Raw genomic sequence first — 72,089 nt, 5'->3', positions numbered from 1 at the left:
CCGGCGGGAGTTCACGAAGCGTGGAAACCGTGCTTCAAACCGATCACAAAGATTCAGCCACTAGCCACGTTTAGACCTTCTATCGCTTTGTCTCGTTTCCCGGGGATTCAAACTCATAAAACAAGTGATCCAAAAAATAACTGAATAATTCAAATCATAAAAAGGCAATAAAATGTTTGACGGCGTTCTTAAACCATTAGCCAGATAAGATTTCATTCACCTCACATATAACTTTAGGGCGAGTCAACAAAGAAAAAAACAGAGATCGCACAGTAAAAGTTGCACCTCAATATAATTGTCCTATCAACACTCGCATCAGGCATCGTACGGAAAAGGTAAAATGCACTCATCGACCGATGCAACAAAAAGACAACAGAATTGAATTATGGAAACGCAGAAAAGCGACTATACCGAGCGAAAGAGATCGAGGATAGCAGTAGCTCATATACACGAGAGAACAAAGAGAAATTTTTATCGAACTAATAAACATATTTAACTACGTGAAACGAGATATTGTATTTTGTGCCAAATAAAACGACAAATAATGGCCGGTGCATTGAGTGTGGAGCTGGGCTTAGAGCACGAGTTGCGCGCGGGACACCACCGCCAACCGCTCTGATGGTGGTGGGTGAAGATACTGGCTTGTGGAGAATTACTAAACTGACTTACGCGTAATTTCAAAAGTAATGACGACGGTAGCTTCAGTTGGGAACTAAAGTTATTATTACGAAGTGAAACTTGTTATTATATAAACAATAAAAAATCTAGATGAAGAGGTAAGGTTAATACGACGGAGTATCCGTTACGTTACACTTTTCTACGTTTTTATGTTTTCATGTTTTGATGCCTTTTCTTTTCTTCTACATTTCTATATTGCTACAAATTTATAGCCATTCACGTTCCAGTTTTGAAGTAAACAAACCTTTACATGTATTTAAAATGTAGACTTTTTGGTTTTTTTATATTTACTTATATATTTTCAAATTTTAGCATACCATGTTTTAAGGTTTTTTTTCAAGCGGACTATTCATAGCTTTTCCATTTTTTTAGAGTTTTCAGGTGTTTTGAAACATTTTCCGAAATTCATATGTATTTAAGTATTTTGCAGTACTTTCTCTTTTTTGGTCTTTTCTATGAAATTTTAAGTACTATTTTTAGATTTTCATCTAATTTTCTTCCAAACTTTTCGGACATTTTGCAAATTATATAAATTTTCATTCTTTCTAATTTTTGCTAATTTTTTAATACTCTTTTGAATTCTAATATATTGTAACTTTTGAGACATTTCGAAATTTTGTATCCGCCAAGACTGTGGCATAAAGCTAGACTGAAAAGAAATATCAGATATATTTTTTCTAATTTTTCTCGTGATTCGAGATATTTAACGTTTTCGGGACTATCGATCAATTGCACTTTTAAATGGTTGAAGACATCAATTGTTGAGTCCTTCGAGATTTGAGAAACTACTCCTTACACAATTACACATAGGGTAGACGAGCTTTTATTCATCTTATTAGTCAGAATATCACACTATTTCGTTGATAACTCGGCTAACTGTAAATGCGCTTAAATAGGTTTCGACATCTTTGCTTCGTTCCTAAGAGGGAATATAATGAAAAATCTGGCCTGGGACAATATGCGTATTATAGAAGGGCACAGGGGCATGGCTCTCGGCATATTTCTATTGAAAATAATGATAGGATTTACTTTTCATTTAAACAGGAGCAAAAAAATCAACAGACAGTCCATATGGTAAGGCGCCTTACGGCGTTCCATAACAGCGCATGCCATGCTATTCAGATTGAAAGGATGCCAGGTTACCGTGGGTAAGTATAGGCTGCATGTTCAAAGGATTATACAGTGAAAACCCGTTTTCATCAGCCCCTTTGTGAATTTTAGACTGATAAAACGAGGACATTGACAAAATCGGGACATTTATTTTTCTTTCTTTTTAAGAAACCGAAGCTCTTAAAATATTCTTCTTTAGTTTCTAGATATATCCTTATAACCTTTCCTGTTATTTAGCTTAAATTTTCCTTTTTTTTGCATATTTCGGATCTCTAAGATAAGAAAAATATGCTCAAGAAAGGATTTACTCGAATTCTACTTGGTTCGTCTGCTAGAGCCCATCAAACTACCAACCAGAGTTAAAAATGTTCAAATTCATTGAATGAAAATTAGGGCAACGCAAAAAAAAATTTTTTTTGGATTCTCAAAGGCCCCCCCTCTCATATTGTGACAAATGTCAAAGTAAGCTCAGATGCCAAATTTCACATCATTTGGATAATTTTAGACCCCCGCCCACTTCGCTTGAAATTTTTTGAAATTGGTACTATGGGAAAATATGGAGGAAAATTACATTAAATGCTATAACTTTTGAAGTAGCAATCAGAAAATTACAATTTATATCTCTTTTGGAAGGAAATAATCGTAATATTTAAATGAAGATATCTGTGTTTCTAGGAAAATACGGGAAGGTGGGGTACTGGGTCATTTCGTCCCCAAAATCCCATATTTTAAATGATTTTTCTGCTCCGTGATGCAAATCATATATATTTTGTAGTTTTTCTAATGTGAAAAAATATCAAAAATCGATCGGAGCCTTTTTGACCTTTGTCCGAATACGAGAAATTGGGGTTATATGGCCTTTTGTCATTCATGTTAAATTTCATCATTTTCTCGTGAATATATCTCTATTTTTCTTCACTCAATTTTCATAAACTATACCTTGTTGAACGTGGAAAATCCTTAGGATTATAACAAAAATAGATTCGTTACCGGTAAAATTCAGGAACATCAAATTATCTGACATATAGTGTCGATTTCACATTTTTATCATATAATCGTACATATTAACTCCATTTAACAACAAAATTCTTATTTAATTTACTACTTTTAGTGTAAAATATGCTTAGGGATTACATGAGAAATGTTTCATTCCTGAAAAATAGGGGAAGTTGAGGTATTAGGACAAATAATGAAAAAATGAGATTTGTAGAGTAAATATCAAAGAGTTTGATGTTTCTGAATTTTACCTTTAACGTTTTTATTTTTGTTTAATTCCTCAGAATTTTACACGTTCAACAAGTTACATTTTATGAAAATTGATTAAAGAATAATAGAGATATAAGCATGAGAAAATGATAAAATTTAATATGAATGACAAAAGGCCCTATAACCCTAACTTCTCGTATTCGGACTAAGGTCAAAAGGGTTCCGATCGATTTCTGAGATTTTTTCACATCTGAAAAACTACAAAATATGTATGATTTGCACCACGGAGCAGAAAAATCATTAAAAATATGGGATTTTTTGTCCAAAATGACCCAGTACCCCACTTTCCCGTATTTTCCTAGAAACAAAAATATCTCCATTCAAATACTAAGATTATTTCCTTCCAAAAGAGGTGTAAATTGTAATTTTCTGATTGCTACTTCAAAAGTTATAGCATTTAATATATTTTTCCTCCACATTTTCCCATAGAACCAATTTCAAAAATTTCAAGCGAAGTGGGCGGGGGTCTAAAATTGTCCAAATGATGTGAAATTTGGCATCTGAGCTAACTTTGACATTTGTCACAATATGAGAGGGGGGGCCTTCGAGAATTAAAAAAATATTTTTTTTTGCAATGCCCTAATCAAAATTGATCATATTCAGCCGCATTCATTTTCAATATTCTGTGACGCAGCTGAAAACGTCAAACGAACAAACCACCCATTCATCCATACATATTTTCATTCGTCTCCGATTATTACACGAAGCGACCGTGCAGCAACGAATCAAACGCATCAAAGTAGGCCCTGGCACAATGTAAGCGATGATGATTGTTGTTTCATATACTTTATCGGCATTTGAAAACATTTTCCTAGATAATTAGTGTAATGAATATATTGTACGATATTCAATTGAATGAATAAGATGGATAGTTGAATGAATATTTTTTCTATTCACCGCGAGTCGCATCAGGTTCATTTTCAGCCGTCAAAAAAGAGCTTCGATCATTTTTAACTCTGCTACCAACTATCAATTTTCATATGAGGCTGATAAAATCGGGTCGAAAAGCTGATAAAATCGGGGGTAGATAAAATCGGGGGCTGATAAAATCGGGTCTTCACTGTATTTCTAAATAACTTGTATTTTGTAGGTATCAAGGCATATATGTGGCATCTGGATACAGTTGTAGAGGACGGAATCAGATAGCTATGACGAGAATAACATCTGTTTGATATCGGCAATTATGCCTTTTTCACTAATCCACACTTTGATTCCATTGTTGGTTGTGCATAATAGAATTTTTTAAATGTTTCTTATAATGAAATTACACTGGGCACATATACCGTTGTACACTTAATTGTCGATAATACGTTGAACGACATGGATACATATTAAATATAAACCCTACCTTCGCGCCTGGATGTTAAATCTTTGTCGGCTGCATTTTATAAGATAGGGCTAATATTGGGTTATTTACCCTAGACGATCTAGATCTTGACGACTTCAAAACCGAGGCCCGGAGTGCCAAGTGTCATATACCGTTCGACTCAGTTCATTGAGATTGAAAAATGTTTGTGTTTGTATCAGGAATCAGAATTTATTTTCTTAAATGGCACGTTCCCCGTATGTAGTCGGAGATTTGTGCCTTGCCGTGTGTTTTCATCATTTCCTGAGCGAAAGGAAAGGACAAGGAGGTGTGGGGAAGTAGAATTGGAAGGGTGGGAAAAATAACAGCACAAAAACAAAAATAAACAACAGGTAAGTTAAACTCACAAGTAGTTTAACTTGCCTGCGAATAAGCCTAAAACTCTTTACCACATTGGATAAGAAACTTTAATATGTCTCTGAGTTTCAGTCGTCCAAACAGTTGCATATCAGATGATATGAGGTTCCGTAGTCGGATTCACAAAGATCACATGAAAAAGACTCAGCGCGCTGAATAGTTGCCATGTGATAATTGAGTTTGCAGTGGCCGGTTAAAGCCCTGGTCAGTATGGCGCAGTGGAGCTTCGAAAAATGTAGGAGATTTTTCGAAATAACTGTGCACGGTTGTTCTAGAAACGCCTTTGTTTGGCGACACGTTTGTAGAAAATATGGAGGAAAAATATATTAAATGTAATTACAATTTATAATTCTTTTTAAAGGTATTTAAATGGAGATATTCCTGTTTCTAGAAAAATAAGGGAAAGTGGGGTACTGGGCCATTTTGGTCCCAAAATCCTCTATTTTGAATAATTTTTCTGCTCCGTGATGCAAATCATATATATTTTGCAGGTTTCCTAATGTGAAAAAATCTCAGAAATCGAACGGAATCTTTTTGATTTTTGTCCGAATACGAGAAGTTGGGGTTATAGGGCTTTTGTCATTCATATTAAATTTTACAATTTTCTCGTGTATATATCTCTATTATTCTTCACTTAATTTTAATAAATTGTACCTTATTGAACGTGAAAAATATTTAGGAACAAAATAAAAATAGATTCGTTTTCGGTAAAATTCAGAAACATCAAATTATCTGACATATAATTTCGATTTCATATTTTATCATAAAATAGCACATATTAACTCTATTTATCAACAAAATTCTTATATAATTTACTACTTTTAGTGTAAAATACGCTTAGGGATTACATGCTGTCAGTCCTCGAAATATAGAGGAAGTTGAGGTATTAGGATATTTAAAGAAAAAAATGTGATTTGTAGAGTTAATGTCCAAGAATTTGGTGTTTCTGAATTTTACCGCTGACAAATATATTTTTGTTGCATTTCTAAGAATTTTCCACGTTCAATAAGTTACATTTTATGAAAATTAATTTAAGAATATAGACATACTTGCACGAGAAAATGATAAAATTAATTATGAATGACAAAAGGCCCTATAACCCCAACTTCTCGTATTCGGACAAAGATTAAAAAGATTCCATACGATTTCTGAGATTTTTCACATTAGAAAAACTGCAAAATATGTATGATTTACATCACGGAGCAGAAAAGTTATTCAAAATGGGGATTTTGGGGCCAAAATGACCTAGTACCCCACTTTCCCTTTTTTATAGAAACATAAATACCTCCATTCAAATACTAAGGTTATTTCCTTTAAAAAGAGGTATAAATTGTAATTTTCTGATTGCTACTTCAAAAGATATTGCAATTAATGTATTTTTCCTCGCGGATGTAAAAACTGCAAAACTGGCAACTAGAAAAACAAGCATGTTAAACTGGCATCACCCAAAAATGAGAAGTTATACGTTTGATACTGAGCAACAACGGAATTAAGAAAAAACCTGTTTTAATCCACCTAGCGGTGCAATTGTGCCTTTCTCATTTCTCTAAACTATGGCACGGAGGCTTTTTATGTTCAACATAATTGTGGAAATGTCCATTACATTCTTAGTACACTTTGCACTTATACACAATGGCATGCCAGCCACGAACTTGATGAGCTACGTGTCGACGGTGAAACACTTGAAACAAAAAAATATCATACTCCATTAGCCTAATCAGCATTAGATCAATGTTATCTGCTTGCTAACTCATTTTGTCATGCGGGGATGGGTATGTGAGGAGGGCGAAAGTCCCATGAACGAACGACTCCCCAGCTTAAATTGGTATGCTTTGTAATATAGTGGTGGTTTAAAGATGATGGGTTAGAAAGGGAGGGGTATGAGGTGGTGGTCTGAGGGGTGATTTAAGGAGATTTTTAAAGGAGGGGAGTGAACAGTAGAGGGGGAGTGTAACCCCTCTCCGTAAACCATCAACTACGCCCCTGTTAAAATCCAGAAACCTTAAGCGAGTCGAAAAAAAAATTTGGCCGGGATTAGGTTGACGTTTTTCAGAGTGATTGCATAACCTTTCTATATGAGAAAGGCAAAAATGTGCAAAATCCACAAAAGTGAATCTTCGTCAAATTTTTTTCGTGTTTGCATCAAATCTCGACGTTTTATGCACCTTGAATACATTTAGCATCAAAAATAAAAATTCTATTTTTAATTTTTCCTATAGTTTTTATGAGAAATTTCTGTGTGGCCGCACTCTGAAACCCGTAATTCCGGAACCAGAATTCCGATCGATCCAAAATTCAATAGCAGCCGATGGGAAGGTTGCACCTTTCATTTGAGACTAAGTTTGGGCAAATCGGTCCAGCCATCTCTGAGAAAAATGAGTGACATTATTTGACACATACGCACATACACACACACACACATACACACACATACACACACATACATACACACACACATACAGACTTTTTCCGATCTCGACGAACTGAGTCGAATGGAATATGACACTCGGCCCTCCGGGCCGGGATTAGGTTGACGTTTTTCAGAGTGATTGCATAACCTTTCTTTATGAGAAAGGCAAAAAGTAATCAATTACTTCAAATATCATGAAAAAGAGCATGTTTTTTATGCAGTTATCGTGAACACAATAAATTTCTTTCTAAAAAAGCATTGTAAAATACTACTACGAACATGAAAAGTGAAGCATACTGTGAATAACAAAATACATTTTTTTAAATAGAATCGCAATACTTGTTCTGTTTGTTTGCATTGTATGACGTCATGCTCGTTTGGTTCCGGATTTTGACAGTTTGTTTTGCTCGATAAAAGTACCTTCGCTGATCTATTACTGAGTGTCTATACTTTGCATGGGCTTCCCCTCACAATACCCTAAAGCTCATTTGGCTGCACTTTTTGATACTTCGCTAGTCTGTGTATAAGTCTGTAAACGACAGTATTTTCTTGCGTTGGTAATGTAGGATGGTTGCTCCATTTTGATTATTTTAGGATAAACGTTACATACTTTTACACACAACTACAACTTAATCATAGGTGATATAAAAACACTTGTTTTATCATTTGATACCAAAACATTTAGTCGAAATCGGTATTAAGTTTTCGAGACCCGCAATTATTTTTGTATTTTTGAGGTTAGGTTGATAGTTTTAGATACGGAAAATGTTCACCCAGAATTTGAATTTATCAGTGGATAACCACGACTATCAACACGTGCACTTTGATCCAGTGATTTTCGCTCACAATCGTGTTTTCGATCTGGATTTGAATCTCCGAATTTAACTTTAGTATAAACTAAATCTTTTTTATATTTTTCAGATATGGAAACATATTTTCCTCTTCAAAATTACTTTTCATTAAAAGAAATAAAAATTAAGATTCTTTGTGTTTAAGCAATTAAAAATTTCTTTTCCGATACGTTTTGACAGATGGGTCATTCCACTCCGGTTGTATTTACTATCTCTGGTTCTATTTACTCTAACCCGAAACATGACAGCAGTGCTACCAATTATGCGATTTTTTCTGTTAACCCTTCCATGCCCAACTTTTTTCTAGTGCATATAGAGCTTTAAAACTATTTTTCCTTAAAACGGTGGAATCAAGAAACACGGGAAGCCTTTTTTCATAAAGATAGAAGCTTCCCTTGCAGTGCTAGAAGCTGATCAATTTTTGCCTTCCAATGCTCAATACAATTCTTCTAGAATATTTACAATAGTCCAATTGCGTGGAAAACATAGCGAAAAACAGTATAAATTGATAAGTTTATCAGTTTTCAATAGTCGAATTACGCGCCAATGGTGTTCAGAGTTGGCAGCACCCTCTCAGATTCTAATGACTCTTTCTGTACATGAAGACTTTGTCAAAAAAAGCCTCTTTGCATACTTTGTTTTTCCAAAAATGATCTAGACTGTCTTTTGAAAAAGGGCCAAACTTTTTTTACCAATTTTTTCAAATAGCTATAGTCTAAAAATGACAAATCTTACAAAAAAATGTTGTAGGACTGGTTTTCACAAAATTAGTCAAATTTTCGAAAAAAAATATTTAAAAATTTTTTCATTGACTCCTGCATTGAAAAAAAACGATTTTAAAAATTTAAAGTCGATTTACCAAAAAAAAAACGCATTTTTTATTTGGATGAAATTTTGTTCCAAAACAGATAATTATGTTCCCTACCTACTGTCAAAAATTCAAGTTGGGCACTTTTAAGGAAAAAAAGTTAGTTGAAAAAAAACTTTTTCTTGTCCAAACTTTTTCAGTGTATTTTTATCGAAAACCAAACCAATGAAAGTCATAATCATCTCAGAATCCAATAAAACTCAGTATGTGAGAAGATATTGTCTAATTTAGCAACTAAGCATATTTTTATCAAAGAGTCAACTACTTTTTCATTTTACATGGAATCGATTTTTTTATCACTTTATCTGAAAGTACAACTACTTGAGAATGTTTTCCCAAATTTTTATAACGATCCGAGAAATAGATCGAAAGTTACAGCGCTTCCAAGCGCTCTTCGTATACCAAGAGCAGTGGTAATTTGAAATTTCAAACTCGATTTTCTCGAAATGTCGTTTTACTAAAAATGGTTTTTCCGTGATCACGATTGCTAAAAAACAACACAATCAATTTTCTTAATTTTTTTTTCAATTGATCATAATTAATTTTTCTCGTATTTTAATGATTCCTTTTTTATTCATAAATTTTTGTTCCTTATCCATAATTTTTTAATACAATTTTTAGGCTTAAAACAGCAATTTTTACTAAAAACGTTCTCGAATGCAGGAAAAAAAAATTCTTTCAATTAATCGTTAAGGTACGAGGAATACTCATATACTAATGGAATTTTTTGAGTTTTGGGATTTTAGATGATGTATTGGTCTCCGTGATCACCGCAAACCTCTTAAATAAAAAAAGGTTTCGGGTAAAAAGCCATAACTCCACCAATTATCAATTTATTTTTATAAACTTATGCTTGTTTATTTTACTGAAAAATGTACCACCAAAATATTATAAGTTTGATGTAATGAAATCGTTGCTTTATTCCTTTACGTAACTTCAAACTTTTTTGACATTTTTATCACTAAAAGGTATGTAATCCCTTAATCAAGAATCCCATTGAAAAAAGTTTATGTCGTTAAACAAATATTCCATTATTACTTTTTTATTTTCTTGTTTAGTGCTGAATAATAATCAGAGAAAAAAATAACCACCACAACATTATGTATTAAATTTAACATAACTATTTATTTATTTTATGTATTACATTTGTCTTAAAACTGTCTCCATGCATGCTATTTTGTATTATTTCTATACAAGGAAAATATTTTTGGTTCATCTTCTGAATTAGAATACCTTTTCGTCTCTACTTTGCCCCCAGGAATAAGCACAAAACTGTGGAATTTTTGAGTTCCAGATAATGTTTTGGCGTTATTATACAGCTCTTAGAGTTCTTCTGACATTTTGTTGTACTGTTCAGTGAATATGTAGCGGAAAATTAATTTTGTGATATTTTTATCAGTTGGTTCAACTGCCCAGTTATATAGCTCTCGGGGACTTATTATGGTATTTCCACCTTCGCGAGCAGGACTGGCTCTTTTTGTCATTCACTTGAGAGTGCCACTAATAGCATCACAGGATCCTTTTCCATGGGATGTTGCAACAAAATGCCATCCTACGCCTAATTCATAATTTTACTGGAATCTATACAAGCTTGCAAAGTTTTTCCTATTTTTGAATTGTGTTGCTGCTCCATCAGACAAAAAATAATTTTTAGAAAAGTTTGATAATTGTTTCATTAAATTTTGTCAGTTTTGAGAGCAACAAATGAACTGCAGTCTTCAAGTCTTCTTGTCATCCAGTCTTCCAGTCTTACAATATTCTAGTCTTCCAGTCTTCATTCAAATTTATGAATATATACCAAATTCGTTACTGATACTTTTTGCATGTATCAGGCAATTTTTTCGATAAAAATACACTAAAAAAATAAAGTTTGGACAAGGAAAAGTTTTTTTCAAATAACTTTTTTTCCTTAAAAGTGCCCAGCTAGAATTTTTGACGGTAGGTAGGGAACATAATTACCTATCTTGCAACAAAATTTCATCCAAATCAAAAATGGTTTTTTATGTAAATCGACTTTAATTTTTCAAAACCGATTTTTTTCATTGTAGGAGTCAATGGAAATTTTTTTCAAATTTGACTAATTTTATGAAAATCACTCCTACAACATTTTTGTAGGACTTATCATTTTTAGACTATAGCCATTTGAAAAAAAAATGGTAAAAATAGTTTGGCCCTTTTCAAAAGACAGTCTCGATCATTTTTGGAGGAACAAAGTATGCAAAGTGGCTTTTTGTGACAAAGTTCTCATGTACAGAAAGTTCCCTTAAAATCTGAGAGGGTGATGCCAACATTTGTTCGAGTTGGCGCGAAATACGTCAATAATATTGCACCATAACGAAGATATATGAAAAATTCGTTTTCCATCGTCAACGTCACTGACAGCACCGCTTCATCGGAATCCAATCAGACTAATTACAATAACTTCAGTTCAAGATCTGATTCTGGTAACTGTTAATGCTCAAATGAAGGGCAATAGTCACACTTATTAGCCTTACTTGTTTTTGTGAGCAAATCTAGCCTCAATCAAGCGTTATAGGTGTTTAAAAACGCTGTGTCCACAAACAACATGGGCGTGAAGGGGTCAAATATTAACACTAGAACGTTGCACTGGGGTACACATGTACCCCATGCCTTCTTTGGAGCCGTGTGAAGGCGAGAATTCGGCATTTATCGACCTGGGATCTTAACCATAATTCAATTTAGAGTTCCTAGTAAGAGTAGGAAAAGATAGTATAGCCAGTTTTCTTATAGCCTTTGTGGAAGCAGGTGTCAAAGTTGGCGTGGGGTACATTTGTACCCCAGTGTACGGATGCCGTTAGCGTTTTGTCAGGTTTCGTGCTGTCAGTGGAAATGTGACTCGTGACGATACCAGTGTAAATACTGGTTGTTTTACTACGTATATTACATTTAGTATTATAAAATCGTTTTTAATCATTTATTCAACTAATTTAATATTATTTTGAAGTAGAAAAAAAGTCGTTCTCATTTTTGCTGATTTTTATTGCTTTATTGTTTATTTTTTATGGTTTTTCAAAACAATGGCTCGAAAGTATAATTTGCGCGCAGTAACTGCTGTAACAGTAACGTTGCGTGTTACCAATGTATTGCTGGTAAGATATCTTTTTTTTTTTTCATTTCAATTTCCACCCCATTTCATGGTATTTTCCAAAACCCGATTTTTAAACTTTCACTCTTCCAAATAGTTGCATTTTTTTAATATTTCGTAATTTCATTTTATACCGTCTCTAGACCATTTTTTCTACTTTTAGAATAATTTGATACTTTTTTTTTTCAAATCGGTTGAAGATTCACAAAGTTATTGTAATTTTTGTGAAACAAGACAAAACCGCGATTTTTTCACTTTTTTTGTTGAGCTATTTTATGTATCATTGATTCAATAAATTCCGTACTTTCACTTACACAGCTGTTTTCGCAATAAAAAGACGAACAAAATGATGTATTATGCATTTCTTTTTTTGCATTTTTACCTGCGAATGTTGCGATCCAAGCGTAGGGTACATTTGTACCCCAGTTCAACGTTCTAGGGTGGAAAATTCAAGTGCAACTTCCTGGGGTTAAAAGTTAATTTTTCTATCAATACATACATTTTAATTTTGAAAAATCTAATGCCTTCGCGTTCCTCAGATATTTTTACACAAAAAAAAACACTTATAATCTCAATATAATTTGAGCTTATCCTGAGATACTCTATTTTGAAGCAAAAAAATCGCAATTTTCCGCAAAATCACAAGCATGCAACAATAAAAAACCAACTTGAGAATTCGGAGTTCACACATAATTTATCGTGAAGTAGACGAGAAATGATGAAAAACTTCGTTTTTGGTTTGCTTCTAGCAGATCAGGGTCGATTTTTATGACCGTTAGAAGATTTTCTCAATTTTGGCCAATAAAAATTGATTCTTATATGAGAAAATGAGAGTTCAAAACGGTGTATCTCGGGATGCTCTTATATTGAGATTATAAGTGTTTATTATGTAAAAATGTCTGAGAGACACGACGGCATCAGAATTTTAAAAATTAAAATATGTGTATCGCAAGAATTTTTTTTATATATTTATCTAAAAAAATCGCTTAGTTGGCAGCACTGCCGCCAAAAATTAATATTTTTTCTAGATTCTTTAAATAATTTTCTTCAAGAATCATCTTACGGTTTGATTTTAGAGTAAAAAAACCTGGCATATGATCAAAAGAAAATAAAGGGTTTTGGCAATTCGTCAAAACGGGGGATGAGGTTTTTATTATTTATATATTGGCTCTAGATGAACAATTCCTCCAAATTTGCTTCAAATCCGTGAAAGTCGATTTCAAGTTTGCCTTTTATTTTGATCACTTTGCGCGGAATGACCCACATGTAAATAAATACGCTATCCTCTAATCAGGGTTCCTCTTAGTTACCAGTTCCTACCACTTCCTGAAACTAAATTCCGAGAACAGCTTGAACCCCTGTTGTTCGGTTGCAGCGACAGCTTAGGACACCGCTATGTTGGTCCCAAGGAGAGCCGAAATGCTAAACTCTGGCGTCACCTAGCGAAAAGTGTTCCGAAAACAATACAACCCCTGACACGCACCGTTCGCGTTCCCGCTATCAATCGAGTTCTCACTTCCCCTCCAATGTTTCGTTAAGCTATCCGCAGCAGGGTTGCAACGCCACATTTCCCCTGAACAGAGCACACTTCCTCGATCCAACTCAAACTGCCAAAGTCGCAAACCCCTTCGAAAATACATTCAAGCATTTCCCCTTGCGCGAGCAAACACTTACCCACAAAAAGAATCAACACTTATTTCTGCAAGTGAACGTTAATTACTGAAACCTACCATTACAAACCAATATGGGGGAAGGAAAAAAATGCCACCTTCGTCCTCACCACTCCTAGCCCATGGTTTCAGTATTCTAGTTGGAAAACTTCCAACGAATATGTTCAGCGCTCTCATACCGCCTTCAAATTCCGCACCAGCTCCGTTTTCAGTTTTCGGTTTGCGCGGGTTAGTTCCTCGCTCACACATGTGCTTCGCCACACAGGGAACATATCTCATCAACTACGTCGTCGACATCATCGATCATCATCATCAGCAGCAGCACCACCAGAATGTTATGCTTTGAGAACGAAACACACAAAACCCAAAAACATGAAAGGTCACAGGCCTTCTGAGAGACGGTTCGGTTCGTTGTGCGTGTGGTTTTAATTTGTTATTAAATATAAATTATTTTATATTTGGGCATATTAGCATCGGTCGAAGCGAGAAAAAAGAGATCATGAAAATTATTAGTTCTAATCTAAAGTCGTTTCAAAATTTCCGTCGTTTTTTTTATAGCCAGCCTTTTTCGGACACTATCAACAAAGGGCTCTCGTAATGACGCTGAACCCGTGGTCGGTAAAATCTGCCAGCGGCGCAACCCAGTAATCAGCTCAGTTTCATTAAATTGTTAAATGTGTTTTAATGATATTTTAATGGAATGCTGGCTGGGCGGGTGTACTGGATTCTAATGATTGTTGTTTGGTCTGCTGTAGTTGTTTTGAAATAAAAACAATAATTTCCGAATGACGGGTGATTGAGAATGAATAATTATTTTTTCATTCGGGTACTGCAAATATTTTGTTTCGCTGGAAGTGATTTACAGTGCATCGGATTGATGTGCTGCGTACACAGCCAGAAAGTACTAGCAGATATTATTTCCGGATATATATTCCGGATATATGAGATATGCGAAGACGCCATATTGAGACAGCGAAGCTGCCAAATTTTTGAGCCAGGGCCAGCCGATACCAACCATTATCTGGTAGCACTGCTAGCTTTTAACAATGGAATGAAAGGTTCCCAATTTGTCAGTTTTTTCGTCCGCGCATCTCTGACTATGAGGATAACTAGTTTATCGCATACCAAATCCTAATTTCAGTTTCAGTTCCGGTTCAGCTTCTCGCCGTCACTCTGTTGGCAGTTTTTGGTAAAAAGTGAAGACGTACACCCAAAAATTCGGCCTTTAAGGTAATAAAAAACTGCTCTAATAGCAAGACGATTAATACTAAATCGGTCCCAACAAAAAAATTTTTCAACGGCAATACGAACACATTCAAATCCTCTCTGCGTCACATTCATGTTTCATCAATTCTTTTACAATAAATATTACCGCGTCGGATTGTCTTGAAGTAGCATTTCACTTGTCATTGTATTACGTGGCATTATACATACACGCAAGATGATTTGAGTTGATCCAAAAGTTTAATTACAAATGACTGTTATGCGCAGGATTCTCATAGGATTTTCGATTGATTGACACCGGTGTAGTGGAGTGCACTGAAACTGCACCGTTTTTGCACTTTCTAGCAGAAGTGCAGAAAACTGGGTATGGTCCATTGACACTTCTGCTAGAAAATGCAAAACCAGTGCACTCCACTACACCGGTGTCAATCAATCGAAAACCCCATCAGAAAAAAGCAAAATCCCAGACACCCTAAGGTAAAGTTAAAATTATAATGCATCATATCACAGAGAAGATTCGTGTTTCAATCGACGATTTCCAAAAAGGGACATGTTGTAATGCCATTTGGAAAGATAATAGGATATTTGAAGTCTAGAATTTAAAAGATATTGCATGTACAGACCTGACAGAATTAACATGTGCCAATCTGACCTTCACAGTTGCATGGCGTTGTTTGAGGATGAAGAGTACCTCGACCAAGCGAGAATGCTGAAGCAGGGCGAGTTCAACCGTTCACTATTGGAACGTTGTCTAACGGGTGTTCGGCACTGACGTCCCTTCCGGATACAATTCCGGATCCTGGTGGTCAACTGCTTCGTACCCTTGGCCCGCCAATTATTTTTGTACACCAGGGCACTGAGGAAGCTGAAAAAATTCTCAATGGGACGGCACTGGGGAAAGTTGGTCAGGTTCCTAACTTTCGTCGTCCAGCATGAACGATGTCTCGCGTTAGTTCTTCGTCATCTACCGGCACTGCGATTTCACGATCGTTATCTGCTCGTCCGTGTACTCAGGGGATCAAGTTTTGTTCCGAGAAATGATATCCTCCATCTTGAGGGTTCGGTGAATCAAGGTATGGGAGCAGTGACATTTTCGGCCGGCGTCACGCAAACTCGTTCCGTCCTTGTTCTCGATCAGCCTATTCAACGCATTATCTTCCCCGCTCAACGTTGAGGGATGCCAGCATCCGGTAAACTGTATTCGTCGTGTTTTCGTCTCGAAAGTGGTCTACCGTAAACTTTGTTCCACGATGATCATGCGTTTCGTAAAACACGCTCACGGAGTGCTTGCTGTTTCGACGACATCTTCGATTGAACTAACAGCACCCGAGCGAAAAGAAACATGCCACCCATTTCTAGGGAGTCCAGAGAGAAATGCTCACGGAGAGAAAAAAAAATTACGCTCTTTACTTTAATTACAGAAAGGTATTGAAATCATTCCCATTTTTTATTGAACACTCGTTACCGAAATATAGAGCCTGGATTCACTTCAAACTTAAGTTTTGCGGAAAATTGAGGTTGAATAGGTATACACGTTTGGTGAGATTATTATGACTATCTTAAATCGATTCTCTGGACTTTTTTACATATAAAATAGTGATTTTGGTCAGCCGCATTCAACTTTCTTCCGAGTTGAATATTCAGTCTTGAAGATAAACTTAAAAGAAGAATTGGAGCAAACCGAGCATGATAGCCTACCGTGCGATCACCACGGTAAATGCCAACAATCAATTTTGCAGACTTTTTTACACAAAAAACATTTAAATTGGTAATTTTTTTTCCAGCCTATCAAAAAAAAGTTTCGTTTCGGGAACATTTTTTTCCCATTGTGCGTTGTATGATAGGTACATATAATTACTGCACGAGTTCCTTATCACTAGATATTTCTAAAATTAAGACAAGCAAAATCATTTTGAGAGTAAAAGCGAACTGAAAAACCTGTTTTAATCCACCTAGCGGTGCAATTGTGCCTTTCTCATTTCTCTAAACTATGGCACGGAGGCTTTTTATGTTCAACATAATTGTGGAAATGTCCATTACATTCTTAGTACACTTTGCACTTATACACAATGGCATGCCAGCCACGAACTTGATGAGCTACGTGTCGACGGTGAAACAAAAAAATATCATACTCCATTAGCCTAATCAGCATTAGATCAATGTTATCTGCTTGCTAACTCATTTTGTCATGCGGGGATGGGTATGTGAGGAGGGCGAAAGTCCCATGAACGAACGACTCGCCAGCTTAAATTGGCATGCTTTGTAATATAGTGGTGGTTTAAAGATGATGGGGTTGAAGGGGAGGGGTATGAGGGCTGGATAGGTCCGAGGGGTGATTTAAGGAGATCTTTAAAGGAGGGGAGTGAACAGTAGAGGGGGGGGGGGGTGTAACCCTTCTCCGTAAACCATCAACTACGCCCCTGTTAAAATCCAGAAACCTTATGCGAGTCAAAAAAAAATTTAGGGGGATTAGGTTGACGTTTTTCAGAGTGATTGCATAATCTTTCTATATGAGAAAGGCAAAAATGTACAAAATCCAAAAAAGTGAATCTTCGTCAAATTTTTTTCGTGTTTGCATCAAATCTCGACGTTTTATGCACCTTGAATACATTTAGCATCAAAAATAAAAATTCTATTTTTAATTTTTCCTATAGTTTTTATGAGAAATTTCTGTGTGGCCGCACTCTGAAACCCGTAATTCCGGAACCAGAATTCCGATCGATCCAAAATTCAATAGCAGCCGATGGGAAGGTTGAACCTTTCATTTGAGACTAAGTTTGGGCAAATCGGTCCAGCCATCTCTGAGAAAAATGAGTGACATTAATTGACACATACGCACATACATACACACACACATACACACACACATACACACACACACATACATACACACATACACACACACATACAGACTTTTTCCGATCTCGACGAACTGAGTCGAATGGGATATGACACTCGGCCCTCCGGGCCGGGATTAGGTTGACGTTTTTCAGAGTGATTGCATAACCTTTCTATATGAGAAAGGCAAAAATGTACAAAATCCAAAAAAGTGAATCTTCGTCAAATTTTTTTCGTGTTTGCATCAAATCTCGACGTTTTATGCACCTTGAATACATTTAGCATCAAAAATAAAAATTCTATTTTTAATTTTTCCTATAGTTTTTATGAGAAATTTCTGTGTGGCCGCACTCTGAAACCCGTAATTCCGGAACCAGAATTCCGATCGATTCAAAATTCAATAGCAGCCGATGGGAAGGTTGCACCTTTCATTTGAGACTAAGTTTGGGCAAATCGGTCCAGCCATCTCTGAGAAAAATGAGTGACATTATTTGACACATACGCACATACATACACACACACACATACACACACATACACACACACACATACATACACACATACACACACACATACAGACTTTTTCCGATCTCGACGAACTGAGTCGAATGGGATATGACACTCGGCCCTCCGGGCCGGGATTAGGTTGACGTTTTTCAGAGTGATTGCATAACCTTTCTATATGAGAAAGGCAAAAATGTACAAAATCCAAAAAAGTGAATCTTCGTCAAATTTTTTTCGTGTTTGCATCAAATCTCGACGTTTTATGCACCTTGAATACATTTAGCATCAAAAATAAAAATTCTATTTTTAATTTTTCCTATAGTTTTTATGAGAAATTTCTGTGTGGCCGCACTCTGAAACCCGTAATTCCGGAACCAGAATTCCGATCGATTCAAAATTCAATAGCAGCCGATGGGAAGGTTGCACCTTTCATTTGAGACTAAGTTTGGGCAAATCGGTCCAGCCATCTCTGAGAAAAATGAGTGACATTATTTGACACATACGCACATACATACACACACACACACACATACACACACATACATACACACATACACACACACATACAGACTTTTTCCGATCTCGACGAACTGAGTCGAATGGGATATGACACTCGGCCCTCCGGGCCGGGATTAGGTTGACGTTTTTCAGAGTGATTGCATAACCTTTCTATATGAGAAAGGCAAAAATCAATAAAGGCCTTGGTGTATATTTTTGGTGCCGCTAAAACCGATTAATCAAATGTTTGTTTACCATGTCATTGGTAATAATATTGAAAGTTTACATTCAGAAAAAAAATTAAGGGTTGTGTTCTAGCTTGCTCTCCTGCTCCCACATGTTACCATTTACTATACACTCTGCCCATTAAAACATATTTATTGAAAATTATTTAACAGTAACAAAATTCGAAAACCAAGAGCAACACTATGCTTTCTACTTTACTTTTAAACTAATCTGTTATTTCAATTAATAGGTACATAATCCCACTAGCCAATTGGCATTACTTAGCTGATCCATCTAGTAAAGATAGGCTTGTTACCCAGAAAATATATTCAAAACGAGCGCCTTCATATTGAGAACTGTAATGAGGAAGTTTACGCTCGCAAAAGAAAATATTCAGTTTTTAATTTTGAATAATGTACTAATGAACTTAGGTAAACAGTCTTTAGGTTAAGCATTACTTAACCTATTAATGGCCAAACAAACGTAACGATTTAATAAATTACAATGTTATTGTACCGGTTCCTATTTGAAACTAAAACAATGTGCATGTTCTGCAGTTTTTTATTTTTTATTAACACCTGTAATGTGGAACTAGAATTTAAACAATTACATCCTAAGTATAGCGGTTGGTTTTGTAATTGAAATTGGTATACACCACCGTTCTGTTTGTGGCTTAATTTAAAACACATTTAGAACTGTCTTTTAAATATATAGAGCAGGACAGATACTCAGACTGCATACACTAGTCCAGTAGCCCTTAGGACTTGGCATGAATTTAGAACATGAATTTTAAACTAAAAAGAACAACCGCTCGAAAACTGCTGCTGGAAGAGTAAATTATTTTGAAATATTTTCTCAATCTATGGAGCCTAGGTGTATGTACTGAATCTTCTTTATATATTCAAAACGGTTCCAAACGTATATCAAATGAAGAAACAAAGAGAACGACAGCGTACACATACATACACACATACACACACACATACAGACTTTTTCCGATCTCGACGAACTGAGTCGAATGGGATATGACACTCGGCCCTCCGGGCCGGGATTAGGTTGACGTTTTTCAGAGTGATTGCATAACCTTTCTATATGAGAAAGGCAAAAATGTACAAAATCCAAAAAAGTGAATCTTCGTCAAATTTTTTTCGTGTTTGCATCAAATCTCGACGTTTTATGCACCTTGAATACATTTAGCATCAAAAATAAAAATTCTATTTTTAATTTTTCCTATAGTTTTTATGAGAAATTTCTGTGTGGCCGCACTCTGAAACCCGTAATTCCGGAACCAGAATTCCGATCGATTCAAAATTCAATAGCAGCCGATGGGAAGGTTGCACCTTTCATTTGAGACTAAGTTTGGGCAAATCGGTCCAGCCATCTCTGAGAAAAATGAGTGACATTATTTGACACATACGCACATACATACACACACACACACACATACACACACATACATACACACATACACACACACATACAGACTTTTTCCGATCTCGACGAACTGAGTCGAATGGGATATGACACTCGGCCCTCCGGGCCGGGATTAGGTTGACGTTTTTCAGAGTGATTGCATAACCTTTCTATATGAGAAAGGCAAAAATCAATAAAGGCCTTGGTGTATATTTTTGGTGCCGCTAAAACCGATTAATCAAATGTTTGTTTACCATGTCATTGGTAATAATATTGAAAGTTTACATTCAGAAAAAAAATTAAGGGTTGTGTTCTAGCTTGCTCTCCTGCTCCCACATGTTACCATTTACTATACACTCTGCCCATTAAAACATATTTATTGAAAATTATTTAACAGTAACAAAATTCGAAAACCAAGAGCAACACTATGCTTTCTACTTTACTTTTAAACTAATCTGTTATTTCAATTAATAGGTACATAATCCCACTAGCCAATTGGCATTACTTAGCTGATCCATCTAGTAAAGATAGGCTTGTTACCCAGAAAATATATTCAAAACGAGCGCCTTCATATTGAGAACTGTAATGAGGAAGTTTACGCTCGCAAAAGAAAATATTCAGTTTTTAATTTTGAATAATGTACTAATGAACTTAGGTAAACAGTCTTTAGGTTAAGCATTACTTAACCTATTAATGGCCAAACAAACGTAACGATTTAATAAATTACAATGTTATTGTACCGGTTCCTATTTGAAACTAAAACAATGTGCATGTTCTGCAGTTTTTTATTTTTTATTAACACCTGTAATGTGGAACTAGAATTTAAACAATTACATCCTAAGTATAGCGGTTGGTTTTGTAATTGAAATTGGTATACACCACCGTTCTGTTTGTGGCTTAATTTAAAACACATTTAGAACTGTCTTTTAAATATATAGAGCAGGACAGATACTCAGACTGCATACACTAGTCCAGTAGCCCTTAGGACTTGGCATGAATTTAGAACATGAATTTTAAACTAAAAAGAACAACCGCTCGAAAACTGCTGCTGGAAGAGTAAATTATTTTGAAATATTTTCTCAATCTATGGAGCCTAGGTGTATGTACTGAATCTTCTTTATATATTCAAAACGGTTCCAAACGTATATCAAATGAAGAAACAAAGAGAACGACAGCGTATTCCAGTACCAGTTATACAGTTCGAAACAAAACTGTTCGAAATGATAAATCAAAAATCTCTGCTGAAAATGTGGTTGTTTCCGTTCCAATTCCACTTTGAAGCTTCCATATTAAATACTACGCTGCTGAACATGTCTTAAGGAATTTGATCGATATCAAAAAAATAATGCAAATCTATAATAGAAACCACATACTGCTTTCTCGAGGCCAGATGGCATTACTTTTGGGTTGACAGCCAAGAATAGCTTTAGATTATCTCGCAACTTTTTGAAAACAAATCAAAAAAACTGCTGTAACATAACTCAACTAACTTCAACTTCAACTAACCCCCGTCTTTCTGCAGGCCGAAATCCAGTTGAGTCTGCCCGTGCTTTAGAAATAACTACAGAATCATGTTGTCAGATAAAAATAAACAACATAAACAGTGATAAAAACTATCACTTATATCCGAAACATGAAACGTATGAAAACATCATCAATCCAACGCACACACAAGCATAAAATAACTGCCCAACTTATTGTTTCACTTCAAGAAACTTAAGTAGTGTACTTTTGAGATGAGAAAACCGAAAAACATATTGCCGCTTTATGAAAGCTACGGGTTTTACAGCCAAACCTCAAAACATGTAATCCGCCAAAAGGAAAGGTTAGGCAGCTGAGCGAAAAAAATATAAAAAATATTCTTTTCTCGCTTCTTAATGTACAGAAAAATTTCCAGGGCTAGTGATACGATGCTACAGATCACTACAAATCTACTAATCTCTTTCTAACATTTTACTAACAACTCTCCGCTTCCCGTGGTACACGTGGAGATGCAGAGGATTCCTTGGTATCTAGCAGCGACATGTATCGGACTAACATTCCTTCCTTTCCCAGAAGATCAGCATTCTAACGTGGCCGGCACCGGTATTGATCATGCTGATCAATATCAATATAGATGTGGCACAATATGGCTCATCATGTTATTCCCAAGCATGTTGAACATTTTGCGATCTCAATTGGTTCTAGTCAATAACGGAGTAGCAACCACGGGCGATCTCTTATGCTTATGCTTATGCTAATAGATATTCTATTATAATGTTATATGCTGCCTCTCTTTCTCGCACATGCTTAGAATAGGGAATTTTCAATAATTCTTTTTATCTTCGAAGTTAAATAACTTTAATGACCTCCATTCATTATGCAATTTTTAACAAAGTTGTTCGTTATTAAATTAGCTACACTACTTGAAGTTTTGAAGTATGCAGAGTAACTGTGGGAGTTTTTATTGTTTTTTTTTTATTTTTTGTTACCGATTTTTCATATATTTCACCATTGAAACTTCTAAACTATTGTGAGTGAACTAGATCTATAGGAAATAGCTCATATTTGACACTGGGTTAGTGGAATTGATAATAATTGATTTAGGAGTGTACAGAATAAAAAGTTCAGAGAAGTTACCGTTCTAATAGATATCTATCATTTGCTTCAAGTTAAATAAAAAGTAGAATATACACTACCGGTCAAAAGTTTAAGTTCACCCTACAATTTTAATGTAATATTCAAAAAGCTATGATTTTCTTCATTTATTGTTATTAATTATTATTAGTTATAATTATTTTTCGATCCATTTTTCTACGAGAGATACATGAAATATGTCTTTTTTCCGTAATGAGATGATAATCTTCGAATTAGGTCAATTTGAATAGATATTTTTCTTCGAAAATTATGATTTTGAATATAAAAATCTTTCTACTTACCTTTTAATAAAGAAAAATATAAAAAAATGGAATATAATTTTTGGAGTGAGCTCTCGCAGCACTAAGATGTTGCGCGTTTTATGTACTCGACGCATCGAAAGAATACAACCTGTCATAACAAGTTTGTTTGTGATCTTCGCGTCACCAAAAGGCGTCAAACCTTCTTCTACACTCTGACCAATAGCGTGTAGCAACATGATATAGTCAAGACGCACGTGCTTGACAAAGTCTACTTAGAAACCCACTAAATTATGTAAAATTCAAAAAAAGCAAGTGAACTTAAACTTTTGACCGGTGGTGTATACAGTGTCGAACAAAACAATAAGGCCATTTTATAGAATACCTTTGCTTTCGTTGAATATCGAGTTATTTTTATGCAAATAATTCATATTTTATTGCTTTTTATGATTAACACGAGAATAAAACATATTCACCGTACTTACATTAAAATTAAAAGACATTATACTTGAACTTCTAAAACTCAACGACAATACAATATCACTCAACCACTGCACAGTAGTACTGTAATGAATGAATTAAATCTGTTAATGATCCAGTCGGAAGATTCTATTATTAGAACTTGGTAGTATAGCCTTTGTTCCTTATTGCATCTCGGCTTCTGCTTGATATAGACTGAGTCAAAATGCAATATTTAATGATTGGAAATGCAGACTATGCTCCTTGTAACTTTTTCCATTATTCTTCTTTATTGCGTTGTTTTCCAGGACCAATTTATTTTTTAACGATCAATCATAAGTTATTATTTGGATTTTGATCCGAAAATTAAGCTAGCCATCTCATTACCAACTTGTTATGGTCGTAGATTAAAATTTTAACATTCCCGATCAGAAACACATAACAAAAAGCTTTCAAAAATATATCTCGCGTTGTTACTTGTGATAATTTTCTGTTCTTTTAACTACTAACGAGACCTAATCTATAATACAATTTGTTACGAAAAAAGCATTCTGTTATAAACTTGTTATTTCATTCTGATCGGGTTAACACGTCCAGAACATTTTTACTCGGGATATGAAAGTATGGAATTACTCAAGATCTCTGAATAAAAATGGTGGTCCATGATACTTTTGATCCGACAAATTGGACCAACCCTGTAACGGTAAACAACCCTCAATACAATTGATCTTAGGCGAACTAGAGTCGAGTCTCCAGGTGTCTACGAGTTAGCAAGACTTCCCCGAGGCTCTCTTGCTAACAGGTTTATTCTCCACAAGTTCTAGAGGCCACTAATTACTTTCACTCAACCTTGATCTTCGATGTTTGTTTGAACGCAACCATAGTGGAAAGTCGTTTGATATGGGTATCATTACGGCGGTAGTATACATAGTCCTGTGCATCCAGTTGCTACACGTTGTTTCTAGTCACGACGAATATTGATAACATGTTATCGAACATTATAGTAGACGAATAGTAATATCTCGTTGTGGCTTTTCCTCTCCCACTAGTTCTTTTAGCGAAATTTGTCACTTATCCAAAAATATCTTTGACACTTTGCTCTCTACAAGCTTGTAACGAATTCACCGAAAATAGGTTTTAATGCAATTTTTCATATTTCTTCTATGTGTACTCTTACATTAGTGGGGGAACCTGGGACTTTTTGGACCTACCTAAGCAAATCGCCCTTTTAGGTGAATAGATTTGCGAGAATGTATCGGTCAAAAGTCCTTAATTAATTTGAAACCTCTGCTACATTTTGAAGCCATAAGAATAAATTTGCACCGCTCCATGGCAGCGCTAACCGACGATTTCCAAAATTCTACGTTTTTCCATCCTTTTACAATGTAGGGGTAGTTCGGACCTCCCAACGGGACAAATCAGACCGTAATTTTTTCAGTTTTACATTTCTTATAAAAGAAATGTATAGAATTCGCTCAAACTTTCAAGATTTTTTCCGAGGCCCGGAGGGCCGAGTCTTATATACCAATCGACTCAGCTCGACGATTTGGGACAATGTCTGTGTGTGTGTGTGTATGTAACGGACAAATTCTCATTCGTGTTTCTCAGCAATGGCTAAACCGATCTTATCCAAATCAATTTTAAATGAAAGAACTAAAAAACAGTATGAACGCTATTAATTTGTTTTTAATTCTGATGTTTAGTTTCCAAGATATGAATGTTTGAATGCGTAAAAATGGCGTTTTTTGCAATTTTTTCAAAATATCTGCCGAAACTGACAATATAGATTAACAATTTATATGTTTTTAGACAGCTTTAACGAATACCTTTCGAACAAGCTATAGATTGTTGAAATCGTACTATTATCAAAAGAGATATTTATAATTAAATGCGGACGAAAGATTTTTATCATTTCCAATTGCCAGAAATATGACCAAAAACATGTAATCTATTATTAACGCCAAAACGGCTAATTTTAGGTAAATAGTATCTTCGGAGAATTTAATGGAGGTAATATGCCCTTTCTTTTGGTATTGTGCTTTTGCTGATTAATCCCCCTATGAGTGAGATATTTTCACAAATTTTCTTGGAAGTGATTATATCGAAATGATGTCTTCAGCAAATTTGTAGCTCTTACTTTTGCGAATAACTTTATTGAAGACTTTAAATATCTATTTTGAATACTTTAAAAGTTATGGATTGTTGTTTGTGGATTACCTTTTGTCGCCTATTTATTGTTCAATATAGTAATAATCCATTGAAATAAGCCAAACATTATTACGATAAAACGAATTTTGTATTTCATTTTACATTTCTTATAAAAGAAATGTATAGAATTCGCTCAAACTTTCAAGATTTTTTCCGAGGCCCGGAGGGCCGAGTCTTATATACCAATCGACTCAGCTCGACGATTTGGGACAATGTCTGTGTGTGTGTGTGTCTGTGTGTGTGTGTATGTAACGGACAAATTCTCATTCGTGTTTCTCAGCAATGGCTGAACCGATCTTATCCAAACCAATTTTAAATGAAAGAACTAAAAAACAGTATGAACGCTATTAATTTGTTTTTGATTCTGATGTTTAGTTTCCAAGATATGAATGTTTGAATGCGTAAAAATGGCGTTTTTGCAGTTTTTTTTAATTATCTGCCGAAATTGACAATATAGATTACCAATTTATATGTTTTTAGACAGCTTTAACGAATACCTTTCGAACAAGCTATAGATTGTCGAAATCGGACTATTATCAAAAGAGATATTTAACATTAAATACGGACGAAAGATTTTTATCATTCCCCATTGCCAGAAATATGACCAAAAACATGTAATCTATTTTTAACGCCAAAACGGTTTATTTTAGGTCAATAGTATCTTCGGTGAATTTAATGGAGGAAATATGCCCTTTCTTTTGGTATTGTGCTTTTGCTGATTAATCCCCCTATGAGTGAGATATTTTCACAAATTTTCTTGGAAGTGATTATATCGAAATGATGTTTTCAGCAAATTTGTAGCTCTTACTTTTGCGAATAACTTTACTGAAGACGTCAAATATCTATTTTGAATACTTTAAAAGTTATGGCTTGATTACTCTTTGTCGCCTTTGTTTATTGTTCCATATAGCAATAATCCATTGAAATAAGCCAAACATTATTTCGATAAAACGAATTTTGCATTTCATTTTTCTATCTACAACCGCTAGAAATAATCACCGAATACTTCCAAGTTGTCTGGAAGGAACTTGATAACTTATCAGTGCAAAAATGTTCATTTGTGCGAACCTTCTGACTGCAATTTTTCTAACTCATGATCATCGGATCGATCTGAAACATATCAGAAAATGAAAAGCGAAATAAATAACTCCAAGCGCAGGCGTTGCCAAGAGAAGGTTTTGGGGTTTAACACCATACAACGCTCCCCCCCCCCCCCCACCACACCCACAAAAAAATTGTATTGAAGTTGAAAATTTATTGATGCAGACTGATTTAATTCAATATTACAATAACAATTATCTGATCCGTACATTGATATCCTGTTGTTGTAAACGTCATGAGGACTTTTGATAAATTGTCGGAATGGGGTCCTGATATGTAACTGATCTATTGGTCTTGATTTCACAGTTGTCTAATTGCATCAATATCAAAATCCTGAAAACATTCCAATAGAAAATTCCAGAATTCTGTAATCAATCATAATCCTCAGATTTCTTTTCAAATTGAGCTCGTTTTTGTAGAGATGTACTGTAATAAGGGTCTTTATTTAATAGGAAGCGAAGTTAAAATTGATTTAATGTCTATGAAACATAGAACTGCGCACCAAAAAAATGCATAACTTTCAACATTTGCTAAACATGTTTTTGCCTTTCTCATTCACTCTAAAATTCGTCAATCTAATCCCGAAGTTTTGGGTTTCGATCACTGAATCATGCAATCTAGGATGTAAAAAACACAATAGTTCTTAAATAGGAAATAAAACCAAGTCTGGAAATATTCACTGTTGATTTTCTTTGAATGGTGTCACGCTAGTATCGCGTTTTTTTCAGAAAAAGCGTTGATTTTTAGGTCTCAGTCGCGTTGGAAATTTGAGTAAAGTATAAACTTCGATTTTTTGGCTCAGTACAATATACATAACCCCTTTAGGAAAATTCAGTTTTCCCACCACAATGCATTGATTGAGGAATTTAGATATTTTATTAACAGAGCATTAGCAATAATTCGTTTGTATGTCTATTTTATGGGGCATTTTTTCGCTTTCCCATTGATTTGGTTTGAGATTTCTAGCACTGATGTTGTCCTATGGCTATGCTGAGTCCTGCCACAATCCCATGTAGTATGTGTTATCAAAAACATCGCGAAGCATCAAGTTCTAAATGTTCTCAAACGATATAATATCCGAAGAGAGTGATAAGAGTTATAAGAAATGTCTCATCACACTGTTAGGTGGATTAAAGGCGTTTTTCTATCTACAACCGCTAGAAATAATCACCGAACACTTCCAAGTTGTCTGGAAGGAACTTGATAACTTATCAGTGCAAAAATGTTCATTTGTGCGAACCTTCTGACTGCAATTTTTCTAACTTATGACCATCGGATCGATCTGAAACATATCGGAAAATGAAAAGCGAAATAAATAACTCCAAGCAACGGCGTAGCCAAGAGAAGGTTTTGGGGTTTAACACCATACAACCCCCCCCCCCCCCCCTCCACCACACCCAAAAAAAAATATTGGATTGAAGTTGAAAATTTATTGCTGCAGACTGATTTAATTCAATTTTACAATAACAATTATCTGATCCGTAGGTTGATAACCTGTTGTTGTAAACATCATGAGGACTTTTGATAAATTGTCGGAATGTGATCCTGATATGTAACTGATCTATTGGTCTTGATTTCACAGTTGTCTAATTGCATCAATATCAAATTCCTGCCTGAAAACATTCCAATAGAAAATTCCAGAGTTCTGTAATCAATCATAATCCTCAGATTTAAAAAAAAATTCCAGAGTTCTGTAATCAATCATAATCCTCAGATTTATTTTAAAAATTGAGCTCGTTTTTGTAGAGATGTACTGTAATTAGGGTCTTTATTTAATAGGAAGCGAAGTTAAAATTGATTTAACGTCTATGAAACATAGAACTGCTCACCAAAAAGATGCATAACTTTCAACATTTGCTAAAAATGTTTTTGCCTTTCTCATTCACTCTAAAATTCGTCAATCTAATCCCGACACGGAGAGCCGAGTGTCATATGCAAATCGACTGAGTTCGTCGAGATCGGAAAATGTCTGTGTGTGTATGTGGAAAAAATGTGACCTCTGTTTCTCAGAGATGGCTGGACCGATTTGCACAAAGTTAGTCTCAAATGAAAGCTACAACCTTCCCATCGGCAGCTATTGATTTTTTAATTGATGGGACTTCCGGTTCCGGAGTTACGAGTTGAAGAGTGCAATCACACAGCAAATTTCCATATAAACTGAAATGAAAAATTTTCAAAATCAAATTTGTATTTTTGATGCCAAATGACTTTAAAATGCATGAAACATTGAGCTGTTTGACAAAAATTGATTTTTTGGACTTTGGTACATTTTTGCCTTTCTCATATAGAAAGGTTATGCAATCACTCTAAAAATCGTCAATCATACCGGCCCGGAGGGAGTATGCAGTGAAGGGTTGCTACTTTAAAATTAAAACTAGTTTAAAATTTCTTAACAAGTTCAAAATTTTCGGCAGGACCCGGACCTCCCGGATCTTTCTCCATGATCCGCCGCTGGTTTCAAACGATGTTTCAGTATCACATAGTATCTCAAGATCGTGGCTGTCGATCCATTGTATGTATGTGCAAATCGTACTGAACATGAAATATTCATTTCCACCATTGTATTGAACATAACCAGCCATGGAATCGTAGTCTGGACAAATGAGACAAGCACAATTGCACCATTAGGTGGATTAAAACAGGTTTTTATTTTGGGAATGCATCGAGTTGAGACGAAAACGTAATATGATTAATAACGAGGATAACAATTTCCGAATGTAGAGAGAAATTTATGAAAAATGACGCTTTCCATTCGACTCTAGCAGGTTCTGATCGATTTTGATGAGCATTTGATTTTTGTTGTATGACCAATTATATGTATAGGTAAAATATTCAAAAACAGTAATTTAAGGTCAAGATAGCATCATTTTGAAACCGCCAATTTCGGAGGTTTAGTATCTTCGATGAGTTTTACAAACATTAAACAGCGCATCATTTGATAAAATAATTTTGACGGTATATCGTCCAAGAAGTATTTATGGTGAATTTTCTCAGGTTAATATTCATGACTACAATAAAGTCTCAACAAATTCGCTAAAGGCACGAACTCTGTTACTATTGTCTGAAAAATTAATTCTGCATAATTTTAAAACTTCAAAAATTACGGTTTCGGAACTATGCCGTTTGGACAGTAAGATCGATTTTCACCAAACCCCCACCAATTGTAAAATTGGTATTGTAAAAAAACGTAAGGGCGATACTTCAATGCTGATAAGTGGGACCGAAAAAGTAAACAATCGTCAAAGGGGCGATACTATCATTTTGTCAATTTCAATAGCAAACACAAATTTTAATTTAATAATTTTAAATACTTCATAAAGTTTTGGGTTTCGATCACTGAATCATGCAATCTAGGATGTAAAAAACACAATAGTTCTTAAGAAGGAAATAAAACCAAGTCTGGAAATATTCACTGTTGATTTTCTTTGAATGGTGTCAATGCTAGTATCGCTTTTCTCAAGAAAAAGTGTTGATTTCTTAGTTCTCAGTCACGTTGGAAATTTGAGTAAAGTATAAACCTCAAGTCGATTAAAAAAAATTCAATTTTTTTTGGCACAGTACAATATATAATCCCTTTAGGAAAATTCAGTTTTCCCACTACAATGCATTGATTGAAGAATTTAGATATTTTATTAACAGAGCATTAGCAATAATTCGTTTGTATGTCTAGTTTATGGGCCATTTTTTCGCTTTCCCATTGATTTGGTTTGAGATCTATCCCATGTAGTATGTGTTATCAAAAACATCGCGAAGCATCAAGTTCTAAATGTTCTCAAACGATGTAATATCCGAAGAGAGTGATAAGAGTTATAAGAAATGTCCCATCACACTGTTAGGTGGATTAAAAGCGTTTTTCTTTTACAATGGACATAAGTTTACCTATGAAATCTTAATTGGAGAAACTCCTGAGGTTGCAAAAAAATAAACAAAGTAATCATTCTGTGACACCGTGCTGGTATTAGAAAATTTCGTACACGTTTCAACTGTGTACGATGCCACCGCTTACGGAAATCCATAGCCTCTACCGCTGATTGTAGCATCCAGACTATAGCCTTGATGCCACTCGTTTCACATAAGAGCATAAACTGATTCAATCATACACGCGGCACCTTTATTTATAACTTTTCGTGTTTGATTAAACCACTTAGGTGCTTCCTATTGACGGCTCTACCTGAACTAACTGCCTCGTTGATGGAAATCAAGTTACGCTTTTCTTTAATGGGCTGGTTTATAATTGATTGTAATCGATCTAGAAATAGCGGAGTTATATGCGTGCAAACCTTACATAATTTCGTTACATCTGAGATATGTTAGCTTTTAGAATGTCACCTAGCCCCAGATAGTGGAGCAAGATATTTTTAATGTGAAAAGTAACAGACAAACGAATTTAATTCGGTATAACCAGTATACCTAACGACCTAACGTAATTCGAGAATCAGCGTTCAGAGGTAAATATAAAACTTGTTCCGTATAAAAATGGGATCTATCGTTTGAAATCGTTTGGTATTGTACCAATATATCTATTCCTTTAGCACACACACATGCACAGAAACCGGTTCAAAGTAATACCAAACCATTTACCCCATATCTACAATAATCCAATTTCTGATTCATCAATAACCGCCATCCTCTTGTTTCAGCTTGTAAAACATTGCTATTAGCGAAACATCTTTTATTCCATCATACATCCGTCTCTGCTACTCTCAGTGCAGCACCCATCCTAACATGACCGACTTTCCGCGTAACTCGATTCCGCCTTCAATTGCGATGCATTGTAACTGCAACTGGATACGGTTATTGTAGCCGGCCCACTCCGGGGTTAAGTAATTTAATTACAACGCACCTGTTTGTCCGAGTGAAAGAAAATTGCTAATTTAATTAAAAATTCCTTTGCATAAACATCGAGTACCGTGACTATCGTTATCGGTATACGCATTATCTGTCCACTGAGTAGGTACGTGTGTATGTGTGTGTGTGTCAGTGTGCGTTGAACGAATGCTGATAACGTTGATTGGGCGTTCCTGATCACGCCGCCGCCCGTGCCCGCTTCTGATGACACATCGGTTACAGAGGGATGTGTGCGTGAGAGTTCAATTATAACTTAATTACGATAGCATTTGCTGGTATTAAGTGATCGAGTCAGGGGGGATGGCCGTTGAGTTAATATTCGGATGATGGAACTCGGAAGTGGTTTCTTGATTGCTTTCGTCTGGATTATGGAATGGTCTGCAAAGATATATAATACAATTATTCCATTAGAATCAGATACCAGTACATCGAGGGTTCTTTGAGTTGATGTTTACAAACAAATTGAAAGGAAAATTTTCTCTTTTTACTTTTTATTTATTTTCAATACCCCAGCAAAATGCCGCTCAAAAAGGAAACCATAGTGGAACATATGATCGAAAACTTTTCTTACAGTCAAGATCTCAAAAATTTGAAACCGTCAACTTTGTAGGCTTAACAACTTCGAAGAAGTTTTCCGACATAAAACAGCGCATCTTCTGACGCAATAATTTTAGTGATGAATTTTATTTCCAGGAGAATGGATCCTTCAAATTATTACATCAGACCTTTGTGGAAAAACAGCAGGAGATATTTATTATAATCTATTTATTTGATATAGCGCAGTACGTTAGCTTGAAGGTGCCAATGCTTTCGTTATACGTTCCAAATTTAAAAAAATAAAATCACCACAGAAGCTGAATTCAAGTCGATTTGAATCTGTAATATCTTTCAAACAACCTCGGTAAACGGTCGTCATCATACAATGTCGCATTATGTATGTACCAGAATAGGTTTCTACTGCGCATTGTTAGAAGTTGGTCAATTGGTATCTTCCTAGATTCATTTTCTAACTTATTTTCAATAGTGCGAATGCACGAAAAAGATATTTGTAACCGATCTTAATTGATACATTTGATTAGTTATCACAATAAAGCTGTATCAAAAATTAAATTTAAGCAGTTAGGTTAAAACTGTAGCTCTATGGATGCTGCTAATAACTGCACTTGAAGGATGGAAAATAGCCCTAGTGTATTATTAGTTATGGTGAACGTAATTTGCTTTAACTTTTGAGCTATTCATAAATGTTATAGTTTATGAACAGCTTGGATTTAACAGAGACATAAAATATGTACCACCCATTGCTTCTTGACTACGTAGATGACATCGACATCGTTGGTGTTGATCGCAGAGTAGTGGAAGAGGTATTTTTCCGCCCGCCTAGAATCGTTTTAACTAAAAATTCTGACAAAACTAAGTACATGGTAAATCATAGATAGCACTCCGAACGGTTTCGGTGAAAATCGATATAGGGAACGATACGAGGTTGTCGACGAATATCTTGAAACACTAGTGACATGCGATAACGATGTTATCCGCGAAGTGAAAAGGTATGTTACGACGGCGAACAGAGCTTTCTATGGCTTATTTAGTCAACGAAAGTCTAGTAGTACGGGTGAATGACCTATTAGGTTAAAACCCGGTCAATAAAATCAATCAATCAAGTCTAGTAGCCTACAGACGGGCAAAATACTTGCACATTTAATGAAAATTTTAAGAAGAATAGGGGGCCATGCATAAATGACGTAGCATTTTAGGGGTAGGTGGAGTATACCAATTTTGTGTCGAAGTGTGACGATGGGGAGGGTATGGTCAGACGTTGTGCGACGTAGCATTAAGTTCAATTGTTTTTGACGGGCTTCAAAACCCATTGATTACAGTAAATAATTTAATGTTCCTCCATACCTAAAAGAAATAAATTCAACGTCACACAAGCCATTTTTCATGCGGATTTTCATGTGGTAAGTTTTTTGATGCGCGGAATTGCAAGATAACAAAAAAAACGAAAAGATGTTGTTTGAGAATTTATCTTGCTTCATTAGTTAGCTAATAATGCTAAATAGTAGACTTAGTTTGGTAGCCGAATCAAATTTTCTCTGCGGATTGAACCAAACCAAATTTAGTTGAACGTATGACTTCATGACATATACTTTTTTTTTGTTTTCGAGAGTTGTCCTACTGGAGCTGTCGAGTTAGGTTCTCGGAAGGGCTCCCCGTCAGAATCACACACTACAGTTGCAGACGAGACAGGCAATGTTGCCCACTAAAACATTGCTGACGGCCAGTTGCAGCTGGCCGTGATTCTGAATGTGATATTCATTGTTCGGTTCAGATACTTGCGGACGTAAAGACTTCGCAATCGCGTGTATTATCGCGAAGGGCTCGAGCATTTGGACGTTAGTGTGTTCAATCGCGTGTGCGTTTGAATGTCGCGTGTGTTAACGTGTATATAATTTCGCATATATGAGTTCTATTTTATAACCCTGTGTCTTTCGCGTATTCGCGTGTGTTCTTGGATGCTCGCGCGTGGACCATGAATCTGGTACTTAATTTTTGATGTACGACTCGGATGCCAAAATAAACACGGAGTCTATCGGTTCTTTCTTATTATTTCCTCTTTTCTTTCTTTAATAAGCAGGAATTTTAAGAAACGGAGATGGGAGTCAAAGGAGACATAAAAGACAGTAGAAAACAGCAAAAATGGTAAGTATCTAGTGCACGTCCCCGATTACGTCGCCATGGAAGGTGTTGTCTAATGTATCTGAGCTTTATTTTTTGATTGGTCCAACTGAGTGTATGGACCTAAGTTACTAGGACGGAGAGTAATAATTTCCGGACGTGACCGATTCATGATCGCGCGAACACGGACGTTTGTAGGTTTGCGTTTAAGACCGCGTTTGAAACTTAAGTATTAAAACATTCATTATTTTACCGGGGTGTTATCAAGTTAGGCCGATCGCGGACGTAGGTGTGCGTTGTTGATCGCGAAGGGCTTAAGCGTTCGTATGTTAACATGTTTGTTGCATGTGCACGCATAGAGTTCCCGGTCATGTCGCCATGTTTTCCAGTGGATATGAGAGCTTTCTTTTCTAAATTGGTCCAATTGAATTGCATTGTTTTTAGTGTATATGGTACAGATGGTGGACGAGAGTCAGTTTCCCCATATCACTTGAGTTCCCGGTCATGTCGCCATGGAACGTGTTGTCTAGTGAATATGCGCGTGATTATTTCTTGTCCAACTGAAGGAATGAGTCTAGGCTGCTAGGACCGAGGTTAGTCTTCTGGACGTGACCGTCTCAAGATCGAGCGAGTGGTGGGTTAATGCTTGAGACCGCGTGTGTAAGTATGTAGGTGCTACAACGTTTACTTAACTACCGGGGTATCTTAATGTTGGTGATATCGCGGGCGTAAGTATGTGTAGATTATTGCAATTGCATGGTCGCATTTGTTACCAGATTTGTGTTATCGCGAAGGCCATGAACCTTTGTACGTTTTTACGTATATGAGTACAGATAGAGTATAAAATATCAAAATAAAGAAAAAATAAAATGCAAAGAGATTGATTAGAAGTGTATATATTGACCAATTCTTTTTAGTATACATGAGTAACGATAGTAGAAGTACAAAAGAAACAGACTAATGAAGTAGAAGAAAAAAACACATGTAACATGCAATCAAACTAGTTTAACTCGTCTAAATGCAACAAATTTTCTTTATTTACCATTAACGACAATTGCATTCTGTTAGAATTTTATCATGCTATGCTGACCGGGAATTGATGCTTCACGGGCGTCGGTAAAGTACTTGTACCATAATTAATCCAATCCAACTTATGAAGGAAACGAATGCACAAAGTGAACACCGGAAGTATTAGCCATAATTCTAGCATCTACGCCAGTTCTGCATCCATTCTCTGACCCAACTTTCACAAATACTCGGACGAACACATACACAGACAGTCATACGACTAACAATAACAATTGTACACTACATTTAAAAAATTCTCGAAGCACTACTTTCAACTCAACCACGAATACAAACAACAAAGCAGATGCGCCTTTTTAGACACCAGCGAAACGTCGAGCGTCAACTGAAATCCAAGCCCAAGTCATTCTGGAAGTATGTTAACGAGCAGCGAAAAGAATCCGGTTTACCATCTTGTATATCGTTTAATGGAGTTTTAGGCTCCGACACTAAGGAAATTTGCCAACTGTTCTCCGACAAATTTTCAAGCGTTTTTTCCAACGAGCGCCTGCCACCACAACAAGTCGCTGCCGCCGCCAATTTAACTCCTTCACTAAGACGAACCATCAATCGAATTTGTGTCGATAATGCTGCCATTCTTGCAGCAAATGCATCCTGTTCCCCGGGTCCATATGGTGTTCCCTCGATTTTTGTCAAAAAGTGCATCAGCGGGCTTCTTGAACCACTTCGGCGAGTCTTCGAGCTATCACTCACTACTGGTACATTTCCTTCCTGCTGGAAAGCAGCGCACATGTTTCCAGTTCATAAAAAAGGAAACAAATCGAACATCGACAATTATCGGGGAATCTTGTGTTCAGGTGCCGTATCAAAACTGTTCGAGCTGTTTGTGTTAGAAGAAAATAGGATCTTTCACTGCAAACACTACATTGTAGATGACCAAAACGGTTTCATGCCTAAACGATCGACAACGACAAACCTGCTCTCGTTCACAACATATGTAATGGATGGATTCGCTGACGGATTGCAAACCGATGCTATTTACATGGATCTATCTGCGGCCTTCGACAAAATCAACCATGATATCGCAATAGCGAAGCTGGACAAACTCGGCATTCATGGACAACTTCTGCGCTGGTTTCGTTCCTACCTCGATGGAAGGCAACTCCAAATCAGCAATAAGGACTGTCTATCTGCACCATTCTTCGCTACATCCGGCATACCACAAGGAAGCCATCTCGGTCCAGTAATATTCCTTCTCTACTTTAATGACGTCAATATCACATTACAAGGACCCCGCCTTTCTTTCGCCGACGACATGAAAATTTTTCAACAAATACGGGATAAAGCCGATGCCAAGCTTCTTCAGAGGGAACTGGACAGCTATAGTACGTGGTGTGATCTAAACAGAATGGTTTTGAACCCGAGCAAATGCTTAACTACCATTTCTTCGGCTCGAGCATTCCAAGACACTCTCACATCAAAGATCTCGGAGTCATCATGGATTCGGCACTAACGTTCAAACCACATACTTCATACATCGTGAATAAGGCATCACGACAGCTTGGGTTCATTTTCCGAATAGCGAAAAACCACAGACAAACAGACATAACACTCTAAAATTCACCATCGCTCATGTTGAAAACAATAATTTTATGAATATGTTAGTGTGCAGGAACGCCACACTTTGAGTGGTGGCGTTAGTGTATACTCTTTGAAGTACGCGCGTAGTAGTTGGGTAAAAAACAGTAAAATGGGTCTCCGGTGCGAGTTTGTCTTGTCAAAATAGAACAAGTGTAACAATCAGAAAATCATTTTCCGGTTTCCACGTGCTTCTTCCATGTAATACCTATATAAATAGTTTTTCAAATCTTCAATAATACAATAGATTTGTTTTCAGTTGTTTAGGTGTAACTTTGTTGCTCGGACGAACTGATGGAATGATCAATCTCGAAGAAATCTAATAGGCAAAATATAGTCTATTATGTGCCGATCACTTCCAGTCGATGTCTTAAAAAATCCTTTACATCCTCGAAAAGGGTAAGCTACACACCAAAAAATTCTGAATGTTATCGTTGACGTAATTGTAAACATGACACAATTCAACAAACCGTAATTTACGAAATGACGGAACATTACTGTGTTCCGTTTAATTTTACATGAAACATATACTTTACATGCGCAATGACATAAAATTACACTTCCCACCATTCAGAACAAACGCTGTATGTGTAGTAAAATTACATGATTTATGAAATTAAACGTCATGTAAAATTCAAATCAAACGTAAAACTAAGTCATTTTTGATGCTCGTATATGTCAAGGTCAGGAGACGTAAATTTACACTATTTTTTCTAGGTGTGTAGAATCATTGGATTAAATTAACGATAATCAACTCATGCTGTTTCAGATTGCGAGATGAGTTGCTTTCAACTATTTTTACTTTTACTTTAGTTACTATATGCAGTAAATTTCGCTAGGCAATTTTGGATTTATGGCAAAGCTTGGGGATGGCTTCAAAGGTGAAAGATGCTGCTGGCAACCTGTATGAGATGGAGAGCCTAGATGTGATTGCAGAACGCGCTCCAGATAAAGTATGCGAAACAAATATTTTCAATAACGTGGATCAATACACGACAGCAAGAAGATTTTTTTTTGTAAATGCAAAACCAGATGATCGAACTGCAACGGAGTTTAGTTTATTTAGTTTTATTTATTATTTCATTATGTAACTCTCAATTTAATCATAAATAAAAAGCAATTAACAACCATATCGTAGCATAATTAAATTCTCAAACGTCTTTCCTGTCAGATGTAAGTATATACTTTTGAGGACCCTACCCTACATCTACCATAAAAAACGAAGATTAAGAACTAAAGAAAGACACATACGTTATTTTTCAATTCCTGATTATTCTTTGTTTGACACTTGCAATCGGCTTATGATACTTTACAAACAGTAATAGGTAAAGCAAATTTTAAAGTGCAGATATATTATAATTGTTACAGTTTAATAAATGTTTTAAACTTGCGAACAGTAAAGCCATCTTCCTGATCATTGCAAACATCGCATATTGTGGGCGAAATTATGCTGCAACAAGATAATGAAAGTTTCAGCGATGGAACAAGTATTGCGAATCTTTTCTAAAATCCACATCGTGACATTTCAGCCATGCGCCACCCAGCCGTGCGCCGAGTTACGCGCATGTTTACTTCGCATTAGTGCAAGCGAAAAAACGATTTGATGTTTGTTTTTGTTTCGTTCGCACTCATGTGTGTCACATATAGCAACAAATCGACGAAACGCTAGTTTATCTTGGGATAGACAATATATCTGTTTACTTTCCACATAAATTGAATCTTTGATTCAACGGTATATCATTTCCGCACCAATCGTAAAATATATTTTCGAAAGTGTAACTTTACGTATAAAAATGTTCTCTTTGTGATGATTATGCCCAACATACAGATGCCTTTCAAACAAACTTTTACTATGACACTTTTACTTGGCAACGACGACCAGCGTCGCTATCTTCGACGAGGTGAGTAAAGAAGTTGAGCAGGAATGACGATAGGTAGCGCTAGTGGCAAGTAAAAAGGATTTTATAAATATGATCAATAGAAATTTTGTCTTGTTGTTCAATGTGTTATGTCTGTTTGTCTGTGGAAAAACTTCAGGGACGTATATTGTCTTAAATCGCTTTACTGCGCGTTCGTTCGCTCAACTTTAGAATATTGTTCTGCTGTTTGGAATCCGTATTACCAGAGCGGGATTAACAGAATCGAGGCTGTCCAACGCAGATTCATACGCTTCGCTCTTCGGCATCTCCCATGGCGAAATAGATTTCAGCTGCCGAGCTATGAAAACCGTTGCCAGCTAATACACCTCGATACACTCAACATTCGGAGGGACTGCTCTCGAGCCCTGTTCGTCTCGGATTTACTCTCTGCCAGAGTGGATTGCCCTACAATCCTCGGACGTCTGGATCTTCAAGCCCGCGTTCGAGCTCTACGTAATAACTCTCTTCTGCGAGTTCCGTTCAGGAGAACCAACTATGGTTGCGAGAGCGCTGATACCGGACTCCAGCGAATTTTTAACAGTGTGGCGACGGCCTTTGACTTCAACCGGACGCGGAATGCGATAAAAGCGAAAATGTTCTCAATTTTAAAATGTAATTAGTTTAAGCAACCACCATTGGGGCCAAGGAGCCTGTTGGTGAAGGTAATAAACATAAACAATAAACAATAAACCAGTACTAAAAACTACAATTATTACAAAACGATAACTAATAGGTTTCTACGTATGTATTTATTAAATTAATTTAATTAGCCAGTGCACGATGACGTAGCCGACCGATAATTGGACGCGCAATGACCGCCTCTATGAGCCCCGTCCACCAACACTGCCATTAAACTATAGAGCAATGTCATCAAACACGGCCCACAGCAAAAGGCAACCCACGTCGACCCGCCAGCCGGCCACGCAGCGTTAGTATGCGCAGGTACAGAGTATGAAAAAAACACAAAACATAAAAAGGCGCATAAGCCGGTCTCCTCGATGCACCACTATCGAACATTTTGTAGGGACATGTATTTGAAAGAACTGTAAAGCATATTTTATTTTCATCCCCGGCCGCTTTGTGGAGGAGGGGCTGGTGGTTGCTACGTTATGAACAAGGGGAAGGTTAGAATTTTGTGACAAATTGCTATGAGGGAGTAGGGAGGGGTCGAAAATCTCCGATAAAAGCTAGGTCATTTGTGTACGGCCCCTTACTTTCAAACTGATCTAAAAGGGCAAACACGAAATTATTGCTACACATTCAACAGGGCATAAGTTTTTTACCATTGGGTAAACATCAACCAAATGTTGCACACTTTCTCATTGATGTGTATTGTTTACATGCTGTCAAACTCGAAGTCGTGTTTTTCGATTCAACAAAAACGGAGTTGAACCAACGCGAGTCGAGAGAACAAATTCTTTCCAAACACCTGGAATTTCCTAACGCACCGGCAATTGGGAAAAATGTTGCACATTCACCATTCAACCGTCTCCAGAGTGTTGAAGCGGTTCCAGGAGCGGTTGACGTTGGACCACGGCAAAGGAGCTGGAAGAAAACCGGGACCGGAGAACAAAAAGACGGAGGGAAAGGTGAAGCGGATGATTAAAGCAAATCCCAACGTCTCAAGCCGTGATTTGGCTAAAAAGATCGGCATGTCGCAGAGCTACGTCCATAATGCAAAGAAGAGAGCTGGACTACATACATACAAGGTACTAAAACTTCAACTTCCCAAACCGCGATGAGCGGCAACAATCGACGGCTTAAACTCGGACATGGAAGCACTACGAGAAGATGCTGACAAAATATGGCTGCTGTGTGATGGACGACGAAACGTATATTAAAGCCGATTTTATGCAAATTCCGGGGTTGGAGTTTTTCACCGGCAAGAGCAAGTTCCATGTGGACGACAAATTTAAGAAGAAGAAAATGTCGAAGTTCGCCTTCAAATATCTCATTTGGCAGGCCATCTGCTCTTGCGGACTGAGTAGTGAGCCTTTCGTGACAAAGGGCACAGTAAATGGCGAGATCTACAAATCTGAGTGCCTCGAGAAGCGCCTTTTGCCGTTCTTGCAGCAGTACGACGAAGCTCCGCTATTTTGGCCAGATTTGGCATCATGCCACTATTCTAAAAGTGTCCTGGAGTGGTATGAGGCCAATTCTGTTCCAAAGGACATGAATCCGCCAAACTGTCCGGAGCTGCGCACGGTGGAGCAGTACCGGGCAATGATGAAGCGAGAACTTCGGAAGAGCAAGAAGACAGTCAAAGACGAGAAGGACATGTTAAGAAAATGGAAAAAACTGAGAAACTGGTACCGGATGACATTGTAAAGACTTTGATGGAGGGCATCAAGCGAAAATGCGTTCAATTTTACACTCAGGGCTCCATCGATTAACTTTTCTTTTGATTTTTGAAGTAAATATATGTATAAAACTACCCTAAAATTTTGGTTTGATTTTAAACATTTTCGGTGTCGCAATAATTTCGTGTTCGTTCTTTAGTAACAACATTCTTGCCATTCCAAAAATTTATTACGCCATAACTTTAGTAGCTTAATGCTTTTAAGTACGTCATTTAAGAGAAGAAAATAAATACCATGAATGGAGAAACCAATAAGAAAATAATTTATTTTTAATTTTTAGTTCTTTAATTTCTCAGCGTTCATTGCATGTTTAAAACAAAATAACTATCAGAAAACCATAAACCGGATAATAATAAGGTTATCAAAATTCTTACAGCACTAAAAAAACTAGATGTAGTAAGGGATAACGTAAATAGGCTGATGCGAGAGTGATACTGGAAATGAGAGGGAAAAACTACACTTTATGCTTCTTTCTCAGATCAATCGAACATGTCATTGCAATTATCTGAAAGTTCACAACAAATTTCAATAAGATAGTAGTACTCTTTGTATCGAGAAAATTTATATTTTTTCCACTGCCAAAGTTAGAAAGTCCACCGCAGAAATGTGAGTCGATCCGGTTTGTGAAATGTCAAAATATACGAATCTTGTCTACACAATCTGAAGTACCCAATAATATCCTTCCATAGTTACAAGAGGATAAATATAGTATAACGATCCCAAAACATATGATTATCCATCCATTTTGGTAAAATTAGCACTTATTCGAGTGGTAACTCTCATGATAACACAATTATGATTACAAATTCTAGAGCAACAACCTTCAAAATCCTGCAAGACGACCAGTAGTGACTGCTTCATTCCCGGCACACTTGCTCATATCTGCTTTTAAAATGTACCAACGATCGTACCTTTCACCAATCCCGACAGAAATAAAAATACCCGAAAACGCAAGAACAAGTATCGCTTTAGGTCGGGCCTTTCTTTTCGTCCCAGATTCCCAGGTGGAAACGGGTTTCCATTCTCGCCATGCCAGCTCTGGGAAGAGAAGAAAGAATTCATTCGGGTCCCTTCATACGGTCGAAGGTAACGAACGGATCAGGATCGCTGCCGCAACGATGCAAAGGTGCCACACCAACCCGGCCGGCATTAGATGTGACTGGTTGTGGATCATTTCCATCCTGCTGCTGCTGAATGTGCACCTGTCGCACCAGTGGGGCCATTGGTTCGGTGGAGGTCCAACGGGTGAGTTGAGTTACTTTGCGGGAGCTATCGGCCCGAACGACATTCTTTGTGCGAAAAAGCTGGTTGGTCGGGGGACGAAACTACCGATTGATATCCCGTTTTCCATATCGGTGAGTAGTGAAATATGTTGCCGCGGTACCGTTCGGTTGCATCGGATAACACCTGTTTTTTGTAGATTCCAATCCGGGCATACAACGTGGAAGCAGTTGAGTACGACAGGCGCGGTTTTCTGCTAGGCATAAGAAGCGGTGCACTGAACAGCAATTCTATCACCTTGTTCATTTCTGGACCTAGGACACTGCCGTACTACGTTATGGTAGACTTTTATTGTACCCCTTAGCGATTTGTGTGTAGGAAATATAAACTGACCTGCTCTAATAAAGCACTATTTAACGACCCTCGGGATCGAGTGTCCAGTTTTATTTTTCATTTTCGACTTGCCAATGTAGGTCATCAAAGAGAAAGGCGTACCAAACTCGAATGGTCTCAAAAAAAATGCAGACGTGTATGTAATTGAATCACGCTGACCCCTTTTGCGTGCCGAGCAGGACGATGCATTGATGTGCATTCTCCCTCCTGTTTGCATAGGATCGACCCAACCCTTTTCCACGCGATGATGAAACAGGATCCATTGTCCAAGGATGCGTCGTTGGTCACGTTGCACAGTAACTTCATTAGTATGCATGCGGGGCTAGGCAAAAAAAGCAGGCGAATAAATCCTGTTTCTGTTGAGTGGCGGAAGTTTGCGGCGATGCATCTGTTGGTTCGCAAAGTGGCACACTGTATGGTAAAAATATTTAGATAACTGCAATATGTCACGATTAAGCAACACAAATTTGGGGCACTTAATTGAAATATTTTGAAGGCACAGAAAAAATCAATGCAGAGTCTTACAAGCACTGACGAATCCAGAGACAATCACGGAGGAACGTGATCCTTCCCTATTCGGCGAGAAGGTGTTTTATCAGTAAGGCGTTTACATTTTCAAGTAACAGTTTTTGTGACTTATTTGATTAACAATCATATTGTTTAGCGATTATAAATGGGGTGAAATTTAATTTAATTCTTTATAATACTTATTCACCAAGTGCTATTTACCTATAATAGTTTAAATCAAGTTTAAAAACAAAATATATTTAAAGTGTAGGGATAGTGTATTTTACTTATTGAAAATCTGCATAGTCAGGGTGCTACGATCAGAAGCATGACTTGCTTGAATAAATGGCAAATCATTTGGTAACGAAGATATCGTGTCTAGGGTTCGTCGCGTTGCGGATGCGAACGGTAAAAGGATTGTCCGCACCGCAACCACAAACAAAAAATAGAACCGCAACCGCACCGCGCGGTGATGCGGTAATATTGATGTATTTTTAAAAATATTGTTGAAATTTTTTTATGAACGTGTCCACTGGAAAACAGACAGAAAAAGAATGACCGGATTGGTGAGAATGAAGAAACGGTGAAAATTCACCTTTTTATTGGAAACACAGAGAAAAGATATGTCCTCAAGCAGGAATCGAACCTACGGTCTCCCAGTCTCTAGTTGGGTGCGTTAACCACTCCGCCAACGAGGAACTGTGATGATGCCATCACATATTCCCAACAGTGTCGTGATCACCGCCACAGCCTCCAATACCTCCTAATTGACCTATCGACCCCCAATGTCTCCTATAAGCAGATCGTCTCCTTCTCATCAATCGGGCCAAATAAAAAGGTGAATTTTCACCGTTTTTTTCATTCTCACCGTTCCGGTCATTCTTTCTCTATCTGTTTTCTAGTGGACACGTTCATAAAAATCCTTGAAAAAGGAAAAAAACAAAGACTCACCTCCAAACAAGGAATATATAAATCCCATCAACGGCTGGATTTGTTGTTAGCATCTGCCGATAGGCTTTGAGGGCAGACATCAACATGGCCCTCCATAGCTCTACCCACTGCCAAAATCTGGCGGCGACTGAGTTAGCTAAGGGGGCCAGGGCCGCCGAGAGGGGGGGGGGGGGGGGGGGGTGTTACGAGGTGTTTCCCCCCGGGCCCGGAGTTCTGAAGGGGGCCCGGATTTTTACCAAAAACTAAAATTTTGACAAATACTATTTCGACAAAAATTTATTTGAGAACGCAATAAAAAAATTCAAAAATCCGTATATGATAAAAATAGAATAGTGAAAATTCTAGGCTGTTTCATTTATTTAATATCAAATATATATTTTTACCAAATCAGCAGATCAGACCCGGGCAGGCTTAACGTAATTGGTACATCGATTGGCATGTACGCATCTCATCTCGGTTCGATTCCCAACCCCGCACATAGGAAGAGAGATTTTTTTATAGAAATAATCTGAATGAACAAGCGAATGACCCTAAGAATAAAATTTCTATAATCGAAACAAAAATAAGATCAGATTTGATAAGTTTAAAAAAGTTAAATGGTTTGATTAGAAGTCAAGAGGTTGTCTTCAAATTTCGCAAATATGAAATCGATTCTTTTGATTTATTGAATTTCCTGTCTTCGCAACTACTGGATTATTATCGAAAGCAATTATTAGAAAGAAAAAGAAAATTTCTCAAACTTGTATTTAGGGTTCCCACACCGGTTTTTGGAGGCAAATTCCGGGTCTTCGTTCAGGTAATTCGGATTTCGCCCAGAAGAATTTAGTGGATTATTTTGCAATTTTGCGTTGCCCTTTTATTTCACCAGGAACTCTCGGCATCATTTTATAAATCGCCCAGCACACAGTCATCATAAACATTATCCTCGGACTGCAGGTCCTAATCAATAAGGAGGGCCCCTCTCGGTGCTATTTAAAGTGTGCACCACCATTTGGGTTCAGCTTTACTTTTCCCCCACCTTCGTTTCAATGGATCATCGGATTATATGCTCCCCACAAAAATTTTCGAAAGATATTGAAGTGTGATATCGCGCCCCGTTTTTGCTTACTATGGAACAGAGCAATGCTCGCTTTGGTTATCCTCCACAGCGAGAGTGGTTGGTGCTTGTGGATTCTTGGTGGATATTCGAGGAAGCAAAGTACTACCCCCAAGAAAATTAACAAAACTGTTCACAAATGCAAAAAATACATCTAAATATGAATGGCACAAAAAGTGATATGCTTTACCAAAACATTACACTCTACAGTAGACCTCTCCACATTTTAAAAAAGTTTTGAAATATACATGGGTCAGCTCAAATTTTTGTTCTAGGTGTGAATTTAAGAACTTTCGCCAAAAATTGCCTCATTTGGACATGATTTAGAGGTGTATCCAATCAAAAATCGTGTTTTTGCTATGTTTCCATAGTAACATCACTTACACTTTGATTTAATAGGCCCTACATGCCCACATATCATCAAAGGTTGTTCCTTACACATATCTTAACATGTTTTAACAGATGAACATAGCTCTAATCGCAATAGAAAATTTGTTAACTGGTTTTTTATATAGAGAAGAATACCAAAACCAAGAAAAAATACTACTAATTTTCCTTGTTTTTGATATACTTTTCTATATGAAAATCCAGTTAACAAATTTTCTACTGCGATTAGAGCTATGTTCACCTGTTAAAACATGTTAAGATATGTGTAAGGAACAACCTTTGATGATATGTGTGCATGTAGGGCCTATTAAATCAGAGTGTAAGTGATGTTACTATGGAAACATAGCAAAAACACGATTTTTGATTGGAGACACCTCTAAACCATGTCCAAATGAGGCCATTTTTGGCGAAAGTTCTTAAATTCACACCTAGAACAAAAATTTGAGCTGACCCATGTATATTTCAAAACTTTTTCAAAATGTGGAGAGGTCTACTCTACAGTGACTGTGAAGAAAATATGATATTTTTCCTCCTAGTGCAACGAGCTACATAAGAAATAAAACAGAGCAAATTTATTTGTTTTTAAGCTTTTATATAATAAAAATCAATGGAAGCGTTCTAAAATTCTGTCGAGTAATGATTTAAATTCGAAATTCTAACTGATTTCAGCACATATCTACGTATCTCTTGAAGTCTATCCCCTGTTCAGTAAAATTCTCTTGGTCGAAGTACCAATAGAGGCGGCAACCCTACCACTATTTGAGAGCTCAATTGATATTCTAAAAGAATTCGAAATAACTCTAACAATTTGAAGAAAATTGAAATCCATGGTTTGTCGTTCATTGTTATAAAATCCATAAAAAAAATCAAATTCAAAAGATGATACTGAAAATTTTTGTCAATTAGGGGGATATACATCCATAAAAATTGTGACGAATGATTGTTTGTTGGGTTAAAATTCATCGGAAAGCGTAACACGTGAGAACATTATGAAAGAACTTTGATATATAATACATTTAAACTTTTAATATATAACCCGATTTGGAACGTTTTTTTTTCTTTTTGTTCCATTTACTAGAAATCAGTTACAACATTCTTGTAATATACTTCAAAGTATGCTAACATACCAACACAAATAACAGGAAAGGGGTGGGCGTAGCGTAGTTGGTAAATCAATTGCTTTGCACGCAGCGCACATGGGTTCGAGTGCCGACCCCGCACATAGGGTTAGAAATTTTTCAAAAGAGATTTTTCTAACCCGAAAAGGCGAATGACCTTAAGGTTAAAACCTCTATAATCGAAATAAAAAAATGACAGGAAAAATTTTGTTTTTCATAGAATTATGAATGTTTTCGAAACTAGTACAGCGTAAAATCCACCCTTATTTGAAATTTGATCCATGTTTCGTTATTTTTTCCATTTTCATTATTTTTACATGAATTTTGTTTAAATTTTGTTAAAATTTGATTGATTCTTTTCAAGTTGTAGATTTTTTTGTATTTCTGCAATTTTTACATTTCGCCTTTTTTATCTATTTCCATATTTTTATTTTATCCGTCTTTTCACGTTATTCATTTTTCCATTTTTATCACTACCACTTACTCTAATTTATAGATTCATTTATCTATTATTCAATTGTATTTGCAATTTTTCGAGCGAATTATACTTTCTTCATTTTATTTTTCTATTTTTTCATATTTTAATAACCTGCTTTTTTATTTGTTTCTTTTATCATTCCATCAAGTTTTTTTAAATTTGTCTACTTACTCCATTTATTCTTATCATTATATTTTCTCTTTTTCACCATACTTTTTTGAATTTTTACAAGTATTTTTATGTTTTTAAAACTCATCCTTTTTTGTCTTATTGTCCCATTAATTATCTTTTTCCTATTTTGTTCCATATTCTCTAGTTTTTAGCTTTACGTAGTTTTATTTTTTCCCATTGTTAACTTAACATAATTTTATTTATTTTTTTCACATTTTCCCAATTCTTTTATTCTATTCATTGTTGTTATATCTTCATTTTTTCCATTTAACCTGTTTTGAAAGTAATTTTTCTGTTGACCATTTTCCTATACGTTTACTTTTTATTTGTTATTTTCTTGTTTTTTCATTTCCCTACAAAACATTTGATTTATCGTTTTTTACCATTACCCATACCTTCTCTTAATTTTACATTTAGTTCGTTGTTTGAATTAAGCTGCTATTGAATTTTTAGTCGATCCGACTTCCGATTCCGGAGTTACGGGTTGAAGAGTGCGTTCACACAGCAAATTCCCATATAAACTGGTACCACCATGATGTTCAAATGATGTAAAACAATTGTTGTAAGATGTAAAATGACTCTAGTTTGCGGGTCTGGATCACTAATGATCAATCAAAGTAACTTTGGCCACATTGGCCACCTATGACGATTCATGATGCCCCCGGGGAACCCGCCAAGTTCCTAAGCTAATATCACGCCCATTCCACAACGAATTCTCTACCGATTTTTACAAACTTGATTTCAAATGAAAGATACAGTAATGCCATTGACTGCTGCTGAATTTCATTCGGTTCTGACTCTTGCTTCCGGAGTTACAGGGGTGTTAGTAAGGATACACTGGAATTTCCCATATAAATCGGTACAATCGTAATACCTCAGAGTCTAAAAACTATTGAAATGGTCACCAAATTACTTCTAATCGCAGATCTAGATCACTGATTGCCAATCAAACATTCTTTGAATATATTGTCCACTATCGACGATTCCGGAAGTCCGGAATTCCGGGCATATTCCACAATTAAAGTCACATCGGTTCTTCGGTGATGACTGAACCGATTTTCTCAAACCAAGTCTCAAATGGAAGGCAAAATATGCAGTTGAGTATTGCGTCGCCGCACCCCCCCCCCCTCCCGCCTTGCCCTTACACCTCCCTCCTTCATCACTCCCCTCCCCTTGGACCACCCTCACGCCCGCATTTCCTTCATCCACACCGTATACCGAAATAAGATGAAGGATTTCTGACGCATCCTCCACTCCCACTCTACTAACCCCCCATTCCCTCCACTTTCAAACCCATTCCACCAACATTTTAAAATATAATCACATGAAGATAACATTGAACTCATGCTGATTAAGCTAATTAAATATTATTCTTTTGCCTTTCTCATATAGAAAGGTTATGCAATTGCTCCAAAAACCGACATTCTAACCGAGGCCCGGAGGGCCGAGTCTCATATAACATTAGACTCAGTTCGCCGAGATCGCAAAATATCTGTGTGTATGTGCGTGTGTATGTGTGTATGTATGTATGTATGTATGTGTGTATGTGCGGATTTGTTAACAAAATGTCCACATCGGTTTCTCGAGAAGGCTGAACCGATTTTTACAAACTAAGATTCAAATGAAAGGTATAGTATTCCCATAGGTTGCTATTGAATTTCATTTTCAACCGACATCTTGTTCCGGATTACGAGTTGAAGAGTATGGTTACAAAACAAAATTTGTTGATTTGTCCGCATCGGTTTCTCGGAATTTTCTGAACCGATTTTGACAAACTTGATTTTAAATGAAAGGTCCATCAGCTGTTGTAGAATTTTGTGTGGATCCGAGTTCTGGTTCCTGAATTACAGGGTGATACGTACGATCACGCAGCAAATCCTGATTCTAACGAATTCTGCGATGAATGTAAGAAGGTGAATTTTTTTCCAAAATGTACACAACTGTTGAATTTGTAGATCTAGGTCACCAACAGTCATTCAAAGTCTCTTTGGCCACACTGGCCACCATCGACGGATCCGGAAGCATCCAAATTCAGAATAACGGTTATATTGGTTTCTCGAAAATGGCTAGACCGATTTGATCAACTTAGTCTCAAATGAAAGGTGTTGCGTCCCCGGAAACTGATATTAAATTCCATCTCCATCCGACTTCCGGCTCCGGAGTTACGGGTTGTGGAGTGCGATCACATAGAAAACTCCGATTCAAACCGATACCGCGATGAATGCAAAAAGGTGCTCTTATATATACTTACCAAGTGTAATAAGAATGAAAGACATTTCCATAATGTTATATTGTACGAACCAGCTATTAAATCATAGTTTGGAGAAATGAGAAAGGCACAATTGCACCTCTAGGTGGATTAAAACAGGTTTTTATATTAATGTTTGGTTTTCTTCTAGTACTTTTTTTTCATTTTCATTGATTCTTAAAATATTTCTACTATTACTCATTTTTTATTATTTTAACTATTTGTTTAACAATGTTCGACTTCTTTAATCTTTGCAATTTGTTTGCTATTTTCTTTCATTTAAATTTTTATATTATCTGTTTTAGTTTTTATCGATAATACATATTTTTACAATTGATTTTAATTTGTTTCAATATTAGTTTTCCCATCGCCTTTTTTTAATTTTTCATTCGCCGTTTAGATAATATTTTTAATTTTTGTAATTACTACATTTAAAATTTTTCCATTTTTGTTTAATTTTACTAATACTATTTACTAAAATGGCTTTGTTCAAAGTCACCAAAACTTTTGAAAAGGTATTTAAAATATTCCTAAGTATAAACAGTCCTACGTTTTCTCCGTCATTGGCACTACAAATAACTAGAGCAAAAAATTGGTACATAACTATAAAATTTCAGTGAAAATCGGTGAACTCCAATGAATTTCAAACTTTAGCTTTTTGGTACTCGGGCAATATAAAGTGGTGGGGCCCGTACGTTGGATAGCCCCGGGCCCGCATTTTCTCTCTACGGCTCTGAAGGGGGCAAACAGTGATAATAAACATCCCAAGCCTGAGCGCTGGACATAAAAATAGATAATGAGAGAGATTTTCGTAATATTAACACAGCTGAGAAACAGCTGGGGGTCCGAATTGGCCCTCTTCCCCCTACGCTAAACGAAGTGAAAGCGTACGTACTTTCAAGGCATACCTACCAAAAAGTTGAAAAAATTTCCATTTTGACGCATCGGCAGACCCCCCTGCGCATTGTAAATGTTCAAATCTATTGACTTTCAACGGCCAACAACTTCCCCATCATCGATATCAGATGACCACTAATATTTTGCTTGTAGTTCTTTCCTATAGCAAACGAAAAAAGAACTAACGCGTATTGCAATCTTGCAAATATAAGCCGTGAATGTCGTACACTACATTTATTGTGAACCGCTGTTATGAACTTCGTTTGCAACAGATCCAACGCAACGGATGATGAAAGTTAGACACACGGGCCATTCACATACATTCGCAACTGTTAGCGAATCAAACCAAACTACGGCACTAAGCCGAATAAACCTACTTTCACATACATTTAACAGGCACGCTCAGCAGCACGAACGTCTTTGCTCTTCTCTCGCTCGTGTACATGCACAATAGCCGTAGTCAAACTTTTTATTATATTACATTATATTACACATTCTTTCGTGACGTTTACAACGATTTGACGAATCTTCATTCGACAAATGTTATAACTTTATCAAAAGAACGCCTACATCAAAACTTATTACAGATTCGGAAAGTAGACAACATTTCACGAAAGATTCGATCAACATAAACTGAAATTGAGACATACTAGTGGAGCGGAGATAATAAAACCAACAACAGTTTACAATATGTTTGGAGGGAAAATGTATTGTGGACTATTTTTTTCTTTTTTGCGAGACATGGTTTATAAATGGTCCCAAACAAACAATTTTTTATAACAAATATCACGTGACATCAATGACAGAGCAGTGGGATTAAGGCCAAGTCCTCTCTGGGTCGTGATGAAGCGAGAAGCAACATAAATATAGGCACAAGAAAGCGAGAAGCAACATAAATTTAGGAGAACAGACGTAGATCTCAAGCGTAAAAGTTGAATTAAAAATTTAATGCGCATCCAAATGTAATTGTGATGTAACCATTAGAGGCGTCGTTATTCCGTTTAGTGCGTGAGTTTTACTGAATTAATAATATAAACGAATTTTGCGCCAACTCGAACAATTTTAAATATGTTAACCGTTCTTGTTAGAAAATGTTGATGTTGAAAGCTTTTCCATGATTCAAATACACTGAAAAAGTTTCTTTTACGTCTTTAAACGTAAATAACCTTTAAAAAGGCCATAATTACACTAATTAATTGTTTTTTTCTGTAGCGAAATTTCCAATATCTTGACAACTATCGCATTTTGAAAGATTTTTGTTAAATGCATTTTGATTTGAGATTATTATACAAAATCATATTCTGTAATAAAATTAGTTTTGCATGTCAATTGCTATGAAATTTGAAAAAATATACAAAGTTATCGTTAAAAAAAACTTTGCTACCGATAAGTTCTCCATCATGCAATCACATTCAGAATGGTTCTTTTTTCTTTGTTGACAAAATATAAAAATTTAAAAAAGAGTTTTTTGGAATTTAAATTTTTAACATAAATTTTTGTTTTTGTGAAAAATGACACATTTTTTCAGTGTAGGAGAACCCGGGGCTATTCGGACCTACCTAAGCAAATCGCCCTTTTAGATGGATAGATGTGAAAAAATTAATCGGTCATATGTCCTAATTGTTAGTTTGAAACGTAAGCTACATTTTGGTGCCATAAAAGTTCATTTGCACCACTCCATGGCAGCGCTAGGTGGCGTTTTGCAAAACTCTACGTTTTTCCATCCTTTTACAATGTAGGGGTAATTCGGACCTTCCTTAGGGGGCAATTTAGACCGTCATTTTTTTTTTTAGTTTTTTTACAATGTAGCTATATTTACCTATGAAATATTTATTAGAGAAACTCCTTAAGAATCAAAAGTAAATAAATTCCGATAGAAAAACTTAATTTGGTTAGTCACAGCTGTCGATTGGCGCATCACGTATTTTCTTTGCTATGCCGTGTGCAATCGCCTGCGAAGCTGCAAGCCGCTAAACGGTGTTTGATAGAATAGGGGGTCCGAATAGCCCCGTACGCTCATTTCGCATAAAAGTGGTTATCGTCTTGAAAATATCTGTGTTTTCATCCAAACAAAAATCATTCCATAGAATAAGAGCCTCAAGCTTTCTAAAATATATACCTTTTATTATTTTTTTTCAATTTTATTTGTTGCTTTAGTTACGGTTTTTGCATTATAGTGATTTTTGTTTTGAGGATGGCAAAAAAAATGAAACACGTTGTATCGCCTTTCTAAACAAAACAAATAATTAGATTCTGCTGTCAGAATCAAATAGCGGTTCCACGAATATGTACGACAGTCAGAAAGCCTTACGATTTTCTAAGAAATTGAGGGGGTCCGAATTACCCCCATTGTCTTAATAGCCCCGGGTTCTTCTATATTTTTTCGTACATTCCCTGCAACTCGTTCTCAGATAGCTTTGTAAGTTTTTTAAGGTAATGCACGCAGAAACGTCTATGCCCTTTTGAAAAATTGAGCGCGTATCAAAATATTGCAATTGTCACAGAAAAACATGGAGATTCATAAACCAAACACAACTGCAAACTTTCGTTCCAATCGGCGTTGATCATATTTTGCGCTCGACACCGGTTTCTCATGGAATCTTTATAAAGGGCGAACACGAAATTATTGCGACACATTCAACAGGGCATAACTTTTTTACCATTGAGTAAAAATCAACCAAATTTTGCATACTTTCTCATTGATGTGTATTGTTTACATGCTGTCAAACTCGAAGTCGTGTTTTTCGATTCAACGAAAGTTGGGAGTTGGGTAAAATGTTGAACATTCACCATTCAACCGTCTCCAGAGTGTTGAAGCGGTTCCAGGAGCGGTTGACGTTGGACCACGGCAAAGGAGCTGGAAGAAAACCGGGACCGGAGAATAAAAAGACGGAGGGAAAGGTGAAGTGGACGATTAAAGCAAATCCCAACGTCTCAAGCCATGATTTGGCTAAAAGATCGGCATGTCGCAGAGCTACGTCCAGAATGCAAAGAAAAGAGCTGGACTACATACATACATGGTATAGAACTTCCCAAACCGCGATGAGCGGCAACAATCGACTGCTAAAACTCGGGCACGGAAGCTCTACGAGAAGATGCTGACAAAATATGGCTGCTGTGTGATGGACGACGAAACGTATATAAAAGCCGATTTTAAGCAAATTCCGGGGTTGGAGTTTTTCACCGGCAAGAGCAAGTTCTATGTGGACGACAAATTTAAGAAGAAGAAAATGTCGAAGTTCGCCTCCAAATATCTCATTTGGCAGGCCATCTGCTCTTGCGGACTGAGCCTTTCGTGACAAAGGGCACAGTAAATGGCGAGATCTACAAATCTGAGTGTCTCGAGAAGCGCCTTTTGCCGTTCTTGCAGCAGCACGACGAAGTTCCGCTATTTTGGCCAGATTTGGCATCATGCCACTATTCTAAAAGTGTCCTGGAGTGGTATGAGGCCAATTTTGTCCATTTTGTTCCAAAGGACATGAATCCGCCAGACTGTCCGGAGCTGCGCCCGGTGGAGCAGTACTGGGCAATGATGAAGCGGGAACTTCGGAAGAGCAAGAAGACAGTCAAAAACGAGAAGGACATGTTAAGAAAATGGAAAAAAAAACTGAGAAACTGGTACCGGATGACACTGTAAAGACTTTGATGGAGGGCATCAAGTGAAAATGCGTTCAATTTTACACTCAAGGCTCCATCGATTAGCTTTTCTTTTGATTTTTGTAGTAAATATATGTATAAAACTACCCTAAAATTTTGGTTTGATTTTAAACATTATAAGAAAATTGGCATGACATTTTCGGTGTCGCAATAATTTCGTGTTCGCCCTTTATGCACCCGAACGTGTACTTCATCAACGAAACTTTTTGCTGTTGGAACATCCATAGGAACTCTTTGTATTGTGGCCATGATCCTATTCGCTTCATGCCTGCCATATTTAACGAAGTGTTTGCAGATTTCGACTTCAACGTGTCAATCAGTACCTTCAACTAATGTTTGATTAGCCTAGATTTATTATTGAGATTCTTATTAATTTTCTACATTTTTGTTAATATTATTGTGTTAGATTATTTGTTTGTAATAATGTTTGTAGTCATTAATTTAACTACTTTTGTTAGCTCGTGAATTGTATTGTATTGTATTGTATTGTCAGAGCCGGCGAATAGCGTGGGTAGTATGGGTAGTACTACCCACTCGAAAACAACCGAGTGGGTAATTACCCACTCGAAAATTTTGCACATTTTCATAAATTTTAAATCTGCCACGTATTATCTCGGGCACACATTTGAAAATATCGATGCACAACAACTTCATTTACACAAACACACTGTAAGTGATTTAATGTAAATGTAATGCAAGCGTGTGTATTGCGAAAATGAGACAAATCCCTATTCTATTACCCTCACCCTATGCTTACTATCCACTCGTGCTAAAAGTGTAACGCCGGCCCTGTGTATTGTATTGTATTGTATTGTATTGTATTGTATTGTATTGTATTGCATTGTATTGTATTGTATTGCATTGTATTGTATTGTATTGTATTGTATTGTATTGTATTGTATTGTATTGTATTGTATTGTATTGTATTGTATTGTATTGTATTGTATTGTATTGTATTGTATTGTATTGTATTGTATTGTATTGTATTGTATTGTATTGTATTGTATTGTATTGTATTGTATTGTATTGTATTGTATTGTATTGTATTGTATTGTATTGTATTGTATTGTATTGTATTGTATTGTATTGTATTGTATTGTATTGTATTGTATTGTATTGTATTGTATTGTATTGTATTGTATTGTATTGTATTGTATTGTATTGTATTGTATTGTATTGTATTGTATTGTATTGTATTGTATTGTATTGTATTGTATTGTATTGTATTGTATTGTATTGTATTGTATTGTATTGTATTGTATTGTATTGTATTGTATTGTATTGTATTGTATTGTATTGTATTGTATTGTATTGTATTGTATTGTATTGTATTGTATTGTATTGTATTGTATTGTATTGTATTGTATTGTATTGTATTGTATTGTATTGTATTGTATTGTATTGTATTGTATTGTATTGTATTGTATTGTATTGTATTGTATTGTTCATCAAATCGAAAGTTATGGGGTATTATTCCTATTGGAGAAGAAATTACAGGAGGCTTCACTCAAATTGGCTTTTCCCATTTTAATGCTTAATAATTCATTAAGGTCAGATGATAAATAAAAATAAATAAAATAAAATAAAATGTGCATTGTTTACATTGTGTAAGTTTACCAAGCAGCTGTGCAACCGTTGTTAAACTGGAGTCGAAAGAACACCAGCAACGTAAACAAATTTTCTTCACGTACCTAGAACGTTTCTGGCATTCTTCAATAGGACGATGATACGCAAGCCTTTTTTGCTTACTTTCTCTTTTGATTATTACGATGTCACTATGAAACTTTTCACTATTTTCCAGAACATATCCAAAGCTGACTCACTATGTGTGTGTGTGTTATAACCTGCACTGGCCGGCAGCGGTATTATGAGAAAAAGTTTTCTGCATATGGTTCAATCATTCCATGCAAACAACTTAATCTCGGGATATAGTAGATGTTAGCTCTACCGTTTTTCCAATGACCCATTTCAGAATGCCAGAGACCTAGCGGTACATTTAGAGGCCATTTTCCCGTGGGAAATCCCCGCTCAGTTATAATACGTTTAACATTATTACACTAGTATTATAATCAACCTTTGGATTCCTTGCCGCGAATGCAAGGAATCGACGCGTATTTAGTGTATTATAATTTTATTTGCTTGGATTTAATATATAAATATGTTAGGTATCTCAGCTTTTACCTTATACAACCTTATTGCCTAAATTTTTGGTTAATATACATAAATGACTGAAAAATAAATATCTGAAGCCCATGCACTATGGTCCCAACACCGTATTTAGGAATTCAAAACTGCTGGTGCCCAATTAGTTTGTTTAGGCTTTATGCTGTCTTTGGAAAACTTTGTTAGTATTTTGATGACGATTTTTTCGAATTAATGGGATTACGGTGGTTCTTGTGGTTTGGGTGTTCAAAGGATCAATTGTTTAGATGTGTGAAGTTTACCTGTTCAATTTTCTTCAAAATTAAAAAAAAACTTTACTGCGTAAACCAGGCTATCTATAATGGGTTTTTTTAATAGGGTGGGGTGGCTCTTGAAAATGTTTTCTTATATTAACAGTTAAAAGTTAATTTTTCGCAAACGAATTGTTCTAGATTTTTGGAACTTTCATTGGCACACATTTTCTCCAAATCAATGAACTTCCAAACTCTTTTGTTTGAACAGTTACCAATTATTTACGCAATAAAATTGATTTTCTTCAAACCTAAATATCTTCAAGAATTGCTACTCCATTTTAAATCTATGAATTCCATTTGAAAGATACACAATTTATAAGCTTTTTGGGAAATAATTCGCTTAGTTATTTTGTAAATGAATTAAGTACTTAACCAAAATTTGTTCAAAACTTTTCACATAGAAAATATCACAACCCTATGAGCGAAATCAATACCACAATGCAGTGAATTGTTTGAGTTTTGCTGTCCAGTGCGCCGATTAAAGTCGATTCCAATTAAATGATATATTATACCTCCGTGAAATAAGGGACATTGTACTGGAGAAGTGCGCGAAGAAGTGAGAAAAATATGGTTCTATTTTTGCCGCTGTTCCAGTTTTAGTAACTGAAATGAAAAATATTATTACCAAAAAGAAAATCCTACTGTAGTATGAAATTCAAAAATATGTGTAAAATAGTTTCTAGAAGAACTTTCTATTGATTTCTTTTCCGTGACGATCTTCCTTTCTCATTTGTCTTTTGCTGTCAAAAAATTAAAAATCAAAATGGTAATTTTTAAAATTAATTTTTATTTTTTCTTGAAAACGTAAAAAACGCTTTTCAGTGTATACTTTTTGCATCATCGGATGACTGTTCTCAAACAATATTTTTTAAAAAGTGGTATGCAATAACTACACCATTTAAGGAATGGGGTTAAAGCGATCTTCATGAACCCTATATAACTGCAAAATTATATTGGAATCACGGATAGCCTGCTGTTTTGTCGTGGAATCCATCATTTGTTTCTAAATCGCAAAATGTTTCGAAAAACAGCTAAACTACTTTGGAATCAAATCGCTTCCGGCTTTTGTTGTAGAAAACCTGTATTAGTGATTTTATTTCCGCTTATTGTTTATTTATGTTTCAGATCGTAATTTTCTCCCTCATTGTACCTACTTTTGAAAGCCTCACCTGCTAAATTGTCCAATTGTTAACAACACATTGGAACGACCCATTTCGCCGTGGCTACATTATTTTGTCGCTTAAGAATCCTTTCTCAGCCCTATTATTTTCCCACGGCGAAAGCACCCATCGGACGTACCTTTGGTAAATTATACCCGAAGACAAATTGCTCTGGCTTCCCGACACCTCGATTTTTCTAGTGCTTTGTCCTTCTCAACTTACCTATCAGCATCCCATCACGCGGCTCTTCATCCCATGTATTATTTTAGTTTCATTCAGCCCTCAGCGTCGGCCTTTGGCGCTCTGGTTTTGTTCCAGCGAACCGGTTTCATCTGTTCTGTTCAACTAACTATAGGTAGTTTTTTCTTCTTTCGTCTTATTTCACCAGAATGGCTCTGGTGTGATCCCAATTAAAAAACAACAAAAAAGCGCGGTACTCCGCGAAATGAAAGAAAGGATTTCCCGTCGTCCCCGGTCTCGTCTATTATTTTCCTGTCGTCTTCGGTAGGTAGGAAGGTACCTGTCCAAAAATTAACATGCCCCGAGCTGTTCATGAACAATAAAGGAAAGCGACCTTCGGTCTCGGCGTCTATGCTTTTTTGCTGTGCGAGACGACGGCAACAACGTGCGACCTCGGGAAAGGTTGGCTCGCGTGTGTGTTCCCCGGTAAAGAAAGGGGTAACAGTTCTTGCCTTGAGATGCTCGAAATTTAAATATAGCTTATCTCGAGTCACGGTATTTGCCGTGGATGAGTTACCATCGAAGCTTGTGAAGTACAATCCATTTCGTCGGATTTTAATACCACGGCAGCTAACTTTATCCCTGTTGTCATTTTCGAGCAACCCAACACATCGTACGTCGCTAAATTAAGTTTCCGGCTCAGAAAACAAATCGTCACAGCACCCAAGTGAGCTCGGATGATCTTCTTTTGTTACCGGGTACGTAGGTAGCTGCAGACGTAGGCAGTAAAGTTTCCTTCGCGACGCCCGGCTTGATGACAGCATCCGATCGTTTAACCCTTTCTTGACACCGCCGCCGGTGGAATCCCATTTGCATACGGATCTTTGTTTTTTTGTTGTTGTTCTCCCGGCGATACTTTTCTTGATTCAGAGAACAATCTGTTGGTGGGCTATCGCGTAAAAATAAAACCCGTTCTACGATAGTTTTTTTTTCTCTAACTTTGGGAACAAGAAACGAATTCCGCGACTGTGGGCCTGATTCTCACGAGATGAACCGTTGCTAGTAAAGGAAACATTTTCCAAAAGGGGGAAATTTTAAAATAATAATGGAAACAGAGCGGAGTCCGTGTTATGAGCAGCAGTTACTTCCGCATTTTTGTTCAAATTAAAACGCTTTCAGAGAAACCGGTTTTCCGATTTGCTACAGTCTATTGTCCCGCTCGTTGTATGAAATGCATTTGATAGCACGATTTTCTCATCACTGAAGATTTGTTCCATTTTAAACAATATCTTTGAGCTCATTGTTGAAACATTTTACGTTTATGTTCTGTTCCATCAGCCTAACAAACAAGATAATCCACCCGAAGCCCCTGCTAATGAGCGAACCAAATTGAAAAATTATTAATGGAAAATATTTAGACAAAATGACTTCTCATCATTTTCCAATTAAGCCAAAATACATTTTCCGCCTTCATGCGACATGCCACGCCAAGCCCTGCGATTATGGAGGCCGGGTGCGTGCAGTTACCTCGCGTACCTGCCTACCTACCGGTAGACTATACTGACTGAATCTGATGATGCCACCAACAAGACAAGAGCTCGTAGCATAAATTTTCCTTCTTGTTAGTTTTGTGCTGTCTCGAAACGACACTTGAACTGAGGAGGTATCATCTCATCCACCGCTCGTGCAAATTTTCCACTCTCTTTCAGTTTCCTCCAAGATCCGCCTTCTTCCGGTAACAGTCCCTTACTACTGATAAATTTGTGGGGGACGCAATGGTGGAAGGAGTATATTGAACAGGAAAAGGCACTGACGAAATGCAATAGAAAAAAATGAGAAAACCAATTAAAAAATAGATATTAAGCTACTTAGCCAAGAGTAATTTATTCTAAAATCTATTTAATATCGTTTTTATTCTTTGATGTACGTTCCGATACATAGATTAACACTTTTGGGAATCTTCAACGGAAACGAGAGGTGAATAGTATAAAACGGAAAAATAATGCGAAAAAAAGGTCTAATAGATTCGATTCTACGATGTTTTGGACTTCAGTCAGATTATAGAAACCCAAACGTTATTCCTGAAATTATTCTGAAATCTGTTAGACAAAATTGTTGCTAGTTGCTCAATTGAATAAATTCGGATACATTTGTACCTGGCGGCAGGTATTAAAAAGAGTTTCGCTTTAATGTATGCACTAACGAATGCTCATGTGCGATGAAGAAATTTCGATAATTCATAATATCATAAATCATATAATTTGGCAAGAAGTACAACATTTAGCGCAAAATTCTAAGTTGCGTAAACCAGGTTGGCTGATCACATTCCGATGTTTTGATTGAATATTTTTTAATCCAATAGAAGTTCAATATTTTTCAACCATGTACTGATACATGTGAATCAGTATCGTAAATTAGTCCAGGAATCACACGAAGATCCGTCCGAAAATCTCTAGAATCGTGACCGACCATCTTAGATTCCGATGAAACTTTACAAGTTTCACCGGCATGGAGGACTAAACATTTTTCACAGTCAATAAGATTATTTTTAATCAAGAGCAATTTTTCAAAAGGACGTAAACTTTTCTATGTGCATTGATTTTTAAAAAAAATTGTTCGATTACTCTATTTTATACAGCAAAATTATCTGAAAACAAGTTACAGAGAAAAAATATGCACTGAAAAAAATGTTGTCATTTTTCACAAAAACAAAAATTTATATTAAAAATTCAAATGGCAGAAAAAAAACATTTCCTTATTTTTTTTCTTTGTCAACAAAAACCTAAAGAAAAAAGGAGCATTTTGAATGTGATTGCACGATGGAGAACTTATAGGTAGAAAAGTTTTTCTAACAATAACTTTATACATTTTTAAAATTTCATACTAATTGACATACAAAACTGTAATTTTATTACAGAATATAATTCTAAATTTCATTTAAAATCTAAATGCATTTAACAAAAATCTTCCAAAATGCGATAGTTTTCGAGATATTTGGAATTTTCATCCAAGAAAAAAAATAATTCATGTAATTATGCCTTTTTTAAAAATTATTCGCGTTACCCCATCACTAAATGTCAACAATCTAATGTTTATCATTTTAAATGCGTAAATCAAACATTTTCAATGTATTTGGATCATTAAGAAGCTTTTAATATAAAAGTTTCCCTAAAAAGTATTTTTGACATATTTTTATAACTCATAGAGTTGAGTGGGATCAAGTAGGTCAGTTTTCTTTGGCGAGCTCGAACGATGGTATTTTTGTATCGATTTAGACAAACAAGCACGACAGTTCACTTTATTCAAGGTTAAACAAAACGATGTACAAGCCTAGAAAATCAGAAGTTCTACTTTTGTTTGAAGAGTATGAATACTGCAGATATAAAAAAATTCTAGCTTCGGCGGTTGTTTGTTATTTCTTTCGAGGTGTAGCTGCTTGCTCAGTTCGTAAAGACTCCAGCATCACTGAATCAGTGAGAAGTGCAACTTTACGTCGCTTTCGGTCTCGATTCGATGGTTTGCGCAGTGGAGCTTTGGGAAGTGGCTAAAAGTCTTGAAATTGAAATTAATTGTTTGACACTTTACATTAATAGTAGTGACCTATCGTGCCCCATACGTATTTTTCATGTTGGTGCCTCAAAACAAAAAATATCGAAAAACCAACACAATAATCATTAATTTTTACATGAGAAAAAACTACATTGAAATTTATTTCACTGATTAAATGTACTGTACTGAGGACGAAAGACAATGCGTTTTCGTAGTACAACACGCGAAAAATTAAACGATCCACGGTAACAGCCGAAATGACAGTCGTCAACGACGTTCTCTATCGTGTATCTAATTCATGTAACATGAGCGACCTCTGCAATAGCATAGCAAAGGCAATGCCCTATACCTATTTGACCCCGTTCTACTCTACTATTTGTAGTAAAAAATACAATTTAATTTGTGAATAGGATTGTGGACGCCATTTTAAATCAAAAAGCTCGTTGCAAAAAAATTCTGAAATGTGGTAATTCTCGAGATATTTTAAATTTTGTTTTAACGACACAAATACTTTTATGACTTTTTCACAAATTATTCGCATTTCTCCATCAACAATAATAGGTTTTTCAAAATCCCAATAACATTTCCTGCAAGTTTCCCATTTGAAAGCTAAATGAAAAAGACCAAAATATGATACATTCCTTGTTTTGACGTGAGTCTTTGTTTTTTTTTGTTCCAGTCATTCTTTCTCTGTCTGTTTTCCAGTGGACATGTTCACAAAATTTGATTCCACTATAAAATTTAATCATCAGAACCTATGGTTGAATAATATTTTGACTGTTTTTGTATAGCTATCAAACGGTTTACAATATCGCCTTGATGTCAATGGAAAAGTTTCAGGAAATTTCATGAACCTTTTGAAAACCTATTGCTGATGATGGAGAAACGCGAATAATTTATGAAAAGGCCATAATAAAACAAAATAATTGTATTGTTAAAACAAAACTTAAAATATCTCGTGAGGAATTTCAAAAAAAAAATGTTATGAGCATTTTGATTTAAAATGGTGTTCAAAAAGAAAATTGTATTTTCGACTTCAAATAGTATGAATTATGAAAATATGTCAAAAGTTATTGTTAAGAAAACTTTTTTATCCAAAGCTTCTTCATGATCCAAATACACAGAAAATTTTATTGTTCGTCTTTGAAACGATAAACATTAGACGGTAGACATTTAATGACGAGGAAACGTGAATAGATTTTAAAAAGGGCATAATTTCATGAATTAATTGTTTTTGATGGAGCAAAATTTCAAACATCTCGAAAACTATCGCATTTTGGAAGATTTTTGATAAATGCATTTTGATTTTAAATGATACTTAGAATTATATTCTGTAATAAAATTACAGTTTTGTATATCAATCAGTATTAACAACATGAACAATGTTACTGTTAGAAAAAAATTACCGGCAGAGTTAAAAATAATCGAAGCTCTTTTTTGACGGCTGAAAATGAACCTGATGTGACTCACGGTGAATAGAAAAAATATTCATTCAAATATCCATATTATTCATTCAGTTGAATATCGTACAATATATTCATTTCACTAATTATCTAGGAAAATGTTTTCAAATGCCGGTAAAGCATATGAAACAACAATCATCATCGCTTATATTGTGCCAGGGCCTACTTTGATGCATTTGATTCGTTGCTGCACTGGCGCTTCGTGTAATAATCGGAGACGAATGAAAATCTGCATGGATGAATGGACGGCTTGTTCGTTTGACATTTTCAGCTGCGTCACTGAATATTGAAAGTGAATGCGGCTGAATATGATCAATTTTCATTCAATGAATTTGAATATTTTTAACTCTGATAACCGGTAAGTTCTCTATCATGCAATCACATTGAAAATGTTTCTTTTCTCTGTAGATTTTTGTTGACAATGTTTTTTTGCAATTTAAATGTTTTTATGAATGCCACATTTTTTCAGTGTATATTTTTTGTATAGAAGTATACATTCCATGTAACTCGTTCTCAGATAATTTTGCTGTATAAAATTACAGTATTCAAAAAAATTGAAATTATGCACGTAGAAACGTCCTTTTGAAAAATTGCTCTTGTATCAAAATATTGCAATTGGCAGAGAAAATCATGGAGATTCATTAATCGAACACAACTGCAAAGTATCGTTCGAATTGACGATGGTCATATTTTTTGCGGTCGACGGTTTCTCATGGAATCCTTCTCTATTTTCAACTTTTCAACTTTTTCACATCATTTAATTTTTCCTTTTTATCATATTATTTATTTTTTTCTATTCATTTGATAACAAAATTTTCATTTTGTTTATTTTAATCATTCTATTCGTTTTATTGATTTTATTAACCCCTGCATGCCCTTTAGAGTGGCACATGGTTATATGAAAAAAATAAAATTTTACTTTTGGGTGGGCGCAGCGTAGTTAAAACCTCTATAATCGAAATAAAAAAAATACTCCGAGCGAATTTTTGGGTTACAATTGGGTGGTGGTTTAAAAGTTTACATGGGAATTCGTATGGGAAAATTGATTTTCACAAAATAATTCCTCCAGGAGTCTCCCATTAACTCCTAAAAATAGGAGTAGGAAATTTAACAGTGAAACAATTTCTCGAAGACCACAACGATCTAACTCTTGTGCAAAAAGTTATTAAGCAGAAAACGATTGATGCTTTGATTGATAAAAAATTCTATTTTCATGGCATCACTGCTGCTGACGGTAAAATTATGCATAAAATTTTAAACTTTCTCTTATTGTGAACAAAAGAAGCCTCACTTCATTCCTAAAAACTATTCTGAAGTGACCAAACAACTCAGATCATTGATTTGGACTCAATGTACGTTACGCAAAAATTGCCCAAAATTGACTCCCCCCTCCCGCCGTGTAACATATTGTCACAAATTTCTCCATCCCCCTCTCCACTATTACGTAACAAATTCCTAGATTTTTTTTTCCTTCGATGAAAACATGTGACGTAACGATCTAGCTAACTCCCCTAGCTCCTAGCTCCCTAGCTAACTCCCCCTCCCCCCTATGTCACAACTTGTCGTATCACCTCCCCCTAAAAGCGTTACGTAATTTATTAATGGTTCCTTGCATATGCTTTGAAAGCAAACAGCAGTGGTGCTAGAAAAAATGAATATTTTATCAATCGTCAGACGATCAATCGGTTTCTGCTTAATAACATTTTCCACAAGCGTCAGATCGTTTCGCGGTCTTCAAGACATTGTTTCACTGGTAAATTTTCAACTAAAACCATTTATCGATTTATTTTTAAGAGTTAATGAGAGACTCCTGGAGGAATTATTTTGTGAAAATCAATTTTCCCGTACGAATTCCCATGTAAACTTTAAACCACGGGCGCAAAAATATAGTTTCGCTGATCGAGCTAAGAATGTGCACGATTGTTTTAGAACCCAAATGTAACCCAAAAAGTTGCTCGGAGCAAAATTCTAATTTTTGTCCCACCATAATGCCCGTGTTGTTTATAAAAAATAACGTTTTCAAACAGTTACATCTTTGGGGCTAGACAAGATTTCCTCAACAAAACCAATTAATACTAAATACTGCAACCATTACCTTTTGTTTGAGCGCTAGCAGCTACAATAATCATCCGTAGAACTGAAGTTATTGCAATTGTTCTGATTCAATTCCACTGGAGCAGTGCTGCCGGAGACATTTTCAGAACGGTGAAAAATTATACATTAATATAGCATCTATCTCTTAAAATATTAAAAAAAACTACAAGGGGCAGCCCTATGGGATTGCACGAGCTGTAGACGTAGGACTATACTACTTAATGTAAAATATTTATTTTCTTAGTACATTTATAGTAATAATAAATCAAATATATTTCTTACGTATGGTTTAATAACAACTAATCAACATCGAATATTACATATTGAACCAAACCTTCTTGGTTATCAGGTCATTTCATTTGTAGTAGGTGATCGAATCCGATTAAACTGACAGAAAACTGTGACCTAACTAATATCTGGAACTAAATATTTATAGCATGGACTTTGGAAGCTCTATTTTCTGTGTGTAAATGCGCAATATTTTGACTAGGTTGTACATTATTTAAATTTCCAATGCCATGATATCAAAAATCTTTAGGTTTGTCTATTGGAATCTATTCTTAGAAGTATTTCAGGTCGACATGTGCAAAAAATTTGAAAAATTATCGTGAGATGGTTGAATTATATGCGTTTCAAATTGGACCACTTTTCGTTACATACCATTTTTGTAGAATTTGCAACGTGCACCCCTATATCGAAAACAAAGACGTAGTCCTACGCCAAAAACTAATAAATCTTGCAGTATAAGAGGATTAAATCTTAACAATTCTTCAATTAACTTTACCGCCTAATTGAACTATTGAAAACTTTACAGGATATTGGGTGGGTAATGTCTGGGACAGAACCGCAGTTAAGTGGGATACACTTACACTGTTAATTCGAATGCATTTTTTACTATCTTCTACATGGTTGCATTAAAGTCAGTTATTTCGGTATTTCTTGTAGAAGTTCAAATATTATAATGGTACCCGTACATTATTACTGGAAATATATCGCATGTTTGCATTACATTCACATAAATCACTTGCGGTACGTGACAAATTTCAATTGTTAGGCTTGCTCCAAAGTTTCAACCCGCTAGGTTATTTTAGAGTGGGTTGTACTATCTATACTATCCACCTTACCAATCGGCCCTGATTATTGAAATGAATGTGGAATTCTCGCAATAACTGTGCAATTATCACGTAGGATAATAACCGACAGCGAATGTAGTACCAGGATATTACTTTTAATAAGGTATAAAACTTTAAACCACGAAATTCACAAACAAAATAAGTAAAAGAACATTGAGTCCTAAGGCAGAACATAAAATGAACCCTTCTTAATGTGGATGCACAAATCCCGTCATACATGCACCTATTATACAGTTAATCTGTTTCTACGGATCGTTAGAAAACTGTGTTTATAAGAGCATATACGATGATACGTAAATCAATTCGTATCATTTCATAAGCAGAAGCTTATAATATCAGCATCCAATAAGCCAGCATTATTTCCTTCGCACAACGTAACCACCTAGAAACGGCCGAAGCTGATGCGATTTTTTCAAAATCGATCTTTTTGTCTCGAAACATCGTTTTTTTTTGCATCCGATCTTCTCGGTCCGTTTGTTGAACTGCTACAACTATTTGTACCACATTGAATCAAATCGTCAATCACACCCGCACTATAGGGCCCCTTACACGAGGCGCTAGTATGTCACTACTGAGCAGTAATGTCTCTTTTAATGATCGTGTAAGGTGAGTAATGACGGAATCCCCATACAATTTCAGTAATGCTATTACCTAGTAATGACGGTAATGACACTTGCGTGTAAGAGCCCCTTATCGCTTGCAGGCGGAAAACAAATCAAAAAGTGCGCTCCAATGTATTTTTTTTATTTATTAACAGATTAAGACCGAAGGGGCCTGTGCCGTATACAAAAGATTCCTCCATTCCACTCGGTCCATGGCCGCGCGTCGCCAGCCACGCAGTCTGCGAAGGATCCGCAAATCGTCTTCCACCTGGTCGATCCATCGTGCTCGCTGCGCGCCACGTCTTCTTGTACCGGTCGGATTGCAATTGAGAACCGTTTTCACCGGGCTATTGTCCGACATTCTGGCTACGTGCCCGGCCCACCGTAGTCGTCCGATTTTCGCGGTATGACAGATGGGCGGCTCCCCCAACAGCTGATGCAACTCATGGTTCATTCGCCGTCTCCATGTGCCGTCTTCCATCTGCACTCCACCGTAGATGGTACGCAGCACTTTCCGTTCGAAGACACCGTTGGTCCTCCACGAGCATGGTCCAGGTCTCGTGCCCGTAGAGAACTACCGGTCTAATCAGCGTCTTGTAGATGGTCAACTCCGTACGACGGCGAACTCTGTTCGACCGAAGTGTCTTGCGGAGGCCAAAGTAAGCACGATTTCCTGCCACGATGCGTCTACGAATCTCTCTGCTGGTATCATTGTCGGCGGTCACCAGTGAGCCCAAGTACACGAACTCTTCAACCACCTCGATTTCGTCGCCACCGATGCAAACTCGAAGCGGGCGGTTCTCATTCTCTTCTCGTGAACCTCTTCCTATCATGTACTTTGTCTTCGACGTGTTGATGGCAAGTCCGACGCACTTGGCTTCTCTTTTCAGTCTGATGTAGGCTTCCTCCATCTTCTCAAAGTTTCGTGCAATAATATCAACGTCATCGGCGAAGCCAAGTAGCTGAACGGACTTTGTGAAAATCGTACCACTCGTGTCGATCCCTGCTCTTCTTATTACACCTTCCAGCGCGATGTTGAATAACAGACACGAGAGACCATCACCTTGCCGTAACCCTCTGCGTGATTCGAAGGGACTCGAGAGCGTCCCTGAGACACGTACTACGCACATCACCCGATCCATCGTCGCCTTTACTAATCGCGTCAGTTTGTCCGGGAATCCGTACTCGTGCATAATCTGCCATAGCTGATCTCGATGGATAGTGTCGTATGCGGCTTTGAAGTCGATGAACAAATGATGTGTGGACACATTGTACTCGCGGCATTTCCGCAGTACTTGACGAAGAGCGAACACCTGGTCCGTGGTAGATCGTTCGCTCATGAAACCCGCCTGGTACTGCCCCACGAACTCTCTTGCAATTGGTGATAGTCGACGGCATAGTATTTGGGAGAGTACCTTGTAGGCGGCGTTCAACAGGGTGATTGCTCGGTAATTACAGCAATCCAGTTTGTCGCCCTTTTTGTAGATAGGACACACGACACCTTCCATCCACTCCTCCGGTAAAATCTCCTCCTCCCAAATCTTGGTAATCACCCAGTGCAGCGCTTTAGCCAGTGGCTCGCCACCGTGTTTTAGTAGCTCGCTTGGTATTTGGTCAACCCCAGCGGCTTTATTATTTTTGAGCCGGCTAATCTCCTCCTGGATTTCTTGGAGATCTGGAGCCGGTAGTGTAATGTCTTCCGCGCTCCAATGTATGCTTCAGTGTATTGAGATATCTGATGTTTAAAATTCTCACACTGAGATCTCGTATTTTTATACTACCGTCCTCCCCTCAGTCCGAGAAGCGGTTTGTTTGCCGCCCAAGTCGCCGTGTGAAAGATTTGTTTGCCTCCCAATTTAAACGTCAAAGCGGCACCATACCAACCCAGCTGGATAAGTCTAGACAACGCAGTTCAAGCGGGGTCTCTCACGCCCAACCACCCCATCTCCAGCGCAAAGAAAAGAGCGTTCTGCTTTTTCTGTGGTATGTGATCATTGTATGCATGAAACTGGCGCGCCTGTGCATCATTGGAATGATTGCTGGCGGCCAGCAAAGAGTTTGATCTAGCATACGTTTGCATACGTTTTTCATGTGTTCTGCTTTTATATGTGTATCGCATTTCATTGGATGACAAAGAGGCAGTCCCAGCAACGCTCGCTGCTTAACAGAATTGTACGGGCCAATCATTGAGTAGATAATTACTGCTTTCACAAAATCCATTATTTCCATTATTTCTAGTAATTGTACATACTACGGAATTAGGCACAAAATTGTTTCACATATTTCCAATGCAATATCTTAAAAATCTTATCTTTTCATTCAGTTCAACGGCAGATATTGTGAGCTTGAGCTTGTGAGCTTGTGCGACCACCCCTGGCTGCTACTCCGTTATCGATCTGGACTAGCTGAAGTTGCACAGGGAATCAGTAGATAGTTATGCTTGGGAGTAGCAAAAACATCTTTCAATGTGCAACTCCTGGTTATCCTAAAGTGTCTATTGATCAATACGTATATCGCGGAAGGAAAGGGAAGGAATGGTTAGTCCAATGCTTGCTTTTGCTAGAGGCCATATATACTACTGCGCACTCCACAAGTATCACAGGAGGAGAACATATTTTTGTTAGTAAGAGTATAAGATTGGATCACTTCTTCTTTACCGATGCCAGAGAGGTGACTCCACTATCTTGAACTAGATATCGATCCACCAACTCATGGACCGGGGACCAACGGCTTTACTTCCCTTCCGAAGGAAGACGTGACCACAGATTTTTTCACCTCAGAAAAATCTCAACGACCTCGGCTGGAATTGAACCCAGGACAACTGGAATGAGTGGCGGTCACGCTTACCACTCAACCACCGGCGCCGTTTAAGTACAACGGCAGATATTCATATACGTTCAAAAACTCAGGTAAAATTCACGCCGATTTTTTTGAAACTGGGCCCCTATATTGAAACGTTAGAAGTGTTCTACTTCAAAAAGTTCGGCACGAAACCGTTAATTTCATCCATATTATTCATTTTGTTTTTTTAACCCATGCATGCCCCTGTTGTTTGTGGACAAGAACGTTTTTAAGCAGCTCTAACTTTTGTTGAGGCAACATTTTCTCACAAAAACAAGTAAGGCTTATAAATGTGACTATCGTCCTTCAATTGAGTATTAACAGTTACAAGGATCAGCTCTAGGACTGAAGTTATTGCAATCAGTCTGTTTGGATTCCGATGGAGCAGTGCTGCCAGGGACAGTTTACGTTGACGACGGAAAATGAATTTTTCATATATCTTCGTTAAGTTTAAATATTATTGAAAAACGATAAAACTTATCCATTTATGCTGTCTTTGGATACATTTTCCACGCAATTGGACTATTATAAATATTGTAGGAAAATTGTCTTGAGCATTTGAAGGTAAAAATTGAGTAGCTCATAGCACTGCGAGAAAAGCACCTGTCTTTATGAAAAAAGGCTTTTCGTGTTTCTTGGCCCCGCAGTTTTCAAGGAAAAATAGTTTTAAAACCATACATGCATTAGACAAAAGTTGTGCATGAAAGGGTTAATTAATTTTGTTATTTTAATTTATTTTATTGTTTTATTCCTATTATTCATTTCATTTATTTTATTAATTTCATTTCATTCATTTTATTAGTTTCTTATTTTTTCCGGTTCAATTGTATTCAGTTTCTTCATTTTATTAATTTTATTAATTCTCTTCAATCATACTTTTCATTCATTTCATCCAATTTGTTAGTTTGAAACACTTTAATTTATTCTATTAATTTTATGACATTATTTTTACTATTGTCCAATTTTCATTTGAGCAAAATTAAAGTGATTGATTTATTCTATTAATTTGATTTACATTATTCATTATACCCATATCAAAAATTTGATAACTATTTTCTTCATTATGCAATATTACACCTTCGTGGAGAGCAATTAAGGTAAAAATATTTTTTCAGTACTCCAGAGCATAACATTCGGAAAATTTTCAGAATTTTCTCAATATGCTTTCACCAAATGATAGCCATATCTCTACGACAGATAGTAATGTGTTTTGTTTTACGAATTTCTTCAAATTTTCCTTCGATATTTCCACAAAACTTCCCACACGGACCTCTTTTCGACGATGGCTTTAAGGAGAAAATTGTTGGATACCATCTTTGCGCGTGAAGAACACAAAACCTATAACTAAATTAGTTATTGAATTTGCGTTTCGACTTGTTTTCTTTGATTTCTTCAAATTTTTGCTTTATTAAATTTTTAAATTTATTTGGTTTATTGATTTTCTGTGATTTATTCAGTTTCTTCGAGGTAATATTCGTACATGACTCAAAACTGTGTTCATCTCACCTCAAATTAGGTGCCAACTTCGCGTGAGTTTTTCAAACTAAAGAATGATCCTACAGTTACATGTGTAAGAAATGTCTCATATCACTGATAGGTGGATTAGATCTGTTTTTAATTTTTTGTCAATATCTAAAGAGAAAGGAAATATTTTAACTGTACCTGCACCATGGAGACACCATCAGTAAAATAGTTTTAACCGTAAGGTCATTCGCCTCTTTTTTCGGGTTAGAAAAATCCCTTTAAAAAATCTAACATTATGTTTGGACTCGAACCCCGGTGAGCTGCGTACAAATCAATCGATTTACCAACTACGCTGTGCCCGCCTAATTATAATTTTTTTACAAAATATGATTCTAAATGTGATTTTAAATCAAAACTCATTTAATTTAACTAGTTTTCGAGATATTTTAAGATTTGTTTCAACAAAAACGATTAATTCGTAAAAATCTTTTTAAAGCAATTCGAGTTATATTTTGTCTTTTTGTGAAA

Source organism: Topomyia yanbarensis, chromosome 3 (assembly GCF_030247195.1).
Source record: "Topomyia yanbarensis strain Yona2022 chromosome 3, ASM3024719v1, whole genome shotgun sequence".
Taxonomy (NCBI): Eukaryota; Metazoa; Arthropoda; class Insecta; order Diptera; family Culicidae; genus Topomyia; species Topomyia yanbarensis.
The sequence above is the reverse complement of the archived record's forward strand: the minus strand, read 5'-3'. Positions refer to the sequence as shown.